Raw genomic sequence first — 72,089 nt, 5'->3', positions numbered from 1 at the left:
TATCCTCGCCATCAATAGTCCCCTCCATTATCTGCCCACCTCCTCTTCATTTGCCAGTGATTTTCCTTAGAGAACCAATTTGTTTGATCCTTTTGATTTCCTTCCGAGATACTCCTAGATGCCACAGATGCATACTTGACCTACCTTGAAATTCCTTTCAGATTTTCTCATAGTGTTAATTGGGGTTGCTGTCTGAACCGGTATTTCTGGGTTCCTGGGGTCTTATTTGAAAAACCTGAAAGGCATACAAATTGAGATATGGAAAGGAAAGATGACTTTTGAGAGGAAGGTGGAGTTAGAGTACCATAGGGCCCTGGGTGTTTTATGTGGTCTAGGAGGAAAGGTGATTGCTAAGGGCCATAGAATGCATGGCTCTTTGTTTTTGATTGGCAAGCCTGATTTCTCTAAGTAATTGTTTACTGTGCATTGCCCTTCCCATGATGCATCGTATTTTAGTTATATGCATGTCCAGTTGGGAACTAGACAGCTTTTCCTAAGAGTTCATTCAAAATACACAGTTTGTCTTACTGTGCATGCACCCAAACCTAGTTCCTGCTGAACTGGTCTCCTGACGCTGGTAGAAGATATGGTGTGGAATATATTTAAACAAAAACTGATGACAAAAGGGAAAATTACTAAATGTTGGTAGGGAGGAGTAACTTATTCCATTGTTTAAAGTCCAGTGTCCAATAGCCCAGTGTAAGTGAGGATGGTAGGTATATTGTTAAGAGAGGGTATAGGCATAGCCCAAAGTCAAATGGAGTTCAAGGTTGCCTGCCTTAATATCATATAGTGCATGACAAACACGAGGACAGAATATCAATAAACACATACATTGGTCTTGGCACAATGGATACCTAACCTTTACATCGCATCATCTGAATGTCTATCAGTTCTCACTATTTACTGACATAAGACAAGGGTGACTGACATACAAGACCTCTTGGGCTCCATCCTAAATGAATCATAATCCAGAGTAGGCTGAGATGGGTTTTAGAAGTTTCAAATGATTCCTTTCTCAGATTCCATTAGCATTTTTGAAATAAGTGTATTGATTGAGGTTATAAAGTTGTAATACTGGCCACACACACCTTCACTAAAAGGACTTTCAGGAGGTGTAGGTGATTTGAACCGCTTTTGGAGATAGTCTTTGGTATTGCATTTCTGGAAAAATGCAGCTGCCAAAAGTCAAGGATACTAAGAGACCAGAGAAAGAAACTGTCAGATCCAGGACTGTACACATGGAAATTACTGGGGACTATGGACCCCATTGTGTCTTTAGGAGCAGCAACACAGGCCAAGGGTCTTCTTAGGCAAAGCAGGAGGGAAGGGTCTTATTCCAAGCAAAATGATGTCAGCCTGTGGACAACTGCTCTGTACATAGACTTTTCCAAAAATTATTTGATATATCAAGCATCACTTATGAAAAAGTTCAGACATCAGTGATAGGCCTGAAAAACTTGGCTGGCTGTCCAGCAACTTTATAATATAATATGACATAATATGCAACATTTGCAAATCACATGACAATTATAACCAAAATGGCTGTACTCATCAAGCTGCAGGCCTATATTCATCTGTAGAAACTTGCAACACTATATAATCAGGTATGTGCTTCACTTTAAGACAACATTGTTTAAGGTATTTTGTGAAAATCCGGTTGTGAAATGAGCTGTTGTGAACTGACACAATAGTGAAACACATTTGAGATCTTTGTGAATATGATCTATAACTATCATTTACCCACACTTACTCCATATGTATTATTTATTTCAAAATAATATCATCTCAAACAGTTTGCCTTCAGATATTAATAACAATGAAATATTGATGAGTATTATAAAATGCCTTGTAACCAAAAGGTTATTATGTAGTTTTATCTTGTTCCAGTTGTCGTTGCATTTTAAATTTAAACAAAACTCCAACAATAAAATCAGGGTTAGCATAGCAGTTAAGAAAAGATCTAATTTTTTTTTTACTTTAGTGCTACTAGGAAGGACTTTAAATCATTATAGGATTTTGGCAAGAAACTTATTTTTAAATGTAAAGGGAAACCTTTTCCTTGAGAGAAGCCTTCCCGCGAGCCTGGTTCTAGAGCTGCATCAGTCCCAATAAACACACAGGAGGCTATATTAATTATGAAGCTGTTGGCCTTGCTTATTTCTTACTGGCTAGCTCTGACTTAAGTAATTACCCCATAATTGTTAATCTAAGTATTTCCCTTACTGGAGAATAGTCCCGGGCTTCCTACCCCATGGCGTTACATCTTGACTCTCTTGTTTCTCCTTCCCAGAGTCCTTCTGGACTCCTAGTCCATCCTATCTTGGTTCGCTATTGGACAACAGTGCTTTATTGAAAAATAACAGGACTTCCCCAAGAAACTGATTTTTAAGGATATTACTTGCTCAAGAAAACAGTAGGAAAAGCCATCTGTCTAAGTTAGTTTGCTTTCCTTGTTGGATGGCAAAATTGGGAGTACAGGTTAGGGGAGAAACTATAGAGCTTTGGATTTTTACTATTTGAGCTGAATAGAGGCACTTAATGGAACACAACATTATCAACGACCATTTGTCTTTCAAGGTGGTAAACATTTGAAAGTTAGGAAGATTGGCAATTGAGGCCCAGGGATGCAGTTCAGTCAGTAGAGTGCTTGCCTAGCAGTAACAGCGCTCTGTGTTCCATCCCCAGCAGCACAAAGAACCAGGTGGTACCTGCCTGGGATCCCAGCACTCAAGGGGTAGAGGCTAAAGACCAGAGTTCAAGGTTGCCCTTGCTATTAGCTGAGTTGAGGCCAGCCTGGAATACATAAGACTGTTTCCAGAAACACACACACACACACACACACACACACACACACACACACATTAAAAATTTAAATGTTTTACTTAAAATGCTTTGAATATTTATTTGTGTGTATGATTGCTTACCCACAAGTGTTTTTGTGGACCACACCCATGTCTAGTGCACCCAGAGTCCAGAAGAGACTATCAGGTCCTTCCTGAAATAGTTACTCACATGAGCCACCATGTGAGTGCTGGGAACCAAACCCAGGTCCTCTGTGTGAACAATAAGTGCTCATAACCACTGAGCCATCCCTCCAGTCCTTAAGAATACTTTACAATAAGGAAAACTTATACAGCAGTGTTTTAATGTGAAGTGCAGGAGGTATGTGTAGATGCTTGAGAAGTAGAGCTCTGGGAAAAAAGCCACGAAAGCCATCTGTACAGGTTATCAATGGCAGCATCAATGGTGATAATGAAATATTGGAAACATGGATGACCTGCAATAGATGCGTCTGTTATGACACATCTGTTAAGATGACTAATAGTTTCATTTGTCTGCTAAGAGGATTCCCATGAAGTATCATTGAGTGCAAAACTCTATGTGTGTGAACCTATATGTTACATTAAACAAAACCTGTGTGTTTGTAGACAAGTATGTGTGTACATCAGCAAATCTTATAAGCACAAAAAATACAAACAGGATATTAGTTGAAATGTAACTGAAGGTACAGAGTTCTTTTTTTTTCTTTTTCTTATTATTTATTTTTTTAAATTTTATTTTCCAGTTTAAATTTGGATAAGAAACAAGGTTGCTTCACAAGTCAGTTCCAGGTCCCTCTCCCATTCCCTCCCTTCCTCCCGAGCCACCCCCTCCCCGTTATCCCCTCATTTCCCCAGGGAGGGTGAGGCCCTCCATGGGGGTGTCCACAGTCTGTCATTTCATATAGGGCAGGGCCTAGACCCTTCCCCAAGAGTTCGGGTGAGAGTGCACCTCACATTGTTCTATGGGAGTCCGTGTGTATACTTGGGATGGGTACTGATCTGCTGCCCAAGGCTCAATAGATTCCCTAGGCCTCCTCACTGACACCCATATTCAGGGGGTCTTGGTCAGTCCCAAGCTGGTTTCCCAGGCTGATGCCTGGGATTCAAGAGTTAACCTTTGTCTGGTCAGCTGTTTCTGGGGGTTAAACCAGCCCAGTCTTAATCCCTTTGATCATCAGGCCTCCCTCTCTGTTACTGGCTTTCTTGAGTTCAGCTCAGTACTTAACCAAGGGAGTCTGCCTCTTCTTCGATCAGCCACTAAATAAAGTTTCTGTTTCCCAGACTCTCTGGCCATAGGATTGTAGGCTGGCACTCCCCAGATCTATGTCTAAAATCCATATATGAGAGAGTACATGCCATGTTTCTCTTTTTGTGACTGGGTTACCTCACTCAGGATGGTTTCTTCTAGTGTTGTCCATTTGCCTGCGAATCTCATGATTCCATTATTTTTTTCTGCTGAATAGTACTCCATTGTGTAGATGTACCACATTTTCTCTATCCACTCTTCAGGTGAGGGACATCTAGGTTGCTTCCAAGTTCTGGCAACTACAAATAAAGCTGATATGAACATAGTGGAACAGACATCTTTGTTGTATGAATGGGCATCTTTTGGATATATGCCTAAGAGTGGAGTTGCTGGGTCTTGTGGTAGGTTTATTACCATTTTTCTGAGGAATCTCCATACTGAATTCCAAAGTGGCTGAACCAGTTGGCACTCCCACCAGCAATGGAGGAGTGTCCCCCTTTCACCACATCCTCTCCAGCATAAATTGTCCTTGGTGTTTTTGATTTTAGCCATTCTGACAGGAGTGAGATGGTATCTGAGAGTTGTTTTGATTTGCATTTCCCGGATGGCTAAGGATGTTGAGCACTTTCTCAAGTGCCTCTCAGCCATTTTAGACTCCTCTATTGAAAACTCTCTATTTAGTTCTGCAGCCCACTTTTTAATAGGGTCCTTTGGTGTTTTGGAGACTTGCTTCTTGAGTTCTTTGTAAATTTTGGAGATCAACCCTCTGTCAGATGTGGGATTAGTGAATATTTTTTCCCATTCTGTGGGCTGCCTTTTTGTCTTGCTGACTGTGTCCTTTGCTTTACAGAAGCTTCTCAGTTTCAGTAGGTCCCATTTATTAATTGTTGATCTCACTGTCTGTGCTACTGGTGTTATGTTCAGAAAGCTGTCTCCTGTACCAATTCGTTCAAGGGTACCACCCACTTTCTCTTCTAAGAGGTTCAGTGTGGCTGGATTTATGTTGAGGTCTTTGATCCATTTGGACTTAAGTTTTGTGCATGGCGATAAACATGGATCGATCTGCATTCTTCTACATGCCAGTCTCCAATTATGCCAGCACCATTTGTTGAAGATGCTTTCTTTATTCCATTGTATATTTTTAGCTTCTTTGTCAAAGATCAGATGTTCGTACGTGTGTGGGTTAATATCCGGATTTTCAATTCGATTCCATTGGTCTACCTGTCTATTTTTGTGCCAATACCAAGCTGTTTTCAGGACTATAGCTCTATAATAGAGCTTGAGGTCAGGGATGGTGATGCCTCCGGACGTTGCCTTGTTGAACAGGGTTGTTTTGGCTATCCTGGGTCTTTTGTTTTTCCATACAAAATTGATTATTGTTCTTTCAAGGTCTGTGAAGAATTGTGCTGGGATTTTAATGGGGATTGCATTGAATCTGTAGATTGCTTTTGGCAGGATTGCCATTTTTACTACATTGATCCTACCTATCCAAGAGCATGGGAGATCTTTCCATTTTCTGAGGGCTTCTTTAATTTCTTTCTTTAGAGATTCAAAGTTCTTACGATACAGGTCTTTCACTTGTTTGGTTAGGGTTACCCCTAGGTATTTTATGTTGTTCGTGGCAATTGTAAAGGGTGATGTTTCTCTGATTCCTCTTTCAGCCCTTTTATCATCTGTATATAGTAGGGCTACTGATTTTCTTGAGTTGATCTTGTAGCCTGCCACTTTGCTGAAGGTGTTAATCAGCTGTAAGAGTTCCCTGGTAGAGTTCTTTGGGTCATTGATGTAAACTATCATATCGTCTGCAAACAGTGAAAGTTTGACCTCTTCCTTCCCAATTTGTATCCCCTTGATCCCCCTTTGTTGTCGTATGGCAATAGCTAGAACTTCAAGTACCATGTTGAAAAGGTATGGAGAGAGTGGACAGCCTTGTTTTGTTCCTGATTTTAGAGGAATTGCGTTGAGTTTCTGTCCATTTAGTTTGATGTTGGCTGTTGGTTTACTGTATATAGCTTTTATTATGTTTAAGTATGTCCCTGTTATCCCAGATCTCTCCAAGACCTTTATCATGAAGGGGTGTTGGAGTTTGTCAAAGGCTTTTTCAGCATCTAGTGAGATGATCATGTGATTTTTGTTTTTCAGCTTGTTTATATGGTGGATTACGTTGATGGATTTTCGTATGTTGAACCATCCCTGCATCCCTGGGATGAAACCTACTTGATCGTGGTGAATGATTGTTTTGATGTGTTCTTGGATTCGATTTGCTAGTATTTTATTGAGTATTTTTGCATCAATGTTCATGAGGGATATTGGTCTGAAGTTCTCTTTCTTAGTTGTATCTTTGTGTGGCTTGGGGATCAAGGTTATTGAAGCCTCATAGAAAGAGTTTGGCAAAGACCCTTCTGCTTCTATTGTGTGGAACACTTTGAGAAGAATTGGTATAAGCTGTTCTTTGAATTTCTGGTAGAATTCTGCACTGAGGCCATCTGGACCTGGGCTTTTTTTGGTTGGGAGACTTTTGATGACAGCTTCTATTTCCATAGGGGTTATAGGCCTATTTAAATTGCTTATCTGTTCTTGATTTAATTTTGGCAATTGATAGCTGTCCAGGAAGTCATCCATTTCCTTTAAATTTTTGAATTTTGTGGAGTACAGGTTTTCAAAGTATGACCTAATGATTCTCTGGATTTCCTCAGAGTCTGTTGTTATGTCCCCCTTTTCATTTCTAATTTTGTTAATTTGCGTGTTCACTCTCTGCTGTTTGATAAGTTTGGACAAAGGTTTGTCTATCTTGTTGATTTTCTCAAAGAACCAACTCTTCGTTCCATTGATTCTTTGTATTGTTTTCCTGGTTTCTACTTTATTGATTTCAGCCCTCAATTTGATTATTTCCTGGCGTCTACTCCTCCTGGGGGAGTGTGCTTCTTTGTGTTCTAGAGCTTTCAGCTGTGATGTTAATTCTCTGGTATAACTGTTCTCCAGTTTCTTCATGTGAGCACTTAGCGCTATGAACTTCCCCCGTAGCACTGCTTTCAAAGTGTCCCATAGGTTTGGGTATGTTGTGTCTTCATTCTCATTGAATTCGAGGAAGTCTTTAATGTCTTTTTTTATTTCCTCTTTGACCCAGGGATGGTGCAGTTGAGCATTATTCAATTTCCATGAGTTTGTAGGTTTTCTGCAATTTGTGTTGTTGTTGAATTCTAATTTTAAAGCATGGTGGTCTGATAAGATGCATGGAGTTATTCCAATTTTTTTGTAGCTGCTGAGGTTTGATATGTTGCCAAGTATGTGGTCGATTTTTGAGAAGGTTCCATGTGGTGGTGATAAGAAGGTATATTCTTTTTTATGTGGATGAAATGTTCTATAGATATCTGTTAATCCCAGTTGGGTCATTACTTCTATTAGACCTTTTGCTTCTTTGTTGAGTTTCTGTTTGGTATTCCTGTCTAGTGGTGAGAGTGGTGTGTTGAAATCTCCCACTATAACTGTGTGGGGCTTTAGATGAGATTTAAGTTCTAATAATGTTTCTTTAACGAATGTGAATGCCTTTGTATTTGGGGCATAGATGTTCTGGATAGACACTTCATCTTGGTGGGTTTCACCTGTGATGAGTATGTAATGACCTCCTTCATCTCTTTTGATTGATTTTATTTTAAAGTCTAGTTTGTTAGATATTAGGATTGCTACCCCTGCTTGTTTCTTGGGTCCATTTGATTGAAAATTTTTTTCCCAACCTTTAACTCTCAGGTAATGTCTGTCTTTAAGGGTTAGGTGTGTTTCTTGTATGCAGCAGAAGGAAGGGTTCTGTCTTCGAATCCAATCTGCCAGTCTGTGTCTTTTTATGGGTGAGTTAAGGCCATTAACATTGAGGGATATTAATGACCAATGATTGCTCATCCTTCTTCGATTTGCGATGGTTGTTGTTGGTGGAATTATGTGTGGAATTTCACACTTTTGTTCTTTTGGCTGTTGGTAGAGAGGGATTCTCTAATGCTTATGTTTTTCTAGTTGTAGTTAGCTTCCTTGGGTTGGAGTTTTCCTTCCAAAATTTTTTGTAGGGCTGGGTTAGTGGACACATATTGCTTGAATCTAGTTTTGTCATGGAATATCTTGTTTTCTCCGTCTATAGTGATTGAGAGCTTTGCCGGGTATAGTAGTCTGGGCTGGCATCCATGGTCTCTTAGTGCAGGTAGAATATCTATCCAGGACCTTCTGGCTTTCAGAGTTTCCATGGAGAAATCAGGTGTAATTCTGATAGGTCTGCCTTTATATGTTACTTGACCTTTTTCCTTAGCTGCTCTTAATATTCTTTCTTTATTCTGTATGTTTGGGGTCTTGATTATTATGTGGCGAGGGGATTTTTTTTGTGGTCCACTCTATTTGGTGTTCTGTAGGCTTCTTGTACCTTCATTGGCATGCCTTTCTTAAGGTTGGGGAAGTTTTCTTCTATGATTGTGTTGAATATGCCTTCTGCCCCTTTGAGGTGGATTTCTTCTCCTTCTTCTATACCTATTATTCTTAGGTTTGGTCTTTTCATGGTGTCCCATATTTCCTGGATGTTTTGTGTTAAGGATTTGTTGGATTTAAGGTTTTCTTTGGTTGATAAATCCATTTCTCCTAGCGTATCTTCAACACTTGAGATTCTCTCTTCCATCTCTTCTATTCTGTTGGTAATGCTTGTATTGGTAGTGCCTGACTGTTTGTCCAGCTTTTCTATTTTCTGCCTTTCTTCAGATTGTGTTTTTTTAATGACTCTATTTCAGTTTTCAACCCTTGCAGTGTTTGCATTGCTTCTTGCAATTTTCTGTTTATCTGTTCGTCCGTTTGTTGCCTTTCATGAATTTTTTGGTTTGTTCTTTCTTCCATTTCTTGCATTTTTTGGTTTGCTTTTTGTTCCATTTCTTGCATTTTGTGTTTTGTTTCTTCTTCCATTTCCTGCCTTTTTTGGTTTGTTTCTTCTTCCATTTTTTTCATTTTTTGCTTTGTTTTTTCTACCATTTCTTGCATTTTTTGCTTTGTTTCTTCTTCCATTTCCTGCCTTTTTTGGTATGATTCTTCTTCCAATTCTTGCAATTTTTTGCTTTGTTTTTTCTTCCATTTCTTGCATTTTTTGCTTCATTTCTTCTTCCATTTCCTGCCTTTTTTGGTATGATTCTTCTTCCAATTCTTGCAATTTTTGCTTTGTTTTTTCTTCCATTTCTTGCATTTTTGCTTCATTTGTTCTTCCATTTCCTGCCTTTTTTGGTTTGTTTTTTCTTCCAATTCTTGCATTTTTTGGTTTGTTTTTTCTTCCATTTCTTGCATTTTTTGGTTTGTTTTTTCTTCCATTTCTTTGAGGGATTTTCCAATATCCTCTTTTAGGGCCTCTATGATTTTCATGAAAGTGCTTTTAAGGTCGTTCTCTTCTGCTTCGTCTGCATTGGAATGTTGGGGTCTTGCTGGTGTGGAGTCTCTAGAATCTGGCGGTGTCATATTTGTTTTTCGGTTGCTGACTGTGTTTTTGTATTGTCTCTTTCCCATCTCTTCTTCTAGTGGGTGCAGAAAGAGCCCCTTACTGGTCTGGGGACCAGAGTTCCCTTTTGGTGGGTGCTAGCAAGTCCAATAATCTGGTGGTTCTTCTATTCCTTGTCCGAATGCTGGTCCTGGTCTCCCTGGGTCCTCTGGTTTCCTGGTCTCATTGGTGGGAGAGAAGACTTGGGGTCTGGGTGCTTGGCTCCCGCCGGGATTGGGAGCTCTGTGCAGTTCCCAGGCGATCTGCAGGCACTGGAGCACAGGCCGGGAAGCTGGTCTGTTTACCTGATGCTGCCCGAGGAACAGCTGCTTCCCTGGACTCCCAGCCTCCTCTCCTTTCCTGGTCTCGTTGGTGGGAGCGAAGATCTGGAGTCTGGGGTGCTTGGCTCCCGCCGGGATTGGGAGCTCTGTGCAGGTCCCAGGCGATCTGCAGGCACTGGAGCACAGGCCGGGAAGCCGGCCTGTTTACCTGATGCTGCCCGAGGAACAGCTGCTTCCCCGGTACAGAGTTCTTAATGTGCCTAAAAGTTAATATATGCATACCAAAAAGGGAAAAATGAACAAATAGGACTTTATGACAATGGAATAAAAGGCTAAGAAACAAAGTCCATGGCATGTACAAACATCTTAGCTCAAATTTTATTATCACAGAAACCCTCCCATCTTTTGGAGCTGTAGAGCCTTAGTTTTGCCTGGGAGAGTTTTGAAGCCTTTGAGAAGTAAAAGAGGATCAACTTGATAGATAAACCTGGGCCTCTGCAACACAAGGAAAACCTGCATATGAAAACATGCATACAAGTAACATACAGACTCAGCATGTTATATTTAAGAATATACATATATATATATACATATATATGAAAATATGAGATGACAATTAATGAAAATACGAGGTCGTGATTTTGAAGGAGAGTTGTGAGGAATGTGTGGAAGGATTTTAATGGAGGAAAAGGAAGGGAGAAACATCATTAAATTACAATGTCAAAAAATTGAAGGAAAAATAAAAAAGAACAAGAAGGGTAGTCTTAACCAAAGCAAGAAATTTGGGCTCAAATAAATGAACAAGTAAAGAGGGGATCAGGGACCTACTCTTTCATGTGAATAAATCTGGTTAGCAACTACTTTAACAGAGTCCAGACTGTGTTGCTAAAGCTGTTCTAATGATTAAAAAAAGAAGATGAACAATTAGTGTGCTCTTCCCTGAGGAAGTCGTTTTCTCCTGTTCTTAGGATTCTTTAGTTGCCTTTATCTGTAGTTGAGGCCTTGCGAACTTTCCCCTTTCCAAGTTAGCATGCTGTCTTAGGGTTCCTACTGCTGTGACGAAACAGCAAGACCAAAAGGTGAGTTAGGGAGAAAAGGGTTTATTTGGCTTTACATTACAGCATTGTTGTTCATGACTGAAGGAAGTCAGGACAGGAACTGAAGCAGGGCAGGATCCCAGAGGCAGGAGCTGATGCAGAGGCCACAGGGGGGAGATGCTTATTCTTATTGGCTTGGTTCTCATGGCTTGCTCAACTCACCTTCTTATAGAACCCAGACCAGTAGCTCAGGGATGGCACCACTCACCATGGGCTGGGCTCTCTCACACTGATCACAACATGAGAAAACAAATGCCTTATAGCTGGATGTCATTGAGGCATTTCCTCAACTGAGGTTCCTTCCTCTCTGGTGACTCTAGCTTGTGTCAAGGTGACACACAAAACCAGCCAGTATACATGCCCCTTAGCATTGTCCGTGTTCAGGTCATGTTTAGGCAGTCATGAATTTATACAGACTGAGCAAGTAATATTTATATATTTTGGTTGTAACACACACAACAACAACAATTAAAGGAAAAGAGGCCATAAATTCAAGAGAGAGAAAGTTGTGAGGGTACACAGGAGGGTTTGAAGGGAGAAAATGGAAGGGAAGGAACGATGTAAATATAATTTTAAAACTTAAAAATAATTAAAGGCATGAAATTGGGAGTGAGACATAGAGAGTCAGTGTTCCTGCAGGAAACAGGAGGGACACAACAGAGGACAGATACAAGCAGGATACATTGTACACATGTGGCACTTTCAGAGACTAGCTATGTTTTTTAAGGAAATAGCACAGCTAGTAAGTTACCAAAGTGGAAAACTTTTCACTATATTGAACAGAGTATAGTCCTCATGTCATTTTGTGTAACTTAGATGCGCATTTACATGAAGAAAGGACCAGCATTTAAGCAGACCACTCAAGTGCTTTGTGCTTAAGATTTCCTAGGTATTTGGGGAGAGAGAAGGAGAGATTGCAGTTGACAACTGTGCACAAATATTGGGCTTGAGAGAATTGGTTGAGAAAATTTTTATAACATAGAAGATGTGTGAGACTGGGTAGAACACTTTGATTGCGCCAGGCAAAAAGAAAATACAGAAAATACAGCTGAAGTTTCTGTAGACTCTGGACCTATGTAGCCCCTCAGGTGACAAAGTAATTGCCACTAAATCTAGCCATGGTAGGCTGAGATCTGTAATGTCCCATAAAGAGCTTCTCAACCTGATCCCTCAGGAACATAGCATAACCTTCATACGATGGCTACTGCGGGGCGAGCAAAAGAGCTGCCAATTACCTGAGGTCAGCTGGGGTCAGTGTCACACTGCTCTAGTGATGGGCAAGGAGTTATGGCTCCCTGAGGAGCAGGGAGTGAGACACTGAGGGAGCACCCACAGCACTGAGTAACTAGGAAAAACTGGAAAGAAATCAGACTGTCCCCGACTGCCCCTGCAGCCATGCAGTGTGGCTGGGTGTGATTCGGGGCAGAGGTGACCTGACGAGGGTGTCATATAGCAGGAGCCTCATGAAAAGATCTCTGCTCAGAATTTTTAAATTCTCACATGAGAAGACAAACTTTCTAACTGGGGTTCTGGGGCCGAGTGTTGTATCCCACTTTAGGTGTCTGCTTCTCCTCATGACAGGCAGGTAACTGAAGAAGTCTTTTGCCATTCATTTCTTAATTTTCTTGCAATAAGCATGTGTTAGACATATTTCATTTGTCTATATTCATCTGGTGGGTGTGTTGTCTACATGCTTACCAGCACTTTGAGCCCCAACCTTTCCTGAACTTAAGATACTCTGTTCAGAAATAACTCAATCTTGATTTCTGTTATAGTCACCTAACCGTCATACATACCTATGCTTGAGAATAGCTTATGTTCTGGGTTCGTCCTCTTCAGGGTGTGTGTGTGTGTGTGTGTGTGTGTGTGTGTGTGTGTGTGTGTGTCTGTGTGTCTGTGTGTGTATGTATGTATGTATGTACAGATTACCTCTAAACATAATTTCTCAGACAATGCAATCCTTTATTCCTATCTTTACAGAAATTTGACATGCTCTGTGGTCTTGTAATATGCCCGTCTACAAACCTCAAAGCTATTGTGGATAAAATCTCCTGAAAACTCCTTTTCTATTATTCAGATGGGATATTTGTAAAGAAGGATATAAGTGTGACAGGAAGCTATGCTTTATGGTGAATAACAGATGGTGGTCAATTATGGTGAACAGGCAGCAGTGCAAGCAGAGAAGGGTTGCCTGTTTCTTTGTTCATTTTGCTTTGAGAGACAAGATGGATGCATTAGGATCTCTTGAGGAACACGCTGCTATAGATAGGTACACTATGCATGTGTGTATCTTGGAAGTAGTAAAAGTAACTGACCACACTTGAGCAACTGAGAACCTAGTGTTGCTCAGTCCTAGGGCTGAGTACCTCAGCAGTCCCAACCTGGTACTGTAAACCTGGCAGATTTCTAGAGAGTCACTGGTCCTCAATTAACATTGAACGTCTAAAAACACTGGTTCTCATGTCAGAAAAGGTAGCAGCAGCAGTAGCAGGATAAATTAACCCAGCAGGGACAGGGAAGGCCAAGTGAACAAAAAAGCTAAAAACCTTCCTTCTGCCATGACCCTTTTTATCTGGGTAGCTACCAGAAGGTGCTGTCTACATCTGGGATAGTCTTCTGTGATGGGAACCTCCCGACATACGCCAGCTGTGGCAGCATCATGCCCTCATAGAGAAGACGTGACTACTCCATCCTCATAGAGAGGATGTGACTCTGGACCACCCTGCTACCTCTGCTAAATTCCGGAAACAGGCCTGTAGCTTAATTGTCCATAAAGGTTAGCTCAAAAGAAAGCCCCCCCCCCAGGAGGCAGACTTGGGCAATAGGGAGAGACTGAGAAAGATAAAGAACCTACAGTCAGGTTACCAAGCAACACAAGAGGTTCTACCCCTGACCTTTTGCCCTGTGGATTAGGTTACCAGGCAACACAGGAGGCTACCTGTCCCACTGACCTTTTGCCCTGACAGCTTCCTTGCAGCTGCAGTCATCAACCCCATTCCCTCCCCTCCTCGCCTCCTCCTCCAAGTCCTTTAAATACCCCTTGGAAAGAATAAAGTCTCATCACCTTGATCAGACCCCTGTCTTGGTATCCTTTCTCATATCTCTTGTCCCCCATCTTTCTCCTAGGTGTCCCCCAGACCCAAGTTGAATGTCCCGCAGGATGGGACACTTCTACATCAATTAAAACAGTTAACGCAGTTCCTTGAGTGAGACCCCCCTACTCAGATGATCCGAACTTTAGGCAAGTTGACGTTAAAACTAAGCATGAAGGTGTTCAACTGAAGATCCTCCAGCTTTGGTCTCCCCAGTGCTGGAATTATAGAGAGGTAGATTTCCACATACTGTAGAAATCTAAACTACAAGATCCTACTGCTAGGTTTCCTGTTTGGAATATGTTTTTCATATCTTCTACATTTCCACATTTCAGAGAAAAACTAGAATTAGGAAAGATGAAATAGTCAAAAACTTAGAGATTTAATGATTATAAAAAAAACTGGTTAGATGTGGATTTTTTGTCATTTTACTTACCATATTTTGTTTTGCTTGAAAGGAATTACCTTTCTTCAACTGAAAATATTGCTGCTGCTGCTGTTAAAAACACATATTTGTCTATAATTATCTTAAGCTTCTGTTTTGACAGATTTTCTTTGCTATAAACTCCTACAGTTATAGCAGACTCATATTTATAGGACACTCTCAGTGTTGGCAGGGAGATGGCTCAGGGAATAAAGTATGTACTGTGCAATCAGGAGTACTGCAATTCAGATCCCCAGCACATCTGCGTGGTTACTGGGAGGCAAGGCATCTCCTGTGATCCCAGTAACTGGGACACAGAGACGAGGGATCCCAAAGGCAAGCTAGCTCTATTAGCTAGAATTTGAATTTGGTAAGCTCTGGGATCACTAAGAGACCCTGCCTTAATAAGTAGAGAGTGATCAAGATAGAACCTTTCGACACACTCCCCCCCTAACACCTACAAGTGTGTCAGACCTACATAACACAAACATACCACACACACATGAATAATTTAAAACGTTTTTTTAAACTGAGAAGATGCATATGCAATAGAAACTTGCATTTTTTGAAATAAAAGGGATGCAACAAATGAAATCAAAGTTTCAAACTAACGTTTTGAGAATTAGGCAGGCCAAGGTCTATCATCAGACGGCTTAGTATTCAGTTAGAACCTGAACCCTGCCTATAGTTGCCACTTGCAAACACATGTTCCTCATTCCTTTCTGACTGTTTAGTCCAACTTCATTATACTCACCATAGGTGTTTGAAGGAAGAAATGAAAAGCCCCAACTAATGAGATTTTGTTAGATTGTAACTCTGTACAGTGGCCAAAAGCGATTGCTCTGTTGGTTTCTGAAGTGGTGAGAGTACTTTTCCTCTGGGCAGTCCCTGCTTGAAATAATTACTGACGACGACCGTGAAGCTCCTGAATTTAATAGGTTTAGGTTACGTTGTCATTTATCAAAATGAAGCATCTTCTGTCTTCTCTGCTACCGCTGAAGTTGCTTTAAACATCTTAGATATTTGACGGACTCAGTGCCATGTTCTTACCTATGAAAAGGCACCAAGAAAGAGCCCTGCCATTCTCAGCATTATGAATATTATTATGGTGATGACACTGGAGGAAGAATTATTTGTCTAACCACAACTGCAAAACAGTGGAAAATAAGCTTTATAGGTAAAAGCAGAAGCTGGGGTTTGACTGAGAAGTGCCGCCCATGGACTCACCTGCTTCTACACTTGATTCCCAGCTGTTGCTGCTCTGGAAGGCTATAAACCCTTCAGATAATGCAGTCTTGATGGAGTAGTGGGTTATTAAAGGTGGTCTTTGGGGTTTTTTCTTTTTTTTTTTTTTTTTTTTTTTTGGTTTTTCGAGACAGGGTTTCTCTGTGGCTTTGGAGGCTGTCCTGGAACTCGCTTGGTAGTCCAGGCTGGCCTTGAACTCACAGAGATCCACCTGCCTCTGCCTCCCGAGTGCTGGGATTAAAGGCGTGTGCCACCAACGCACGGCTTGGTCTTTGGGGTTTTATAGTGAGTTCCTTTCCTGGTCTATCTCTCTCTCCATGCCTAAAAGAAGCAGTGTATACAAGCAGTCTTGAACTTCCATCACCATGATGGACTGTGTCCCCTGGAACTATAAGCAGAATAAACATTTCCTCCCTTTAGTTATGTGGTTCTTATAAATTTTTATCTATTTATTTATTTTTGTTTACGTTAGAAATAAGCTTGTTTCACATGTCAATCAGGTTCTTATAAATTTTAAAAATTATTTTATATATGTGTGTCCGTGCATGTGAGTACCACAGAGGTCAGAAGGAGGCATCAGATCCCTTGGGGACAGAGTTCAGGTGCTTGTGAGCTGCCCCATGCGGGTGCCAGGATCCGAACTCTGATCCTTGCCATCCGCTTAAGTTACTATTTGTTGCGTGTTCTGTCACAGTACTGAAATCATAAACATACAAGTAATATTATGTAGACTGCACAGGTTGTATTGGTGTATTTAGGGATACAAACTATATAAAAGAACAATTAAAGAAAAAGAGCCCATGAGTTTGAAACAGAGCAAAGGGAAGGATTGGAAGAAGAGGGAAGGGAGGATGGTGTCATTATAAAAATTATTGTTAAATGTTGAGTATTTCGTTTTTAAATACTTTTTCTCATACACTACACCGAGATCATGGTTTCTCCGCCCCAGTCTCCTCCCAGATCCTTCCCACATCCCACCCATTAAAACTATGCTTTCTTCCTTTCTTTTAGGAAACTAACGAGCAAAAACAAAACAAGTAAGACAGAACATTTTTAAAAAGAAAAACCTCAAGAAACACACCCCATAAAAACACAAGACTGAAACCATAATATACAAGCAAAAATCCAGTAATACAAAATTATCCAAGTAAAGCAAAATGAAAAAAAAACTATAAAAATGCCATTGAATTTGTTTTGTGTTGCCATTTGCTGCTGAGCATGGGGCCTACCCTTAACTGTGTTTTGTATACCTAGTGTGACTCCACTAGAAAAAACTAGTTTTTATTTTGCAAGCAGTTGTCAATTTAAGATACCTTCTCATTTAGAGATGTGATATCATGTCCACTTCCCCTGCTCCCCTTTAATCCTCCCATTTTACCCTTCCCTTATTTCCATGAATACATAATCTATTTCTATTTTCTTGAGAGATACCTCACTCCCTCCTAGTCCCTCACTCTGTGCTTAAGCTGTGTGGTTATATGGATTGTAGCCTGCCTATCAAAGACTTGAGAGATAACATCAATCTATGAGAAAATACATCCAATATTTGCCTTTTTGGCTTTGGGTTACCTCACTCAGGATTATTTTTTATAACTCCATCCATTTACTCATGAGTTACATGATTTTCAGTTTTTTAAATAGCTGAATAGTATTCCATTTTGTGTAAATGTACCACATTTTTCATTCATTCATCTGTAAATGGACGTCTTGGTTATTTCCAGTTTCTGGCTATTGTAAATAGAGCGGCAATGAACATGGTTGAGCAGGTGTCTCTGTAGGAGGACACAGAGTCCCCTGGGTATATTCCCAAGAGCTGTATAGATGGATTTTTTTTTTGGTTTTACGAGACAGGGTTTCTCTGTTTTGGAGGCTGTTGGTCCAGCCTGGCCTTGAACTCACAGAGATTCGCCTGCCTCTGCCTCCCGAATGCTGGGATTCAAGGCGTGTGCCACCACCGCCCAGCAGTATAGCTGGATCTTGAGGTAGATCTATTCCCAACTTCCTGAGGAACCACCTCACTGATTTCCACAGTGTTTGTACAAATTTCTATTTCCAGAAGCAAACTTCCAGTTTGATCAGTACCCATTTCCAGTGTGTATTTGTGATTTATTTATAAAGAATTAGGTATCTTTATGTGCGTGAACTTATGTCTGGGTATTCAGCTGTTTTCCATTTATCAACATGTCTGTTTTCATGTTCATATCATACTGCTTTCATTATTATGACTCTAGTAGAACCTGAAATCAGGGATGTTTCTAAGTATCTGCAGCTGATTTTCAGCCCGCAGTGACTACTATTGGTCCCAGGTAGAGAGCAAGAAATTTAGAACATTATTAAATAAATAAATAAAATGAAACAAACTCTTCCTTAAGTACTCTAGTCAGGGCATTTTTATTACAACAATAGGAAAGATAACAGAGATTTCCATTGTCTTCTTCAAGTTTCTTGAGTATTTTTGATTTTTTTATATTAACTTGAACCAAGTCATCAATTCCTATTCTGTCCTCCTATTGAAAATTTACCTGTCATTATGTTGACTGGACTGGTGAATTAGAAAAGAACTGGTCTTTTTCTACTATTGAAACTTCTAATACTTTTATTTCCTTAGTGTTTAAAAAAAACTCGGTATATTTGTAGTGTTCTGCAATAAGGTTCCAGATAAGATTTGACATATTTCTTTTTATATGCCTAATATTATCTTTGGGCTTCACCACACACACCTTTATTCACTGAGCCTTCTCACTGGCCCTAAAAATCTCATTTTCATTCAGAAAGCTTTTTAGGTTAAAAAAAAAGCCTTCCCTATTTTCTGTTCTTTTTTAATGTTATTTCTACCAGTTCTTTGTCTAGTCACAATCACCTTCAAACTTCAGACATTGTGAAAAGACACTTATCATCTCCAAAGGTCATACTGGAGAGAGAACCACTCTGTCAAGTCAAACAATCAATATCAACAACCCTGCCCCAACTCACAGAGCCATCCCACAATATTCTAAGTGAGTTTACAATTTAGTGTTGGGCTGTGCTCAGAGGTATCTTGGATGAGTTATAATTTAGACAGGCCTGCCTGCTGACAGTGCATCATCCTTTTCAACAAACCAATTTTTGATTATTTTCTTCCCCCCCCTCTTTCTAGATCCCCATTGTGCCTCTGTTTTCAACTAAAAAGAGGAAAAATGTCTGCTCCTAACTTTTATTTCCATATTTTGGGAATGTATTGTAGTATATGTTTGTAAGTTTAGGCTGGCCTGGAACTTACCATGTTCATAGAGTCACAGTGAATTCCTCATCTTTTTACCTTTGCTTCCCAAGTGGTAGAATTGTGTGTTGCATCACCTTGCCAGACTCCCTGTTATGTTTAAATGTACCGTTTTCTTTGTTAGTTTTCACAAATATTTCTCTTCTTTCTCTTTGTTTGGGATGCCTCACTATGTAACCCGGATGGCCCTCAACATGGAATCCAGGCAGTAGTTAAAAAAATCTGGAGCTGCAGGCCTGAGCCACCATGTGGCATTCACAATTTCTTCTTTATAATGCAAATTTAATGCAAAATTTTTCCTTGAAGGTCTGTTTCTCTGCATCTTTCAAGATTTGATATGTTGGCATCCATTAGCATATAATTCTATGCATTTTAATATTGGCATCACGGTCGCTTGATTACAGAGCACCTCAAGTTTTTGCAATCTTTCATGAGCATGGAAAAAAACTATCTGTTCGCTACTAACTTCCAGGTCTGCTGTTGGCAATGGAGACTGTTGTCAGCACATCAGACATTTCCATGAATGTGTACATGTACACAAACGTGTGTTTGTTAGCCTAGAGTCAGAGGATGCTTATTTAGTAAAGCATGGCTTTGTGCTGAATAGTTTGAGAAAGAGCAGTTACACGAACATCTCTGAAAACAGAAATTTCTAGGGGAAATTGCACCAACAGAAGACATCTTCAATTACAAAGATGTCTCCTCATGGTACCTGCAAACTCTAAAATTTCTGGAGGTAGAAACTTGCAGTGTGGCACACACTGTGTTACATCTTCTTTTTCATGTCACCATCCCATAAGTGGCATTAGTATCCTCAATACCTTTTTTTTTTTAGCTGAAGATGACACTTACTATGGATTCAAAGCCATCCCATTGAGATTATTTACTTTTCTTGGAGTATATATTTGAGGTATACGTGTTGTTAAAATTACATTTTTTTCTTGTTAATTTATCTTTTGTTACAAGGAACCCAGGAATTGTTGATAAACATTTATTTCCCACCCCTACAGTCCATGTGCACTTATTTTATTCATTAGTTTGTGATGTATTTTTCCCCATATTTCCTATTTCTTATGCCACAGCAGTGATTCAAAGCTATGCTGCAATCTCCCACCACAATGGTGGATTTAATTTCTTCCTTTTTCTTTCATGACTCATTTGTAACTTTAATCTGAGTGTATTTAAATTTATGCTCGTATGTTTAAAATATTGTTGTATCTTCCTGGTGAGCTCAAAGTTTTAGCATTGCTGAGCAATTCAAACTCTGAAACTGTAAAAGCAAAAAGACGCTTTTTGGAGACTTAATGTAATGTGGATCCTAGCAATTAGGACAGCTGCAGGAAGTGCTATATCAGACATGGAAATGTTTTGTCCAAGAGCCCAGCCACCAGTAGACTACCTATAAGTTCTCCTAACTGGAGCTCATACAGGAGTCAGCAAATGAGAATTTTCTGGCTTTTGTTTCACATTTTCTCTGCTCTGTAACAAGCAGAGGCAGATTAAAGCTTCTATTTTTCCTAGTTTTGTCTCCAAATTGAATATACATGCATGCATATGAACATACATACACTTCTTTTTTCTCTCTCTCAATGCATGCAAATATTTGGATCCAGGACCAAATATTATGCTGCTGGCTACAGTAATATTAGAAACTGTCATTTGGGAGGTACAGGCTCAGAGAACTCAGAATCATTGTCCCAAAGAAGTCAGGCAAAACGGAAGCTTGAATCGCAAACAGTACTGAGGCATTCCTGAGAGGCTGAGGGGGAAAGATGCAAGGTGTCATGTGAGTAGAAGCCTATGCCATCGCAGCCCACAGAAAACCAACTTGACTAAGACGACCCCTATCCATCCGTTGTTCATTATGGTGACATCTCTGTTTCATCAGCTCTTTGAAATCACCACCCTTGTCATGTGACTCACATAGTGGACAGGGCATCTGGAAAACTCTCTATAAAGACAGGAAAGAGGAGTCACCTCTGTTTCTGGGTTATTCTTGGAATGCTACATCACACCCCTCCCTAAGTTGTGAATCATCCTCCCTCATTAAGCTTGTCTGTAAAAGAGCTACCCAGGATCCTAATGATGAACTCTCTCATTGAGAAGCCACGCTCATCTTGGGGCATACAATATTGTCCTCCTCTCTCTGTCTCTGTCTCTGTCTCTGTCTCTGTCTCTCTCTCTTCTCTCTCTCATCTCTCTCTCTGTCCATTCCATATTTGCATCTGTATTAAAGCTGTATCTGAATAACCAATGACTTTGCTTTCTACTCATCACGAAATGAAATATTATGCTGTGTGAGACGAGATCTCTGATGCAACTGAACAGATGTCTCGGAGACTGCTTCAGGCTGGATCCTGGCCATATAGGGTTGTGACTTCCAGCCCTATATGTACTACATGTACTACAGTACTACAGCACAAAACACTAGATGTTCTTCTGTGGGTGACTTCACTGGTGTTCAGAAAGAACATGGTCTGTATAACAAAGGGGTATGATGATAGAGGACAGAGAATACATATATTTTATTTCAAATGTCGGGCAAAATAAGAGCCCAATAGCACTGCTATGCCTCTGGAGTTTGGATGTAGTTGCATGTTCAAAGTACCTACAGTCAGATGCAGGCATGAAGGTGTGAGTAGTTAGCTTAATGTTTATATTCTACGACAGCAGTTTGAACTGTGCCTAAGTCCTGCTTTTTCATGACCTCCTGTCTCCAACTTGAACAGTTCATTCTAAGTTAACATTTTCGCCCAGAATTTTCCCCTTTGGTCCTCAAAGGATTATATAGCTTTAAAACAATTTTTGATTTAAAATTATTTTGTCTCAGTAGATTGGCATCATTTGATCATTTTAAAAATATATCTTTTCCATTCTTTTATTTCCAACTTTTGCATATTCATGTTTTAGACTTATTTTGGCATAAAGGATGATTTAAGAATAGTTTGACAGTCTGTGCTTTAAAAAATTATTCATTTTTATGTGTACAGGTGTTTTGCCTGTGTCTGTGTACCATGCGTGTGCCTGGTACCCACAGAGGTCAGATGAGGATGTAAGATCCCCTGGACCTGGAGGGGCAGATGGTTATGATCTGCCATGTGGTGCTGGGAACCAAAGCTGGGTTATTTTCAAGAGCCCTCAGCTGAGCTCTCTCTCTCATATCCCTAAGCCCCAGTGTCTGCTTCTCCTCTTTAACCGTACTCACTCTAAACTAACAATGCTTATATGTTACTGAGATTTCACTTCATTGATTTATTTTTATTTTACTACTATTTGTGCTGGTTTTTTCTTCCCTACACAAAAATCAGTATCTATAAATTTCTTTAGACTAAATAAGAACTTGAACATGATCTCAATGTCTGAATTTCTCCTTTATCTTCTCCAAAATGTTCGTGATTTTATATTATGATTTTAAACCTAGATGGCTATAAATCCATGCTTGTCCTTTTCTGTGCAGAATTGTCATAGTTCTATGAAAATAAGGTACTTAAATTCTTACTTTTCATAAGTCTTACATCTCCAGTACATTTTTCATCAGTCCTTCCTTCCAAAGTGCCTCCTGGGTAGCCTTTTATAAAATGTAACTTCAGAGGCTTAAGAACCTGAATTTTGTTTTTGTGTTATGACCTGACACTGTGATGTCAGTGTAAGGAAGATAAATAATTCTAAGTTCCAAGCTGTGTGCTTTTGATATTCTGAAAATATTACTCCATTGCCTTCTGATGTGTAGTGTGGCCGTGAAGAAGGCACTTTCCCTTGGGCTCTTTCTCCTTTGAAGATGGTCTGTTCTGTTCAGGGTTTCCCCACACTACTGCACGTCATTTAGATGAGTCTAGGCCCGGGCCCTTTCTGTTTAAAGCTCTGTGTGTTTTTTTTCATCTTTCCTCAAATCTGTGATCTTTACCCCCATCATTTTTTCAATATTCATGCCCTCTAATAGCCCCCCACACTCTAACTTATAGTAACTGTATTATGCTATATTTATTTCAACAGTCTGTGTGTGGTAACTTTTTCATCTATTTTCTTTATGCTTTTCTACTTACTTTGTCCTTCATTTTGTGAAAGTTCTTCAGATTAATTTTCTATGCTTTTTCAGTTTTATCCACTCTACTTCTTTTCTTATATATTATATTTTCAACTATTACAGCTGTTAATATATTTGTCGGGCCTTAGAATTTAAAAAAAATATTGAAAACATGTTCCTTCTTTCCATTTATATAATCATTTTAAGTCCTTCAGGGAGTAGATAATGACTGTCACTTTTTAATAAGTTTGTTTTTGATGAGTGTGCTGCTTTAATTTGTTATTTCTAAGTTTCAAGTTTATTCATTATTGCTTGATCTGAAAATTGGATTGGGTCTTTAACACTAACTCTTTCTTTTTCAGCTGTCATGGCTTGAACTTTGCCAATGGAGTAGGGCAGACACCTAGCCAGTACCTTTAGTTGTTTTCTAGAGGCCAGATATTTAGTACTGTTGTGTTTATTTACTTAACAGTCAGCGGAGGTGGCTGGAGAGAAGGCTCAATGTTTCAGAGCACTGACTGAACCTCAGTTCAACTTTCAGCTTTCACAAAGTGACAGCCATCTGTCACACTGTCCCAAGGTGTTGGATGCCCTTTGGCCTTTGTGACTACTACACGCCCACTATATACAGATATACATGCAGGCAGAACACCCATACACACACACACACACACAAAAATAAGGTAAAGTAAACAACAAAGAGACATCAGTGTCTGCAAATTATCCCTTTGTTTCTATTTGACACAAACAAGCGGAGCTCCTGTTATCTTTTTTTTTTTTTTTGTCTTTTTTTAATTTTATTTTCCAGTTTAAATTTAGATAAGAAACAAGGTTGCTTCACAAGTCAGTTCCAGGTCCCTCTCCCTTTCCCTCCCCTCCTCCCGTACCCTCCCCCCAGCCCCCCCCCGTTATCCCCTCATTCCCCCAGGGAGGGTGAGGCCCTCCATGGGGGTGTCCATAGTCTGTCATTTCATATAGGGCAGGGCCTAGACCCTTCCCCAAGAGTTCAGGGTGAGAGTGCACCTCACATTGTTCTATGGGAGTCCAAAGCCCGTGTGTATACTCGGGATGGGTACTGATCTGCTGTCCAAGGCTCAATAGATTACCTAGGCCTCCTCACTGACACCCAGATTCAGGGGGTCTTGATCAGTCCCAAGCTGGATTCCCAGGCTGATGCCTGGGATTCAAGAGTTAACCTTTGTCTGGTCAGCTGTTTCTGGGGGTTAAACCAGCCCAGTCTTAATCTGTTATCTTAATCCTGTTATCTTGACTTGAGTTAGTTATGAGGTTTGACTCCTGAGTTCATTTAAAGGATCAAACTGAACTGCTACTGGCAGTACATGGCAGGACACCATGGCCTTGTTGCCCACTCTCTCTCCAGTTGTTTTTAATCACTTGCATAAATAATCTCTCCAAGGCTGTGTTTCTGGGAATGGTGAGTCGACACCCTCAGTCCCTCTGCCCTGCCTTTTAATTTAATTTGTTGTTCAGGTGATCATTTTTGTGATCATTGCAGTAAGAACAATGTTAGCTTTGGGCTCATGTAGACTTTGCGATTTCCTTCCTTCCTTCCTTCCTTCCTTCCTTCCTTCCTTCCTTCCTTCCTTCCTTGTTGGGGAAGTCCTATGTATATGTCAATAAAGCACTGCTGGCCAATAGGAATCTAGATAGGTGGGACTAGGAGTCTAGGAGGACTCTGGGAAGGGGAAACATCAAAGTCAAGATGTAACGCCTTGGGGTAGGAAGCCCAGAAAGTTCTCCCGTAAGAGAAGTACTTAGATTATCAATTATGGGATAAATACTTAAGTCAGAACTAGCCAGTAAGAAACAAGCAAGGCCAACAGCTTCATAATTAATATAGCCTCCTGTGTGTTTATTTGGGACTGACACTAGACACTAGAACCAGGCTGGCAGGAAGGCTTCTCTCAAGGAAAAGGTTTCCCTTTACACTTCCTTTCTTTCTTTCTTTCTTTTTTCTTCCTCTTATTTTCCTTCCCCTTTTTCTTTTTCTTTTTCTTTTTTTTGGTTTTGTAGATCTACCTGGCCTTGATCACACTGATATCTGCCTGCCTTTGCCTCCTGAGTGCTGGGATTAAAGACATGCACCACCACTACCCAGTTTCTTTGGGATTTTAGAGATAGAGATTTTGAAGTTTACTGATGGAATGCATAAGAGTTATTGCCAAGAGAATCAATTCCAGTTGTTGTTTTAATTAATGGTTTCAGGTTTAAACCAGCCTATTTCATGACCAGATGTCATGATTGGTAATTAGTCAGGACACCCTATTGCCATGGAGCTGAGATTAAACAAAAATTTATATTATTTTTACCATTTGTTTCAGGATGAAAAGTTGAGCCATGGCTTTGTCATAGATCAGTTATCTCTATAAATAAAACAAGACATCATCTGTCTTTAGGACCCGATTTCCCAGTGTATAGGGAAGGGCAAAGACCAGAATCTAATGTACTTTGCCTATAGTGAAAGCCAAGATAAAGGACATGAGAACTCTTAGGCTGAAGACAATAACTGGGTTTCTTACAATAATCAATAAAAAGGTCTTTGCCATTTATATCTCTGCTACCCATCCCATTAGGAGAATACTTCTCACTGTTAGAAGTGACATTAGTAGAAGACTCTCATTCAAGTTTGTAATCTAAGAGTCTTAGAGGTTTATAGATGGAATATAGAAGAGAATCAATTCCAGAAGTTTTAATTAATGTTTTCAAACATTAAATTTCCCTCAATGTCTATATGCTAACTTTATTGTTGGTCTGTTTTGAAAGCTTTGGGAAGGAAGTAAGCCTTGAGAAGGGTAAGCATGAAAGAAGTTAGACCATTGGGATTGGCTCCTTTAAAAGGATGGAAACCACACCTCGTGTTCTCCCTTTCTCCTTCACTCAGCTTCTCAGCCTCCAAGAAGTGAGCTGCTTTTCCCCATCACATCCTATTTGTCTCAAATCCAAAGGCAGCAGGGCCAAGAACTAAGGCCTGAAAAATCTCTGAATCTGAGCCAAAATAAATGTTTCTGTCTTATAGATGAAACATCTTAGTTATTTTACCATGATGGAAAACTGACTAAAAATACTTTACCCAAGTTCAATTTTCACATGATCTTTGCTATCATTCTCATCGACACTGTTACCAACACATCATTGTTCTCTCAATTTCCTTCAGGGAGTGTTTGACAATGCTTTCTAACTACAGTGTGGAGGAAGAAGAGTGAAGTTGAAAAGATATTTCTCTAATGTGGCTGGATCCCCAAGCTCCCTCAAGCCAACTATGCTTTTGTGTCCTCATTCTTAGTGGTCATCTCCACTCTCTATAGATTTTGGGGTTTTTCTACAGACTTTCTCACCATCTTATTGCTTAATATCTTCTTTATTTCTAATTCTTTATGCAGGGGAAGGGAGCCAGAATCTAGTGCTCATTTTTAAAAACATCCTGGCAGAAATTAAAGCTTGCTCTTTCTTCCCTCTTAATGTGACATGTAAATAACTAATTATGAACTTGAGTTATCTGAAAAGGAATTTCCGGGTTTACTAGACTAGAAGCAAAGGAAAAAAAACTACATTGCAAGGAAGAATTAGTTATTTTAAAGATCTAATACTTTAGAATTCTTAAAATATGCAAATATATAATTATTATAGTTTATTTTAAATTCCACATAGAAGTTTTTGTTTGTGTTTTGAAAGAAAGTCTTGCAAAGTAGACAAGGTTAGCCTCAAACTCAAGGTTCTTGGCTTAGACTACCAAATGTTGGGATTAAAGGCACATGCCATCATATGTGGCTAGAATGACACCTGTATAAACAATTTCCAGTATTAAAATATGGATGCTTGGAAATGCATATCACACTGGGCTGCAGATTCTTCTAAGGAATGATGCATTTGGAAAATAGTGAATCTGTCTACATAGATTCTGGAAGCATTCAGGAATGTGCAGGTCAACAGACTTTAGCATGAGAATTAAGAGACTAAATAACATAAAAGCCTCCTGATACTGGGATTGGGCTTTCTGAAAGGCTTGAGATCCTTGCTCCAATCATACTGTGCCATGGGACGCTCTGAGTCTCTCCTGGAGGTTTGGGGATGCCAAAAAGTTTGCACTCTCAAGTGGCTATAGACTGCCATGCCTCCTTCTGTGTAAGGTACAGCTGCATGCAGGTTAAGTTCTTATAAACCTCTGAGCCAGATGGTTTCATTTAATTAGTTATTATTCTCACCCTCGTGTCAACTACTCAGTACCTCATTAATAAAGGAGGAAAGGGAATGTGGGAATTGACAGAACTCAAGGAAACAAAGTTGTGTTTTTTCTAGTTTTTCTACATTCTAAATATAATATTTTAAAGAAGTGAAACATACCATGATTTGGCTATAATTAGAAAAAATTAAGAAAACAAGAGTCTCATTGACCATGTGATATATTGTTCTAAAATGTCCCGAGGATAATCAATTATATTTTGATCTGATAGTTGATCTAAAAGGTTAGCATATTTTAAAATGATTACTAGCAAATGAAAAAAATGGGAGGAGTTTTGTGAGCTTGATATCTGGTCTCACCAGCTGAAACCAGCCCTGCTAACTTGGTGACTTCTAGGGGATTTTCTCCTCCCGGTGCTGCCCTGGAAGAGACCTTAAGAAGATAAGATGAAGTCCCAGCAGGAGATACAGGGAGGGAAGAGAAACCCATGAGATAAGGACAGACCATCCTGTAGAAGATCAGCTCCTATCTCAGCTACTGTGCTTTCCTTTCCCCGTCCCTGTATTCCTCTGCCTCCATCCTAACTGGTGACTTCAGCAGAAACTGCTGCTGAAGTTCGCCTCACATAGAACCAGTTTAACCCAGCAGCGGACGGCCAATAGAGAAAGACCCTAAGGGTATTTTTCTAGAGGTTTTGTCTCATCTTGCTTTACTAGGGCATTTTTTTGTTTGTCTTACTAGTCTTTTTCTTGTATTTTATGGTTTCTGGTTTTGTGTTTTTACGGATATCTCTCCTCTGTGTGTATTTTTCTTATTCTTATTGATTTTTTAATTGTTTATTCTGGTTTGTCTCTTTCTCTTTTTAAAATCCTCTTTACTTTCTACAGAGAAGGAGAGATAATGTGCTTAGAGTTGGCTTGGAGGGGTTGTGGTGAGACTCTGGGAGGAGTTAGATGAGGAGAAATTGTAAAAAATATATATTATATGAACAATGTAGCATGAATAATAAAAAAAACCTCTGAGACAGATATTGGGGTTCACACTGAAAATAAGAAAAGTAAAGCCGTAAAGTCACCAGAGAGCTCTTACCTTTCCCAGAGCTGGAGAGATCCTGTCCTCAATGTGATTGGAGACTAATTGACCAAGACTTAATGTCAGCTCTGAGACCCCACTCCTGTCTTATAAACCTCTAGTGCTGGGATTGAAGGCATGAGCTCTGTTTCTCTTTTCTCTTTTAGACTGATTCATTCTCATGTAGCCCTGGGTGGCCTGGAAATCACAGAGATCCACCAGCCTCTGTCTCCTGAGTCCTGGGATTAGCGGTGTATACCACCACTGTCTGGCCTCTATATCTGTGGCCAGCTTTGCATTGTGATCTCCAGACAAGCTTTATTAGATCATGAGCATTATATTACCACAGAAAAAATATTTCCAGTGAAAAATATACACATTATTTCTATTAATTTTGAGATTATAATATAATTGCATCATTTTTCCCTTTTTGTTCCTCTCTCCATATCCTCACCTATGCCCCTCTTTGTTGTCTTTCAAATTTATGGCCTCTTTTTTTTAAGTTTATTAAGTTTACATTTTTAAATTTACAATCTTCTAATTGTATGTTTGTCTTCAGGGCTTATCATTTGGTATGGAAGGAATAACCGGTAGGTGTAGTTTTCCATGGAGAAGTCTATTTCTCTCCCTTTCAGCAACCCTTAATTGCCTGTAGCTCTTTGTGTAGGGTTGAGGGTCATGAGCTTTCCCCTGTCCATGGTGGGATGTCTGTTACCCTGGTTCAGCTTATTTTTAGAAAGAAACATTGGGTTGACTTTATAGTTGTAGCTTCTGACATCCCTGGGAGACACGTTGTCACAGCAAACTTCCTAAGACTCTGGATCTTACATTCCTACCAGCCTCTTCTGCAAGGACCCCTGAACCTTAGGTGTGGGAGTTGTGTTGTCGACATATCCATTGCTAGTGGTTCCACAACTCTACATTTTGATAAGATGGGGTTTGCTGTACTGGTCTCCCTTTGTTGTAGAGAAGTTTCCTTGATGAAGGATGTGGACTGCATTTAACCTGGCTAGACCCTGGAGAAGGATCTTTAGAATATGTTTCAAGGTTTGGTATGTACTTTTAACCATTTCTAAGAATTGTGGTTGTCAAGCAGTATGTAAAGGATATTTAATGCCCATTGTCTTGACCACTGCATTGAAAGCCTGTGAGGTAAACTTTGGGTCATTAACATTCTGGAGGTCCTTGGGGGGATTCCTGAGCAGGGAGTAATTTCCTGTATTAAGGCTTTTACTACCTCTGAGACCTTCACTGTGAAGATTAGAAATGCATCAGTGTGTCTGGTAAAGGCATGGATAAAGAAGACCATTAGGTCTTTACAGCCTTGGTGAAGAGGTTATGCTAAAATGCATATTAACCAGTCTTGTCCAGCTTAGTCTCCTAGGCAGGGAGCAGAGGTCTTCTGGGACTGAAGTCGTCAAGAACATATGTGAAACCGCCCCATGTCACCTTCTGAATATTTCAGAAGAGTCCCTCTTCCGCGACTAGATAACCATATATTTGTTCCAGTTTTATTCTGCCCAAGTGCAGAGTGTCCTGGGATACTTCGATAAGCTTCTCTCAGGTATTTATTTCTAGTCAAACAAACAACACTATTTCTGTGCAGCCATCCTCCCAACCTCCCTCACCATTGCAAAAAGGAATTCCTTCCCTGCTGCCTTTTCTGCCTTTCCGGGGATGTGCTAAGGTTAGTGAGGAGTCAGGTCAACAGGGACAGTTGGAAGGGGAAAATATTATGGAGTATTACACCTAGAAAAAGAACTACAGGCAGCTAATGACTTCTGGTGGTGGGATTGTAGGCTGGCATCCCCCTGCTCCATCCATGTCTAAAATCTATATATGACTGAGTACACACCATGTTTGTCTTTTTGTGACTGGGTTACCTCACTCAGGATGGTTTCTTATAGTGCCATCCATTTGCCTGTGAATTTCAAGATTCCATTGTTTTTTCCCACTGAGTAGTACTCCATTATGTAAATGTGCCACATTTTCTCTATCCATTCCAGTTGAGGGACATCTAGGTTGCTTCCAGGTTCTGGCTATTACAAATAATGCTGCTATGAACATAGTGGAACAGATGCCCTTGTTGTATGAATGTGAGTCTTTGAAAATATGCCTAAGAGTGGAGTTGCTGGATCTTGTGGTAGGTTTATTCCCATTTTCCTGAGGAATCTCCATACTGGTTTCCAAAGTGACTGTACCAGTTGGCACTCCCACTAGCAGTAGAGGAGTGTTCCCCTTTCACCACATCCTCTCCAGCATAAATTGTCCTTGGTGTTTTTGATTTTAGCCATTCTGACAGGAGTAAAATGATATCTCAGAGTTGTTTTGATTTGCATTTCCTTGATGGATAAGGATAGTGAGCACTTTCTTAAGTATCTGTCAGCCATTTTAGTCTCCTCTATTGAGAATTCTCTATTTTGTTCTGTACCCCAGTTTTTTCTGTTCCTTCTTCCACAAGGTTTGTTGAGCCTTACAGAGGCTGATAAATGTGTTCCACTTATGGCTTATTCATACAATAGTCACTTATTCTCTGTATTTAACCAGTTATGAGTCTCTGTAGTCACTGCTGACTACTGTAGAAGTTTGACAGGTACAACAGTGTGCATTTAGCAAAAGGACAACGATTTAGCAAAAGGACAACAGTGTTATCTCTTTTAGGGCCCGTGGCCTCTTTTACCACTGGTTTTTTTTTTTTTTTGGACTAGGTTTACAGTACGAGATGTGAATTCCTTCCTGTGAAGCAGGCCTCAAGGTCAAAATAAGAAAGTGTTTGGTTACATCTATAATGAGCTTGTCATTATTGCACCAGCAGAATCCTCTTTTCTGGTGGGGTCAGCAGTGTAGCATGCAAAGGCCACAGGTGAGTAATACTGCTGCTTACAACTGCTCTCCAGAAGTCTGAACAATACCTTGTAACAATATGAAGGCTAGCCAGAAAGGAGAAAGCTGCCAGCCTAGTTCGAGCTTGATTTTTCTATGTCCTGTGGCCAAGGCATGTGTCATCCTTAGCAACAGGATCGTATCATTTAGTTCTGGTGTGAAACTAACAGGAATTTAAATAACCACATTTTAGGTGGACATTCTTTTTCCATCACATGTGACTAATATCCAGTGAAGGCCCCAGGGGACTTGCAACTGATTGCAAGACCTGGAACTCTTCATCTTTTTTTTGGATTTGGAGGAAATGTGTAGTTTCTGAGTTAGGAAGAATCAACGATAAAAGGATATAACTAGAAGCTACTGAGGAAGCAGAGGGAGTAAGGGGTCCTTCTCCCTAGGGAAACTCAAAAACCGAGGAAAGATTATATGAAGACCCTTCGGCCTTCTGGGAGAGTCCGTGGGAGTAGACGGAGTAGATTGAAGAGTCAAATTTTCATGTACTACACAGATCTTTGTGGTCTCTAAGGGGGAAAAACCAGTTATTCATAGATATCTTAGACCAGCTGCTCTCCTCTCTCCCACTTGCAGAAGAGCTCCAATTGGAGAGTGGTGTTATAGTTAAAGCTGCCACTAGGTGGCCACACCTCCACATCCCCTAATGGTACTGAGGGCAAGCAGGCTTTTTTAAAGAAAACTAAGCCTGAGCACATACTGGCCCTGGATTTCTGAAACACATCATAAAGGTTGATATAGAGAGTTGGTTTCCCACTTGGAAAAGAGTAGAAGACAAGGTCTCTGGCTCTTCTCCCAGAGAGGCATGCCTGTCTTCTGGAGGTGCCTACAGTTTTCACTGTGAGCCACATGTTCCCGTCTGACAGCAGTATATGAAAGATAATGTGTCGCGGTCAATCCTTTTATCCCCAGCGACCAAGTGTGCACTGCATACAGCCCATGTCCTTGATTCCATGCTGTTCTCATTAAGGTGTCTATTGCTGTGATGAAACACCACGACCCAAAAGAAGTTGGGGATGAAAGGATTTGTTTGGCTTATACTTCAACATCATTGTTCACCATCAAAGGAAGTCAGGACAGGAATTTAAACAGGGCAGAAGCCTGAGACAGGAGCTGATTCAGAATCCATGGAGGGGGGCTGCTTACTGGCTTGTTCCTCATGGCTTTTCTGCCTGCTTTCTTATAGAACCTAGGACCACGAGCAGGCCCTCCCCCATCAGTCACTAATTAAGAAAATATCTTACAAGCTTGCCTGCCACCCGATGTTATGGAGGCATTTTCCCAACTGAGTCTCCCTCCTCTCAGATGATTCTAGCTTGTGTCATGCTGGCATAAGACTAGCCAGCACATAAGCTGTGTCTTTTTAGCTACAGCCTACGGACTTTCTCTTTTATCATCGAAGCTCCCTTAGCTCCCTATCCAGGCACTGATAAGAAAGTCTCTCAGGCCCACACTTCTCTGAATAGACTTCCATGTTGAACAGTGGGAGGGGACTGAGGGATAAAGTTAACATTTGTTTCTAACATAGGCAATTAACAAACAACAACAAGTAATGTGTCAGAGGAAGGCAAATTTAGGCAGAATGTCCCAATGGCCACACCCCATGTCTCTCTTGATGAGACTCTAGCTTCCTTTCTTCGAAATGATGGTCATCCTCCCAGGCTGTGGGAAGGCTTGTCAAGGGCCATTCAGAAGTTGGCTGAAAATTAAAGTAAGAGGGCCTACTGTGTGGGATATTTGTATACTGTGTGAAGACATATAGCTGTGTTTGGAGTAATAAAAAGCTGAATGGCCAATAGCTAGGCAGACATATAGGTGTGGCTTCTGGGGAGAGAGAGATAGAGAGAGATAGAGATAAACACACACACACACACACACACAGAGAGAGAGAGAGAGAGAGAGAGAGAGAGAGAGAGAAGAGAGAGAGAGTAGGACATGAATCTAGGCACACATCCGATGCCAGTAACATGGAGGGAGTTGGACATACAGAATGAAAGAAAGGTATACATCCACTAGGCAAAAAGTAGATTAATATAAATGGGTTAATTTAAGTTATACGAACTGGTGGGACAAGCCTAAGCTAAACCCAAGCTTTCATAAATAATAATAAGTCTCTGTGTCATTATTTAGGAGCTGGCTGGTGAGACAGAGAAAAGAGAAAGACTTCTGTTACAGGTCCACAATTCTTAGAATTCTGTGTCTACTTTTGGCTTTAGAGTAGGAACAGGAGCCTGTGCTGCTGGGTAACAGGTGATGAGGTACACTCCTCCAGAGCACTATGTTATTCCCAAGGAGGCTTTGGAAAGTAGAAAATGGTTCTGAGCTGAAGCTCAGAGAGGAATGAGAAAATGTGGACTGTGTTATGACAAATCGTAGCGAAGTAGCCCATGGGAGAAGAATGTACATAGCCAGGGCGGAAACCAGGGATTGGCTGACACTGAGCGAATAGGGAAATAGAAGCACAGAGTCAGAAAGAAGCCAGGATGGAGAGCTGGGATTCTGTGACCCAAGACAGGGAGAGGACGAGCAGAAGGGCAGTTACAGAGATTTCATTCCTAATGTGTTTGGGATTGAAGCATATGAAAATCATCGAGAATAGCTCCTCTGAGTGTATTTCAGAGTTGGTTTTTCCCAACAGCTCTTAAAAAACTCATCTGCCTTTATCCAAGGCCAAGAGACTCAGGGAACAGCGAGCCAAGGTTGGTATCCTCCCAGATAACCAAGATTGTTCTGTCTTATCCCATGCACCTAGGTGATATCTTTTATGCAGGGATCGGGGCAATTATTAAGACGTTGGGATGACTTTTCCTGGGAGAGAGGTAAGGAGTGTGAGAAAGGAGAGGGCACAGAGTTTCTGGGAAAAGAGAGGGAGGGGTTGTTGGAACAAGAGTGAAGATTCCTAGTTCTAGTACTGTATATAGTTCTCTACTTGTGGAAGGGAAGAACTCTACTACCTTCAGGCACTCCCAGCTACAGCATCCAGATGTTCTCTGTGTTTCCTTGGTTCTTCGTGCTCAGCAAGAACAGTTCAGCAAAAGACAAAGAAAATAACAGCAAGCAGATATATCCAAGTGATATATCTTGCAAGGGATATGAATAGACCATTCAAGAGAAGATTAGTCCATATGGTCTCATCCTGCTGTCTTTTTCCTGTCTTCATAACACTTTCTCTTCTCTTTTTATGACTGGTGAACTCAGAAGAGCCTGTTTCTGCTTTTTACCCCCTAAAATGGTACCTTATATTCTCGTCATGCACACAATGGCTAAGGAAGGCCAACCTTTTTTTAATAACTCAGCAGAGAGACTGCTGTGTTTGGCGAAGGTCACCTCTCTTTGTGCACAGGAGCAGCCACGAGGAAACAGAGTCGACAGCAAGGAAACTGACAATGACCATATGTTTAGAGGTAGTTGACCACTGTGTGTTGAGAGTTGTCAAAAGCATTAAGAGGGGTCTGGGAAGATGGCTAGTCAGTAAAGTGCCAGCTGTTCAGGCATGAAGACTACAGTGCAGATTCCCTACCACCAGTGTAAAAGCCAGGTGTGAAGGTAATCGCGGTTCCAGGGAGGCAGAGAGCTTGCTTGCCATCCAGTCTAGCTGACTTGGTGAGCTCCCTTCTCTCAAAAACCCAGTCACAAAAAGACAAACATGGTGTGTACTCATTCATATGTGGATTTTAGACATAGAGCAAAGGATTACCAGCCTACAATCCACACCACTGGAAAAGCTAGGAAACAAGGAAGACCCTAAGAGAGACATATATGGGCCCCCCCGGAGAAGGGGAAAAGGACAAGATCTCCTGAGCTAATTGGGAGCATGCTGGGAAAGGAGAAGGAGTAAGGAGAAAGAGAAGGGGAGAAGAGGAGGGAAGAGGAGGACATGAGAGAGCAGGAAGATCAAGCCAGGGGAAGAACAGAGGAGAGTAAGAGAAGAGACACCATAATAGAGGGAGTCATTATAGGTTTAAAAGAAATCTTGCTCTAGGGAAATGTCCAGAGGCCTACAAGGATGACCCCACCCAAAAATCTAAGCAATAGTCGAGAGGCTACCTTAAATGCCCTTCCCTGATAATGAGATTGATGACTACCTTATATGCCATCCTAGAGCCTTTATCCAGTAGCTGATGGAAGCAGAAGCAGACGCCCAGAGCTAAACACTGAGATAAACTCCTGGAATCCAGTTGTAGAGAGGGAGGAGTGATGAGCAAAGGTGTCAAGGCTAGAGAAACCCACAGAGACAGCTGACCTGAACAAGGGGGAGCTCATGGACCCCAGACTGATAGCTGAGAAAACAGCATAGGACTGTTTCAGACCCCCTGAACATGGATGTCAGTTAGGAGGTCTGGTTAATCTATGGGGCCTCTGATAGTAGATCAATATTTATCCCTAGTACACAAATAGACTTTGGGAGCCCACTCCACACAGAGGGATACTCTCTCAGCCTAGACACACGGGGGAGGGTGTAGGCCCTGCTCCAAATGATAAGACAGACTATGAAGATTCCCCCATGGAAGGCCTCACCCTCTCTAGGTAGCAGAGAGGGGATGGGATAGAGGGTCAGTGAGGAATAGGGGAGGAGGGGAGGAAGAGAGAACTGGGATTGACATGTAAAACAAGCTTTAAATTTAAATTTAAATTTAAAAAAAGAAAAAAAAACCAGCATGCAAAAAAAATACCAAGGAGAAACAATTGAGGAAAATGCTTGAGGTTGACATCTGGCTTTCACACACACACACACACACACACACACACACACACACACACACACACACACACACACACACAGGTCATCAGAGCCCTTTTTGAGAAGAACCCATATTGTATACAGATAAAATCTATTCATCAGGCAGGATACTTTGTCCCTCGTCCTCCCTACTTTTAAGTAAAGATTGTGTACCCCTGAATAAGGTAAAGTACTTGAGTAGTGATATATGGTAATCAACAAGCCTAGCAACAGCTGAGATGATCAATGATGAGCAATAGTGGCAGTCATAAGTCAACTGGGGACCCCGAGCTCTTTTCTGAGCCTCTAGGTTATTGTTCCCAGCAGACTTAGTGGCCTAAGCTTGCATAGGATGGAACAACAACAAACCAGTGAACTTTTAGCTCTCACGTTGCTCTAAATGTGTCATAAATATTTTTAGGAACACAAATTTTAATTGAAGCAACAATAAATTCCTAACACCATTTTCACTGAGGACATCATGTATAGCTGATTTGACTTTCTATTCACAACAGTCACAGACTCCTTTTATCTGGTGTTTTGCCTGATACTAATAATAGCAATGAAAGGTTACTCAATTTCCACCAAGAATGGGAATCATATGTGAGAAAACAGGCTGTGAAGGTAATGGTAATCTTTTGGAGAATTTAAGAAGATGTTTATTTTACCCAATACCACTTAAAATTTCCATGGAGGTTTGTATGAGAAACTCTAGGTTTTTATTGGTTGTTTTGTCACCTCAAGATGAAGTACTTAGCTTATCAGCACATTATTAACTCCCTTGAACACCTCCAGTGTCTAAACAAATAATAGCAATTTACAAAATACTGAATAAATACTTGAGTGTTTAACTATGGATGCTCTATAATACTTAGATACTAGAGGGAGCTAATGAATAGAAAAACCTGTTATATATGAAGTTTTGTCACATGGTAACAATGGTGATAATAATAAAATAATAAAATTGTCATTCTAGTTATTGTGTGACTGTTGGTGAAGAACATGAGTGTAAATGTATGCACATGACCTGAAGAACACAGAAGAGGACATCAGGTATCCTCCTCTATCACCCTGTGCTTCTTGCCTTGGCAGAGTCTCTCAATGAACAAGAAGCTTGCTGTGTCTACTAGGCTGGACTGCAAGATCCTAAGATCTGCCTGTCTTAGTTAGGTTTTCTATTGCTGCGAAGAGAGACACCATGACCATGGTAACGTTTATAAAGGAAAACATTTACTTGGATGACTTGCAGTTTCAGAGGTTTAGTACAGTATCATCACGGCAGGACATGTTGGCATGAAGGTAGTCATGGTGTTGGAGAAGAAGCTGAGAGTTAATATGTCTTGATCTACAGGTTAACAGGAAGTGAACTGCACTGGGCATAGCTGGAGCATAGGAGACTCCAAAGTCCATCCCCACAGTGACACACTTCCTCCACCAAGGCCACACCTACTTTGACAAGGTCAAACCTCCTCACAGTGCCACTCCCTGTGAGCTTATGTGGACCAATTACATTCAAATTACCACATTGCCCATCTCCATACTCTAATGTTTGTGTGACAGGCACTCACTGCCTTGTTCAGCTTTTTGCATTGGTGCTGGGCTTTCAAATGTAGGTCCTCATGTATGCCCAGTAAGTGCTCTCTCTCACTGAACTATCCATTCGGCCCCTATGTTTGAATTTTTGTATCACTGAATGGGAGCAAAGCAACGGTGTTGTCTAAGTCTTATTGTGAACAGAACAAATGAAAAAAATGTGTTAATAACTGAGCAAATTTGACTACGTACTAGGTGTTAGCCAACATTAGGAATTCATTGTAATTGGCTGAATTTTTCATTTAAAATGTTATATAGGAAAATATTATGATGTAAGGGTTGGATATTATTATGTCTTTTAAACAAATCTGTGCAACACAAATGACAAAATGATATACAGACATTTCTTATTTTCAACTCTACTTTTCTGAATATTTGAAATTTTTCATAGTAAAAATTACAAATACAAGGCAAAAGGAAAGGAGAGAAGAGACAAACTATTAGCATTTTGTTAAGAAGCAAACAAAACAATGGATACAGAACTGCATAGCAGGATGGAGGCCTGACTTCTGTCATGTGCCTGGTTACACACGAGCCATCCCTACCATTGCCTGAAACAAAAGACTGGCAAATGAATTGTTGATAAGCATGTGAACTCGTAGATTATTTATATCTGACATGAATCCAAAACTGTAAAAGCACTTTGGAAAATTGCTCAGAATCTTCTAAATCTATGTGTAGTCAAGCAATTTCACTCCTGGTTATACACAAGCAAATTAGTGTGCACATCTACAAAAACATACAGAAAAATATTCATAGCAGTTTATTAATAACAGCACAAAACTGCAAGTAGCCAGATGCTGTTCAAAAGTAAATGGATAGACAGATAATAGTGTGTTTATTGAAATGTACTCCAATTAAAAAGATGAATTCTTTTACATGCAACAACAAGGATGAAACTCCTTGGTCATAGGTTAACCAGACAAAGACATATTTATTTTGCGAATCTACATGAAATTAAAGAATACGTAAAACTACCCAATGGTAGTAGATGAAGGATAGTAGGATACTGGAAAAGCTACCTTTAAGAGTTTATTTTAGTTTCAGTTATAAGTATGTGTGTGGTTATATGCACATATATGTATGCAGGAACCTACAGAGGCCAGAGATCCTCTGGAGCTGGAGTTATATGTGGTTGTGAGCCATATGACATGGATGTTGGGAACTGAACTGAAGTCCTCTTGAAGAATATGCAAAGTATTAGTCATTGAGCCCCCAAATAGTCTTGATATTTAGTAGGCATATATATATATGTATATATGTGTGTGATATTCTATATGATATATAGAATTGGAATTGAAAAATAGTTTGAATATAAAAAAGTACATAAAGAACATCCTCCATACCTCCGTATCTGTTAAAGTGTGATTATATATATATACACACATATATATAATACATAGAATACATAAAAAATTAGTTTCCACATGCTAGGAAGGAAGTGCAAGCAAGAAAATGTAAATAGTTTAATTAATTATAAAATTAAACAAAATTCATATAGTTAAATTCCAGTTTTTGCCAAAACAATGTTCTATTTTAAAGTTGTGCCCCATGTTATTTTTTGCTCCAGTTAAGCAAAGAATGAAGTTCAGATACTTTTGAAGTAAATTTTATGCATTTTGGACTGTATTGACATAATCTTATTCTCATGACAATGCTCGCTCTTGCATTTATGGTGGATAAATTGCATATATCTATTAATTTACAATCATCCAGATTTTCATACAGTCATTGGTTGAATGCCTTACATATGCCAAATGCATTGTTAGGTACCGGTAAACAAATTTAACTAATGTGTTATCTCTTTATAATTTTACAATTTAGAAAAACTCAATTATGGCATGACTGCTTGAGTTCTATCAGATGCCACTTCTAATCAAAAGGCAAAACAATGATCATGCATCAAAAGAGCATGCAAGTCCATTCTCAGCTACATGCAATGTGTATTGAATCTGTCTACCTCTGCCCTCAGAAGCATCCACCAAGCTTCTAAACGTTAGATATTTTAGGTCAAATGATTTTGAAATTTAATATAAAACTCTGAATTTCAGATTGTCTACATGCATATTAAACAGGATCACTTGAAAAGAGTTGGAGCTGCAAATTGTTAAATAGTTTTATACTACCCAAACTTCGTTGGAAATGTAGGCATTGCAGATGTTATCCTATAAAGTGATTGTTTTGTGTTGCCTGTGTAATACATAGTGTGTCTTCTATAACTTTTCTCCTTCTGCAGTAAATAATCACTTGGTGAATAAAATATTCATGTCTCCATTATTCTCCAAAAAATGTGTTTGCTTGCTTTCTAAATTCTGAGGCTTAACTCTTGAATGTGAGAGTTTAGTGTGTAGACCTTTTGTGGCCTTCATTGAGAAATTGGAATATAAAGCCCCCCACTTGGGTGATTCCCATATCTTAAAGCATTGGGCACAATTTCATCTAAGACATATGAAGATGACACACCGTGTTGAGCATGTGACCATTTAGTGAGACATGTGAGAGCCACATGTCTCCATGAAACCTCTGGATACCTTTATGAGAATCAGGCACACAGAGCCCCCATTCTGAAAGGTAATATATCTCTTTAAGCACCACTCTTGTCATCTCCCAGGGTTTCATTTCATGAAAAAATATTGGTTGACATTATAAACAGGTGCCAGAGTGCACTCATCCAACTAATGAAAAATTTAGCTGGATTTGAGCACAACAGCAAAGTCACTTATGGGGGGAAAATGCAGTCTGATAGATGACAATTATTATAAGGTAAATTATTAATATCTCACCAAGAAGCAATCATTTGGCAAAGACTAAGTCACTTTTTACATATTGGCAGGAAATAGGAGGTACGAAGTGAGTATGTGGTGTGAGAGAGGGATGACACCTTGTAGGACACAACTAAAATATTCTCACACTGAGTGCAGTAAATCCAGGTGAAGCCAGGCCATCCATGATGGCTAACTTGTAAAAGAGCCACTGTCACATCAGCTTATCAGTGCTTAGGGACAGAGATAGAACAGATGAAGAGTTGAGACTCCAGAAACTATACATCCTGCCAGAGTCTGAATTCTGCCACATTAGATATGTGAGCGAAGATTCAGAGAACCTCTATCCCCCCAAGTTCTTAAGGACAAAATAGTTATAAATGAGAGGCATCTCCCAATAATTCTCAGATACTGCCTTCTATCAGGTTATACTATTCATAGATAATCAGTGTGAGTCAGAAATATTAAGTATGAGTTAGATGATGTGTAATTTGCTGTCCAATGGTATTAGCATCAGTGTACACCTTGTGAAATTTTATAATTGTTTAATACTCATCTTACACAATGGTGAAGGGAAGGCCTCTACCTTTTAAGTGCACTGTTTTGTTTTATATTCTCATTGAGGCATATCTGCAAATGCTTGTGACCTGTCCTGTCTAATTGTATTGTGTTGGTTTTTAAGATGAGTCACAGGAAGGTTGATTCTTCCCTCTCCAGCCTGCAAACAATCCGAGAGGGCAAAATAAGATAGATGTCACCTATCTTAACTGAAAACCCAGAAAATTTTCCTTCTAGCTAGAAAGTAATGTCTTCACAGCTTATCATCCATGGCTTAATACTATTTCCTCTCAGGGTTTGTCTGTACTACAGAGCTATTGTGTGGCTTATAGTCAAGGCACAACCACGTACTAGTTTATTCTCAATGCAGAACTCAACTCCCATCATGTATTTGAAAGTGAGTCATATTAAGAAACATGTATTATACTCTGTGCATTATCCACCCTCCACAGCCTCTATCGCTGTTGAGATCCAGTTAAGAGATGTGGTAGGAAATGTGTTCTTTATAAAAAGAAAAGTGCATGCCTAGTCTTATTTCAATAAACAATAATTCCTTTTAGGAGAAATTGTGGCACAATGACTACTCAGTATCCACAAAAGTTTTGATAGCAAATACTGTAACATTCAGGCTGCAGGAAGCTGAAGTTTCAGTTCAATTTTTTCCCACACACCCTGTATTAGTTGACCTGGCCAATCTAGATATACTGTAGATTTATAGAATAAAAGGAGTAGGGACAAGAGTTGTGAACATTGGTCTGGCCAGTCATCTCACCTTGACTTGGATTATAGTTAAAAGGCTAGGTGGAATTTGGGTCTATAGAAAGCTCATTGCAGAATCCATCTCCTATAAATGGCTGCTTACAATCACAAAGACAAAGAAAAGGGCTGCACTGTGGGACCTTGGACTTGCCTTTCTGTCTTGGCTTGTCTTTTTTTTTCCTACCTGTACGCCCCTTTGAATTCTTAAGTCCACGACTAATAGCCTCTCTTTTCTTAAATGGTTATTTTGCATGCGATTGGCCTTTAAAAAGTTTTAGACTCTTTTACTGAAAAGACCTGAGTGGGTGCATTTATTGACACTCTTTACATTGAAAGTGCCCAGAACTAGATGTGGATTGACATTTAAGAACTGAATAGTGAGGATAAGAAAGCCCTGGAAAACTCTCAAGCTAACAGAGAAAGCTGCTGGAGTTTGGAAAGCAAGGTGGAAGCTAGCTGGAGGTCAAGTGCCACAGCCTGGTCTCAAGAAACTCTGCTGTCAAGTATTGCTTGCATACAGAACGTGGTGTGCAGGGCCAAGGTTTAAGAATGAGAAGCTTTCAGCATAGGAACAAATCAAAGCGACCTTGGCCTTATGTTGCTGACCCTAATAAACAGCACTTCATAGAGTATTTTCTGTTTGGACAGAAGACATTGCATTTCTGACCTGTGTCACTTTGGGTCTTTGGAAGTTTCCTTTCCACCAGGACAGTCTCCCTTCCTTCTTCTCTCCTATTCTTCCTTCTGTGGCTCCTTTTCTTCTCTTTCACTGTTTTTTCCCCTCTCTGTTTCTCTTTTTTTATTTCCTTGATCTTATGTAGCCAAGGCTAGTCTTAAATGTAGCCAAGGATGAACTGGAGCTTCTCCCACTATTCCCATTATTTGTAAATTTGGTCTTTTCATAGTGTCCCAGATTCCCCGGATGTTTTGTGCCTTGGTGTTTTGGGATTTAATATTTTCTTTGACTGAGATGTCCATTTCTTCTATCTTGTCTTTAATGTCTGTGATTCTCTTCCATACCTCTGAGATTTTAATTTGACATCTTAAATTTTTCTTTTCAAGTTTTACCTCAGTTTGTGTGGTTTTTTTTTTCCTTTCACGTCTTGAACTGTTTTCTTCTTACTGTGGTTAAACTATTCTGCATTAGATAATCTTTTGTTCAAAAACCTTTGCACTAACACTGCTTACTCATTGCTTATTTAATTTTAAACATAGCTGGCAAAACAGTTTAATGTTCAATAGTTGTGGCACACACTTTTACTCCCAGCACTCAGGAGGCACAGGCAGGATGATCTCTGAGTTCTAGACCAGCCAGTTCTGTAGATTGAATGCTGGGACAGTCAGGGCTACAAAGAGAAACACTGTTTCCAAAACACCAAACCAAAGCAAACTAAATGAAACAAGCAAACAAAAAACACAAACAAACAAACATGTTTATATGCCCTCAAGTGCAGTGTCCAGTTAGCCATTTTTAGGAAACAAATCACACCAAATCTTAGTGACTTGCAGAGAGAAACAGTCTTATTACTTTGCATAGCTTTTGTGTGTAAGAAATTTGGTGCAAGACTGGAGGTTTGGTGTGGCTCAAAGACTTCATATCAGTGTTCTAGGACTTTGATAATAAGAATTCCAAGATCCAGGTGCTGGTGAGATTGATTTTTAGTGTAGCCTTTTAACTTTTTACTTATATATACTTACTACTATTCATTCTGTCCTTTCAGGGCCTTCCCTGCATGCATGTGTTTTGGGAGAGAGTTCTCTGCTACCACTTCTTACATAGACATTGGTCCTATTAGACAGACACTTTTTTGTTTTCAAACCTGAAAGCTTTGTCTCCAAGTACAGTCATTTTGGAAGACAAGTTAGTGTATAACTGCCCCCTTTCTTCTCTGTCACACCTTCTCCTCCTCTCCTCCCCCCCCATTCCTCTTTCTTGCCTTCCTTTATGTCTCCAAGGAAAAGACTCTGTGAATCCTTTTCTATGTTTTTTTTTTGCATTTCTATATGTGATCCTCCCACGTGGACCCATTTGGACTTGTTGACCTGGATACATACCATCTGGGTATCTCCCAGATCAAAGGGCTTGAAAAAGTAAGGTAGAAAAACATGTCACTGTTATGGGTTTGTCTTAAAAAGTCACATTTATTCATTTTTGTCATAGTGGATTAAAGAAAGCAGAGGTGTATGTAGCTTCAAGGGGATGAGGTGTAGTGTTCCCCCAGAGGAGTTATTAAAGCCACATGGGATAGGTGGTGTATGGCTGCTGCTCTTTTGGGGAAACATTTTTGTCATGGGCCATGATGCTCCTGTGAGTTTCATATCCTCCTTCCTAAGAGGTCCATTGTAAGAAGTTGCCCATTAAGTTATCTGGAGATCAGCTGCTCTCAGTTTATACACATACATTTTCTTATTTGACCTTCTGGGGACAGCATTTTTAAATTTGTAACTGGAAAGATGAGATACTTAAAGATAAGAAAACCAGCATCAAGACTAATGAAAAACATCTACAAACATTTCATGTTTCTGGTGGTTCAGTTGTTTATGTTTAAGGACCTGCAACTTATTGGATGAAGTTTACCTACCTTTTGAAAGATAATCGACTTAAAGTCTACTGATTTAAAAATTAATTTCGGCTACACAGTGCTTAGGTATCATCTTTTTGTAGTTAACAAAATACTCAGGTCCATGGCCTTACTAGCAGTGTTTTCTGTGATTAAACCGTGCAACTGGGAACAGCAGTACTAGAACCATTAAGAACCTTTAAGCTCATAGTACACAGATATGTTACTTATGAAATTGCCTCACCGTGAAGAGCTTGTACCTCATAGACTCCTTTCCGCAGACTGACTGACTGACTGTACACGCAAGGGCTTCAGTGAGGTGTGATGGAAAACATTTAGACCAATAATAACAACCTCCAAGCTCAGCATGAAATCGTTCACATAAAAATCCTAATTGTCATAAAGCAAATCAGGTATCTCTAGTTATGCCTCTGCCCTCCTCTCAACTTCCAGCATCTTCTACTCCACTAGTAAACAAAGAAAGGGTGTGAAGGGAGCTAGGTAATAAAATTTAGCTGTATCTTAAAGCATCCAACGAGGTCCAGAACTTGTTGATCCATCACAGGCTGAGACATGGGTCACTGTCTAAACTGACTGTACTCCCCAATTTATTTATTTTTATTTTATGTGAATTGGTATTTTGCCTGCATGAATGTCTGTGTGAGGGTGTCAGATCCAGGAACTGGAGTTACAGACAGTTGTGAGATGTCATGTAGGTGCTGGGAATTGAACCCAAGTCCTCTGGAAGAACAGCCAGTGCTCTTAACTGCTGAGCCATTTCTCAGGCCTGTATTCCCAAAATTCATGTGTCAGTGGTATTTAGAGATGGGTCCTTTTCAAAGCAGTTAAGGTTAGATGAAGTTCATGAGGGTAGAGTCTCCAGGATGGCATTTGTGTCCCTTTTAGAAGAGTCAGAGACTACAGTTAGCACCCTTGTTCTGTCTTGCGTTGTGTGGTCTGCTATACTGTCACTCCTTCCACTAGGCTATGTCAGGATCCTGAGTACTCAGCCTCCAGAACCAAGAGTCAAAAAAAATCTTGTCTTTAAAAAATAAATTATTCTGTCTCTGGTATTTTGTGATGGCATCAGAGAAAACCAAACTGAAGACAGTCCATATTCTTTTAGCGTGTCCTGTGCTTTCCTGGGATCTGACCAAAAATGCACTACATGTTTAAATGTATGTCTTTAAGAGGAAAGAATATCCATAAAATTTCTCTTTGCTGGAAAACAAAAGATGAACAGTGAGACTCTAGGCTTTAGATCAATCACTGGCTCCATCTGGTGAATGTTCTCTTTGATGGCCTCATTTAGAACTTCAAGAGATTTTGCTCAGAGTTAAAATTCTCATTACAGCCTTTGCCAAAGTATCTTAAAGGCAAAGCGATCTAAACTTTAAAATTTTAGGAATTGCTGAGGAAGACTTATCAAGGACTGAAACTCCAAGAAAAAACAAGTCAGGAAAATATTCTAGCACATTCTATGAGACTTCTACTCTCTGAAAATAAAAATAATAAGACCTTTATTATGATTTTTAGAGTTTTCTTCTATCTAGAGCGACATTCATTTTTCTCTACTTTGTAGGTCCCACCCCAATTTGCAGAGAGACATGAAATATAGCCAGTATAGACTTTTGTAAACATTTGCCATTTCTCTGGCTTTGGAATGAATCCCAAACGGATCTGGTTTTATAAGTTACATGTTTCTTTTGCTCTTCAAGCAATATTGATTTCCCCCAAACCATGTCTTGTTTTTCTAGAAAATGGACATCTCTGTTTCTGTTGTGTATCCATATATGTCCATTTTCAGTGAAAAATATCTCCAAACACATTTTTTGTTTCCAAAGAACTACTACATTTTATTATTAAATTAATCATGAACAATTTTTCCAGCTCAAGGTTACTACTGATTTCAGTCCTTCTCTATAAACTCTTTTATTTTAATTGGGTTTCATTTTGTCTTCAAAAATCCTTTCATGTTTTGACTCCCATGACATGTAATGTTTCCAAATTTTAATGTTCAATGAATTAACATATGCACATTTTCCATATTTCTGGCTTAAATTTAACTATGTAATATTTCTTTAAATAGAGCGGAATGGAGAGAAAAACAGTAGGAAAGTGCACAGTGTCATCATAGTGATAGATTAGCAATATCTTCATAATTATTTCTATCATAACTCTTACAGTGGTAGCACACAGTCACTGCAACAGAAGATATATGTATTAAGTTTTCTTGGGAATGTCAACCACAATTTGCTAAATAGGCACAAGGCATACCATTGCACATTTATAATACATGCAAATTGGAAGTAACCTTATTTTAAAATTCTCTTTCTATACAGACACTGCATTCTATTTTTTTGAAATATGTGGATAAAATTTTTCATAACCAAATTTGTGATGAAGAGGAAAGGAAAAAGGCAGGATTAATGATTAGTGAATATTGTCCTTGTGTCAGGTTATTTCGTGCCGGGTTTTTTTTTATTGATTCCCAAAACCAGGTACCAGTTATTCCCTGTACAAACTTTTTCTGTCTTATGGATGAAGAAATGGACACTGAAAGTTATATTAAAAAGGAATAATTTTAATCATTTGTTGGAAACAAGATCTCACCCTGTTACTCCAGACTTGTTATCAACTTGCAATCTTTCTGCCTCAGCCTCCCTGTGCTGGGTTTTTAAGTATGTGCCACCATGTTGGGGCTCAAAAGTTTGTATTATTAACCTAATGAGTTGTCACATAGAGGCAATCACTCTGCCTGAGTCCTAATTATTATGATTCTGTGCTATGGGACAGATGCATGTAGAAATATCAAGTGGCTTTGAGCACATTAATAAGTCACTCATGCAAATGATGTTCAGCAGACGTGAAAACGTCCATCATATGAACAGATAAAAGAGGAGCAAATATTATTTAATTGGTCATGATGTTTCTCGGGTTTGAAGTGACAATAAAGACTACACGTTTGAACTTAAGCACACATTCATGATTTCACGGTTGACTAAATTAAAATAGCTGAAGGGTCATTAAACACACAGATTGATTATTACAGCACCATGCTGAATTGTTTTCTTTGGCCCTCTTTGAGAACAAGGGAAAATGAATTATCATCTTTTTCAAGTTAAGCAGGTAACAGAGCGAATCCCTTTCCCCCAGCTTCTTCAACACCTAGCTCCTCTGAGAAATCTCCCTTAATGAATAACCCTAATAATTGAATCTTCTATCCCCTGCTTCCTCAAACACTTAATGTACCATAATACTTTGCATGGTAATTTATGTCTGGTCACTTTTGGCTCAGCAAATGTGTTTGGGACATAATGTATACTACCCAGTGAACTGGTTAATAAGTTTTTTTTCAGAGGAGTGATCGGCTTTTAAGTGTTTGTACTGGGGTGCACACAGGAGACGGAAATGAAAAAGAAGGTCAGGGAGGCAACTGTCTTAGCAGAATTATAAATAAAATAGAGATCTAGCAGATAAATGAGGCTATTTTGGGCTTAAGTAACAGGAAAGTCAGGGGGAATGATATCACATGTCAAAAGAAGTAATTGCTAAGGTGACAGGAGAATCACGTTCTGTTGGACATGCATTTGATTGACATGAGGCTACTTGTTGGCAAAGTGGCGATTATAGAAATTAACACATATGGCACACTAGAGAATTAGTGACTGAGCTAGAGATGAAAAAGTAGTGGCAGAACAGTATATTGTCATTATCTAAGCATTTGATGATAAATGAGATGCACAAGCAAGAAGTCTGGTTAAAGAGGAAATGCAAACTGAATGGAGTAAGTTGTAGCAAACAAGTGCTTCTGCAGGTTGAGAGACTGAAGGGAAGGAAGACGAGGACAGACAGAGGGAGATGAGAAACAGAGGAAGCACTATCGGTCAGTGTTAATCATGTGGTATCTCTTACCAGCGTATGTGGATTTATGTTTTGTTAGCTGCGTGAGTTTGGAAAACTTCAATTTAGCAATTTATTAAATGGGGGTAATTAGGGGTGTGGTGAAGATTAAATGTTGAAATAATTTACAGTGCTCAGTCCATTCAATAGACAACAGCTGTGATGACCAATGCTGTTAGATCTTAAATATAAACATGGTGAAAGCACTGATGCCAAACTACAGGACTGCTGATGTCATTCACAAATAGCAGGTAAGCTAACAATGGCAACAACAAAACATCAAGTGATTGGTTTTAAAAATAAGGTGCTTGTCTCTGACACATAAGAGATCAGCATATTAGGCTTGGGAATATCTGTATTCCATCAACAAATAGAATTATTAAATAATAGCATACAACTTGGTGATGTTTGTGGAGACTTTTAAGGCAGAAGTCCAAGTGGACTTATGGGTGCTGGAAGGAGGTAAATCTGGGAGGTGGTTATGCAATCAGCTACATATGATCATAACGAAGAAGAAGCACCAGAGTTGGCTTGGTAGACAGTAGCAGAAGGGATCAGAAGACTAAGACAAAAGGATAGAGCGATATGCTAGGCAACCACAGGAGATCCTTTTTCTAAACCACAAAGAAATGTCATGGGTGTAAAGAACCCAATTCCCTGAGAAGTTCCAAGAATGTTATCCTCTGTAGGTTATGGGTAATGCTAGCAACAGCATTATAGAACTGTCTTGTATGTAAAGGTAGGGAAAATAATAGGTTAGCACTCAAATATTTAGAGGAACTGGCAACAATGGAGATTCAGGGATGCACGCATGTGTGTGTGTGTGTGTGTGTGTGTGTGTGTGTGTGTGTGTGTGTGTTGACTCATAGTATGCTCTGGAAATAGTTAATAAAATATGGCATGCTTAGTGGTGTGATTTAAATTTTACTAAAGCTCGTTGGACCATAAGACCATTTAGAAAGTAATTTAGTGACTTCTGAGCCATCCCTTCATAATGTAGGATAAAATGCTAGAGCTTATAATTCTTATTGATTGGGAATACTGCTGTGACACATTCATAAGTGGTTGGGAAAACTTAGCTTTCACCGTGCATCAGCTTTGGCTCTGAGGAGGTCCAGCATGGAATCAGTACTTTCTATAACTGTGTTTATACATTGTCTCTAGGTTATACTCAATGCCATTATTTGTGTGATAATAGCTGGGGATCTGCTGACATAGCACTGTTTCTTTACATTTTTGGGACCAAATGATTCATTTTGCAGTTACCGAAGTACGGTACAACCATGATAGTTTTTATTGACTGTCAACTTGACAAGATCTAGAATTGCTTAGGAGACAAACTACTATGTATTTTTTTGCTTGTTTGTTTTTGAAGGAGTATATAGATTGTGTTTGCTAAAGTGGGAAGATGTGGGCCAGGGTACAAAAGAAGACAAAAGGGAGAAGATGAACGGATGCCAACATTATCATTGCTTCCTTTCTCTAGACTCAATGGAACCAGCTTCTTCACACACTTGTCTGCCAGGATGGGTTGTCTCCTCAAACCGTGAGCCAAAATAAGCCCCTTATACATGTTTTCCTTGAAAGTGCTGATCTTTTTAGAATAACAGAACAGGTGTTTAAGGGTGTCGGTTAGGTACCCATCCAAACATGGTGTTTTGTAGGAACATTATGGTTTTTCCATCTCTCTATAGTATTCAGTAAAGGGTAACCATTATTATACAAATGTAGAATTCATTAGTCCAGGAGCCAGGAGAGAAAGGTAGGAGTGGCCTCAATAATCGCAATTCCCAGAGGCCTACTGGGAGAGTTCTTTTTCCCAATTCCCATGTGAGATCCAGAGGAACTAGAGTTTTTCATTCCCAGAGTGGATCTGACTCTAAGCAGTTGCAGTTACTTCTGGTACCTATGGCATTAGAACAGACAGAAGAAAAGAATTCACCTGGTATGCAGAGATAGTGAACCTTGATTGTTCTAAAGGTTGAAAGGCTATTGTCATCATGGAGACTAGAGTACAATTGTAGACTTGGTGTCTGTCGGAGCTTTAGGATGTTTCTTGGACAGTTCTCTCTCTCTCCCTCTCCCTCCCTCCCTCCCTCCCTCCCTCCCTCCCTCCCTCCCTCCCTCTCTCTCTCTCTCTCTCTCTCTCTCTCTCTGTGTGTGTAGCAGTTACGGTCTGAGAAAGGTGTGGTGTTTAGAAACTCAGACAACCAAAGGAAAACTCTGGACTGGTCTCACAAAGTGACTCAGCAATAGTGCTAGCCGAGGGTGTGAACAATTAAATAGAATGATAGAAATTAGCACTGATGGGAGCTGTACGATCAGAAGTCATTGTGGAGCTGCAATGTTCCCCTTAATTATTCTAATTTTCATTAAGAAAACATTTGGGCAATTTTAAGTGCAACAGATTTATTACAGAAGCTATTTAAATGCAAAGGGTTCATCGTAAGGAACATGTGCTTGGTTGCTTAGTTCTCTTGGTTGACCCAGTTGTTCTTACTCTACCTGCAGGAGTATTGGCAGCTCTTGGCTCAGTTAAGTCTCTTTCTAGCAGGTGTCTTTATCCAAAGTATGCCTTGCAAAAGGCCACGATTTCTTCTCAGTCATCCTTGCACTTATGACCGGTTAGCATCAATCTTATGGATTTAGTCCTTTGTTCTCTAATGTCACTGTCACCGTGTGGTTGCCTGTGTGACCTCTTTAGTCTCCTGTTGTCACTGGAGCAGTTTAGTTTCCCCTCTGTCCCACTTGTTTCCTTCACTTCCTTATGATCTTGTCCTTGAGAGCTTTCTTCAAGAAAGTTCCCACCTGTGTGAACATCTTTGTCTCAGATCCTGTTCCCTGAGGACCAAAAATAAGACAATGCATCGGTGAAAGGGAACACACAGGACTCAGGGAGTTAGTCTAGAAGCCGAGGGCAGGCCTTCCCTTATTTTCTTATGATGCTCCATTTTCTAGCTTCCAAATCTGGTGGTCTCCAGCTTATCTTCTGAGAAATTTTGTTTTGTTTTTTGTGGCAAGGTTTCTCTGTGTAACCCTGACTGTCCTGAAACTCACTCTGTAGACCAGGCTAGCCTCAAACTCACAGAGACCTGCCTGCCTCTGCCTCCTGACTGTTGGAATTGAAGGTGTGTGCCACCAATGCTCAGCTGAGAGATTTTTTTGAAATGCCAAAATATTAATTTAAGATGTAGAGAAAGTAGTTGTAAAATAGGTTCATTTACACAGAGATTGGGCTATGTTATTTAAGGAATACTCACAGGTAGGAAGAAAGCTATTTAGTAAGCAGTGAGCACAGCTCACATAGGAGAGCAAATGTTTATTGTGGGGTACAATGATTTCCACACCAATGTTCAATCTAGAAATGATGCATATGGCTACAGTACATGTTTAAATTCTATGAAGTTTTATTTCATCTTTGCTACTTCTCCTCCCTTGCCACCCTTCTCTCTCCCTTCCCCTCCTTTCTCTTCCCTCCATGCGTTTCTCCTCCTTCTGTCCTTCCTTCCTTCCTTCCCCCTCTTCCTCCCTTTTTCCCTCCTTTCTTTCGATCTTTTCTGCTGTTGAGATAAGTTCTGCCTATGTAGGCCAGGATGGCCTGCACCTCACCATACTCACCATACTCCTGCCTTATCTTCTTGAGTGATGCGTTTACAGGTGTGCACCATGCTTGGCCTTTTCTCAGTATATTAAGGATACAGTAACTATACTACTTTCATTTCTTCGATAAGGAATTAACACAAGTGTAGCAACTTCAACAACACTCATTTATTATCTTAAGGCTCTATGCAGGTGCTACATAGAATAATTCTCTCCCAATATGTCCACATCCTTATCATAAGAACCTGTATATCCACTTTTTGTGCTGTATTAGTTACTTTTCTATTGCTGAGATAAAACACGGTGACCTATAAAAGGACGGGCTTATTTTGGGCTTATGGTTCCAGAGGCTTTGTGTCCATGATAATGAAGAAGAGGTAGCAGGCTGGAGCAGCAGCTGAGAACCCACATCTCAAACCACAAACAGTAACAGACATGGCTGACTGGAAAGGGAAAGAGTCCTTTTAAGCCTCCAAGCATGCTGCCAGTGGCTTACTTCTTCCAGCCAGGCCCTACCTCTTGGTCCTCCACAATCAAGCGCCAAATGGGAGCCAAGTATTCAAAGGCTAGGAAATCATGAAGGACCTCCCCTTTAAACTACAACACCTGCTCAGATGCATGTTTCAAATGTGATGAAGTTAAGAATGGTGAAGTGACGTTATTGTGGATATTGGTGAGCTCAATCTAATTATAAGGATCTCTGAGAAGACTGTGTCATCATGAAAGAAGATGTAAAGATGGAAACTGAGGCAGGAGATGGCCAGCTCATGGAAGGTAGGCTGTTTCTGGAGCTAGGTTAAGAAGTACTCTCCTCCATAGACCACCACCCTAAAACAAGATATGTTCTAAAGTATCTATTTAACTAGACACGGTACAACTAAGCTATGTAGATTATGGTGGCCACATATATGTGAACCTCTTGCCTCAGCCTCCTAAGAAATTTTGATTTTACTTGGTCTTGATTTTACTTCACAAAATGTATTTCAGAGTTTTCAAAACCAAAATTGAAATTACTGAACTTTGTTGCAGTTTGTTACAGCATCAACTGAAAAATAATACAGCAGGTTACATGTAAGATAAGTTTCTTTGTAGAGGTTTTAGGGATAATATATTTTATATTTTCCAATTAATTTTTGGCATGTGAATATATGTGCCAGTATGAGTGTAGATATATGCTCACACATGTGGATGCCAGAGTTCAATCTCGTATGTTCTTAGGCGCCATTCACCTTTTTTGAGGGTAGGTCTCTCACCATTCAAGTAGCCTAGATTGGCTGGCCAGTTAGTCCCATGAATCTGCCCTGCTCTGTATGCCTAGTGTTGGGGTTGGATACTCATGCTAGCAAGTCTGGCTTTTCACATATGCTCTGGGGATTGATTGCAGATCTTCAAGCTTGCATAGTAAGCAACGCAGTTACTGAGCTATCTCTCCAGCCTGCATTTTCCAACCTTTAAATTCACACCCCTTCCAATTTAAAATCATCAATATAGCATCTTTCTTGAGTGATTACTACTGAGAAAGATGTGATTTTAAAGAATTTTGTGAACAGCATAGACCTACCTTAGTTAGCACAAGATCCTCCATTTTATCACATGGAAAAATAGGATAATCAACCTAAAAGAATACTGTTTCTTGATTTCTGGACTACCTTCCGGAATCTGGGATCTGCCACTGAGGCTTCCATCCTGGCGGAGATGGCAGGAGCCAAGGTACCACCATAGTTTCCTGCTCCACCCACAGAACTAGGACTAGACTGTCTGCTTGCGCTTGGGGCCTACTGCTGAGTCTTCCATCCCAGAGGCAGAAACAAACTCACCCCAACATCCTAGTCTCCTGCTCCACCCACGTGACTAAGAATATCAGGGCCTGTCTCCAGGCCACACTCCTGTGCCTGGGGTATACCACTGCCCCCCCCATCCATCCCATTAGGATCCAAAGCACCCCAGCATCCTAGTCCATTTCTCCACCCAGGAGACTAGGAGATGGAGAGCTACCACAACAGTGAACTTGCCTACACCCACCAGAAGGGAACTCTGGACCAACACCCACCAGGAGAAGAAGAGATACCCTGTGGAACTCACTGCAAGAACAGAAAGGAAGGAGACAATATAAAAACACAAGGAGCAATAGAAAAGCCAATATGATACCACCAGAATCCAGAGACCCATCACCAACAAGACTGGAACACCCCAACACAAATGAACCAGAAGAGAATGACATAAAAAACAATTTCATGGAAATGATAGAGGCCATCAAAGATGATATGAGAAAATCCCTTAAAGAGATGGAAGAAAAAACAATCCAAAAAATGCAAGAAATGGAGCAAAAGACAAAGCAAAAATTGCAAGAAACAATTCAAACAGTGCAAGGACTGAAATCTGAAATAGAAACAATAAAAAACACAGTCTGAAGGAATTCTGGAAATAGGAAAACAGTCGGCAACTACAGATGTAAGCATAACCAACAGAATACAAGAGATGGAAGAGAGAATCTCAGGTGTTGAAGACACACTAGGAGAATTAGATTCATCGACCAAAGAAAACTTTTAGTCCAACAAATCCTTAACACGAAATATCCAGGAAATTTGGAACACCGTGAAAAGACCAAACCTAAGAATAATAGGTATAGAAGAAGGTGAAGAAACACACCTCAAAGGGCCAGAAAACATATTCAACAAAATAATACAAGAAAACTTCCATAACCTAAAGAAAGACATGCCAATGAAGGTGCAAGAAGCTTACAGAACACCAAATAGAGTGGACCAAAAAAAAAATCTCTCGACACATAATAATCAAGACCCCAAACATAAAGAATAAAGAAAGAATATTAAGAGCAGCTAGGGAAAAAGGCCAAGTTACATATAAAGGCAAACCTATCACAATTACACCTGACTTCTCCATGGAAACCTTGAAAGCTAGAAGGTCCTGGACAAATATGCTACCAACATTAAGAGACAATGGATGCCAGCCAAGACTGCTATACCCAGCAAAGCTTTCAACCAATATAGATGGAGAAAACAGGATATTTCATGACAAAACCAGATTTAAACAATACATATCCACTAACCCAGCCCTACAGAAAAGTCTGGAAGGAAAACTCCAACCCAAGGAAGTTAACTACAACCAGAAAAACATAGGCAATAGATAATCCCACTTTACCAACAGGCAAAAGAAAAAGTGGTGGAAATCCACATACAATTCCACCACCACCAACCACTCCAAAACAAACAAGAATGAACTATCAATGGTCATTAATTTCCCTCAATATTAATGGTCTTAACTTGCCCATAAAAAGACACAGGTTAATAGAATGGATTCGAAGACAGAATCCATTCTTCTGCTGAATACAGGAAACACACCTCAGCTTCAAAGACAGACATTATTTCAGAGTGAAGGGTTGGGAAAATTTTTCCAATCAAATGGACCCAAGAAACAAGTAGGGGTAGCAATCCTAATATCTAACAAATTAGACTTTAAACTAAAATCAATCAAAAGAGATGAAGGAGGACACTTCATACTCATCACAGGAGAAATCCACCAAGATGAAGTTTCAATTCTGAACATCTATGCCCAAAATACAAAGCCACCCACGTTTGTAAAAGAAAAATTATTAAAACTCAAAGCACATATAAAACCTCACACAATTGTAATGAGAGACTTCAACACTCCACTCTCACCACTAGACAGGACCACAAGACAGAAACTTAACAAGGATACAAAGGAACCAATAGATGTTATGACCCAATTGGGTTTAACAGACATCTATAGAATACTCCATCCAAACACAAAAGAATTTACCTTCTTCTTAGCTCCACATGGAACCTTCTCAAAAATGGACCACATATTTGACAACATAGCAAACCTCAACAGGTAAAAAAAATTAGAATAACTCCATGTATCTTATCAGACCATCATGCCTTAAAGTTAGAATTCAACAATAACACCAATTGCAGAAACCCTGCAAACTCATGGAAATTGAATAATACACACAATTGCACCACTCCTGGGTCAAAGAAGAAATAAAAAAAAGAAATTAAAGACCCTAGAATTCAATGAGAATGAAGACACAACATACCCAAACTTATGGGACACTTTGAAAGCAGTGCTAAGAGCAAAGTTCATAGCACTAAGTGCCCACATGAAGAAACTGGAGAATAGTTATACTAGAGAATTAACAGCACAGCTGAAATCTCTAGAACACAAAGAAGCAAACTCCCCCAGGAGGAGTAGATGCCAGGAAATAATCAAATTGAGGGCTGAAATCGATAAAGTAGAAACTAGGCAAACAATACAAAGAATCAATGTAACAAAGAGTAGGTTCTTTGAGAAATCAACAAGATAGACAAACCTTTATCCAAACTTACCAAATGGCAGAGTATGAACAAAAATAGACAGGTAGACCAATGGAATAGAATTGAAAGCCCTGAGATTAATCTACAAACCTATGAACACCTGGTTTTCGACAAAGAAGCTAAAATTATACAATGGAAGAAGATAGCATCTTCAACAAATGGTGCTGGCATAACTGGATATTGGATGTAGGAGATTTCAGATAGATACATGTCTATCACCATGCACAAAACTTAAGTCTAAATGGATCAAAGACCTCAGCATAAATCCAGCCACACTGAATCTGCTAGAAGAGAAAGTGGAAGGTTCCCTTGAACAAATTGGTACAGGAGACCACTTCCTGAACATAACAACAGTAGCACAAACACTGAGATCGACAATTAATAAATGGGACCTCCTGAAACTGAAAAGCTTCTGTAAGGCAAAGGACACAGTCAACAAGACAAAAAGGCAGCCCACAGAATGGGAAAAGATATTCACTAACTCCACATCTGACAGAGGGTTGATCTCCAAAATTTACAAAGAACTCAAGAAGCAAGTCTCCAAAACAGCAAAGGACCCAATTAAAAAGTGGGGGACTGAACTAAATAGAGAATTATCAATAGAGGAGTATACAATGGTAGAGAGACACTTCAGAAAGTGTTTAACATCATTAGCCATTAGAGAAATGCAAATCAAAGCAACTCTGAGATATCATTTTACTCCTGTCAGAATGGCTAAAATAAAAAACACAAATGACAGTTTGTGCTGGAGAGATTGTGGAGAAAGGTGAACACTCGTCCACTGTTGGTGGGAGTGCCAACTCATACAGCCACTATGGAAATCAGTGTGGAGATTCCTCAGGAAAATAGGACTCAGTTTACCACAAGACCCAGCAATTCCACTCTTAGGCATATACCCAAAAGACACCCATTCACACAACAAGGATGTCTGTTCCACTATGTTCATTGCAGCATTATATGTAATAGCCAGATCCTGGAAGCAACCTAGATGCCCCTCAACTGAAGAGTGGATAGAGAATATGTGGTACATTTACACAATGGAGTACTACTCAGCAGGGAAAAAAACAATGGAATCTTGAAAGTTGCAGGCATTAGAGTATGGCATTAGAGGAAACCATCCTGAGTGAGGTAACCCAGACACAAAAAGACAAAAATGGTATGTACTCACTCATATATGGATTTTAGACATGGATAAGGGTAGTGTCAACCTACAATCCCAGTGCCAATGAGTCTGGGGAACAGGGAGTTTCCCAAGAGAGATGCATGATACCCCAGGGAAGTGGAATGAGGCAAGCTATTTTGTGCAGATTGGGAACATCAGAGGAGGGGAGAGGGAGCCAGGAAAAAGAGAGGGGGATAAGAGGACATGAGAAGAAGGTATGGGGGAGCAGGAAGGTTGAGTAGAGGTAACAATAGAGGAGAGCAGGATGAGAGATCGAGTCATTATAGGCTTGAGGAGAGAGCTGACAATAGTGAGATCTCCGGAGATCTACAAGGATAACAAACACCAACTGGAAAACTAAGCAATAGTGGAGAGACTACATTAATTTCCCCTCCTTGATGGTAAGGTTCATGACTACCTTATATGCCATCCTAGAACCTTCTTCATCCAGTGACTGATGGAAACAGAGTCAGACACCCACAGCTAAACACTGAACCGAACTCCTGGAACCTAGTGACAGAGATGGAGGAGTGATGAGCAAAGGGGTCAAGACCATGATGGTGAAACCCACAAAGACAGCTGACCGGATAAGGGGGAGCTCTTGAATCCCAGACTGATGGCTGAGAGGCCAACAGGGGACTGATCCAGACTCCATGAATGTAGTGCCAGGGAGGAGGCCACAGAAATCACTGGTGCCTTGGGTAGTAGATCAGTGTTCACCATGGTTTATGAATGAGCTTTGGGAGCCCATTCCAAATAGAGACATGCTCTCTCAGCCTGGACACATGGGGAAGGGCCTAGGTCCTGCCCTGGATGAAATGACAGACTTTGGAGATCACCCCCAAGGAGGACCTCACCCTCCCTGGGAAATGATGTGGGGACTGGGTGGGGGGCTGGGGGGGGATGGTAGAGAGACTAGGGAGGAGGGGTTTGAGAGGGAGCTGGGATTGATATGTGATGCATTCATGTTTCTAATTTAAATAAAAAATTAAAAAAGAATAATGTTTCTTAAAGAATACTTTCATTTCCCAAGGGCTCTGTGTGTGTGTGTGTGTGTGTGTGTGTGTGTGTGTGTGTGTGTGTGTAGTATGGGTGTTCCATGGTTCACACATGAAAGTCACAGGACAACCTTTGGTATCAGTCCTTAATTTCTCCCCTTATTTGAAACAGTTTCATTGCCACTGCATATGACAAGCTTGTTTTTGGAGATTCTCTTGTCTCTACCTCCCATTTCTGTGTAGGCATATATGGGGATTATAAATGCTTACATTATGGTGTGTGTGCATTTTTATGTGTCTGCCGGCGATTTCCGTTCTCATAAGGCTGGCATGGTGTGATGTCTCAGTCACTCTTCTATTGCTCTGAAGAGACACATGACCAAGGCAAATCTTGTAAAAGAAAGCATTTAATTGGAGGCTCACTTACAGTTTCAGACATTCAGTGCATTATCATCTTGGTGGGAAGCATAGCAGCATGCAGGCAGGTGCTGCAGCACGACGGAGAGCTATATCCTAATCCATAAGAAGAGAGAGAGAGAGAGAGAGAGAGAGAGAGAGAGAGAGAGAGAGAGAGAGAGAGAGAGAGAGAGACCTGCTACCTAGTTCTGGCAAGAGCTTTTGAAACTTCAAAGGACATCTATTCCTACTAATCCTTTCCAAGAGTTTCACTCCCTGGTGACTAAGCATTCAAGTATATGATCCTATATGGTCTATTATCATTCAAACCACCACAGATACCTAAACTCTTGTATTTAAGTGGTTAAAGTACCTAATGGATTAGTGTACATTTCTATTTTATCTATATTGTATGGCTTTGATGTAATAAGTATGCCACTTTCAGTGTTCATTTTTTGACTTCGAGAAACTAAGTAAATATAGGACCTATGTCAATGGGTTGCTGTAGAAATGCAATATGAAGTGGAATTGTAATTGCTGTTATTGTTACCATTAATTTGGGTGTTATCTTTTTGCTTACTTGTTTCTTTCATCCTTAGAGGGCAGTGATTAACATAATAATCCCATTAAAGGTGATAAAGATTTATAGGAATAGAGATGAAGAAGAATTACAGAGGATTTAAATAGAATTAATCTTCTTTTTTAGTCTTGCTCATCTAAAATACTTTTAGTATTAATGTGATTACTTGGTATGCTAGCATGTATTATGTAACAAAGAGAGACGAGGCTTTGAGTAACGAGCAACTGAGAAATGGGATCTACACCCTTCAAGGAAAACCCGGCCTGTATCAGATGTCTTCCTAATAGAAAGTGTTTTGTCTTCTAGGAGTGAGTCCTGCGCCACAGTGTGACTTGTGTCACAAGACACTCCATAGCAGTAGCTCTGCCAAATGCTTGGAGGAGTCAAGACACTCATTACATAGGGCCAGAGAAGGCTCTTGGGGAACCTGAAAAGGAGAGGTCGGAAGGACTCAGGAGAAATAACTCTTTGTCTGTGCCTCTGCCTCAATCTGTCTGTGTTTCTTTTTGTCCCCGGCCTCTCTGTGAGTGTGTCTGTCCATTGTCTCCCTCCCTCCCTGCCTTTCTGTCTCTGACTCTGTCTCTCTCTGTCCCTCTGTCTCTGTCTCTGTCTCTGTCTCTGTCTCTCTCTCTCTCTCTCTCTCTCTCTCTCTCTCTCTCTCTCTCTCTCTCTCTGTGTGTGTGTGTATATAGGGGGCAGTGCTTGTGACTGACTCTAGGTTGTCACACATGTAGGCAAATGCTCTACCACTGAGCTTTGCCTCCTGCCCTAGAGGTGGTTTTACATCTTGAGGTCTTTTGCTGATTGTTCCTAGGCAAACCAAGTCTACTATTTTTTTCCATTTTGAGTATTCTGTTCATTGTTTTAAAAATTACATTAAGATTTTTTTGACAAAAATTTAAAAAATATTTTCCTTCCCTTCCTTACTAGAGATATAGCAATTGCCCTCTATAGCAAATGGCACGTCTTACTCCTGGCTGTCTTTCCTTAAGCAGTGTGTACAAATCCATTCTTTATAGTCTGCCTTTTAGCAGAGCCACACTGTTTCATTTTCGTAGACTCAAATACTTCTTAGCTTTGGGCATTTTCAAAGACCATTTCAGTGCTCCTATTTTGTCTGCCACATTTCTTTTTATGATGATTTTTTAAATTCTTTTAGGTTCATGTTAGGAATTATATCATCTAAGCTAGGTTTGCCTTGACTCTTGGGTCTTGCCAGACCCACAATTATGTACATAACCACATAGATCACTCTATTGTATAGGAGCTGAACAGGTTGTTTAGACTCAGCTTAGTCTATGTCCATATCTACTTATTCTCTAATGTCACGGATCACTGACATAGTATCTTCAATTTGAAAATTCCCAGTACCACAAAGATCATCCTCTATTTCACCTTGTGACTTTGTTTCTTCACTAAAACTGAAGCAAATCAAAAGCAAAACACTCATAGCCCAGGTTTACTCCCTTTCTGGTCTTGATTCCCACTCTTCCTATCTTTCACACTCTTTTCTAGAGAAACTTACTGTTCATTCCTGAAACACATTAGCCACACTCTCATCATGTGGCCAATTCTTCACCTTCTGCCTCTGATGGAGCATGTTCCTCATGGTTAACATGGGCCACTCCTTCACTTTCTCTAAGATTTTAATCACATGTCACTTTCTCAATGCATTCTAACTTTGCCTCCTTCTTCAAAACTGAGCAGAATACTGACTCTGCCATATTCCATATCTCCGTTTTTTCATTTATACAGTACTACTTAATTTTCTATAATTTGTTTATGAATTTAGTGTTTAGATAGTATCCCTATTCCCTTAGTACAATATAAGCTTTTTAAAGTAAGAAACACTTGTTTCTTTCTCTGTTGTAACATACCGACCCAAACGAAGCTTGGCACATAGTATGGCTTCACAAATCCAAGTTGAATTAAATCTTCATGGAAACACTACATTTGACACCGTGATTTAGAGTTGCCTCATTCATCTTCCACACTAAATTGCAAACTCCATTATACAGAGGCTACCCTATTCATCATTTTTCTAAACTGTATTCTAGAGGCATAACTTAAAGATTTTAAAAGTTACCTTCTTAAAGAAATTCTTGCCTTCTTTTCTTCTCTTTGTTTGTGAGGATTGAACCCACCCACGGTCTTGTATGTGCTTCGCAAAAGGACTCTACTATGTGCTCCATCCAAGCCCAACAATGAGTTTTGACAGAGGTACATGGTCATGTAATTGTTGGTTTAAACAAGAAACAGAAGACATTTGTTTCATGAATGATTTCACTCATGTTTTTATTACTAATCTTTTCCTCTCTTCATTCTGTCAAACACTGGTATATTTATGAACTTCACTTTTGTTTCTCCCCATTAGTGCCATATAAAAAGAACTATGGTGTATGTAGCCTTTCAAGTCTGACTTCTTATTTTAGCATATTAATTGAGATTGCCCACAGTAATATCATTGTTCATTATGTTAATGAGTATTATTCTATTGTACAATTTTATAACAGTTTGCTTATTCATTAATTATTGGGCATTCAGCTATTGGGTATGAAAAATGAGTCTGTTATTGCTGTGTAACAGTTTCCTCCAAGAATTGAATATTCCATCCTGCAGAAAGTTCCAGAAGCAGGAAGTGAAGCAACTAAAAATAAATTCAGGAAGTCCCTGAAACTGACCAGATTCACTAGTTCATTAGTCCCCTTCCTTTCAGATTAAGCAATATTTTTATTTCATAAAAATAACAAGCAAAAATTGGACAAACAACCAAATAAATAATGTTGAGGGTCCCAATCTGACAGAAGGAAACCAAGCTGCAAAGAAGACTCGGAGACCAGATCTGCTTTCTGGGAGAAGCAGAAACCAGTCAGTCTGCCTGGAACAGGTTTAGAACAACAGAGATACTGGTAAAGGTCACTCTCCAAGCTGCCTAATGGCTATGCAGTGAGCTCCAAGTTCCCAGCTTTGTGAGCTGTCACCCATGTTGTTGTTAGTCTTGGTGATGTAGCTGTCTGGGTGAGCTCCTGTAACCCCTCACCCATACTCGTATAAGTAACCCTAACACAACTCATTGGTTCACCAAGTTGGACTTTGGTTGTGTCCATACTTTAAGCTCCTGTAGGTTCCTTATATGAGGTGAGTAGACATGTGTTGTGTCTCCCCAGGAAAAGTTTTGTCACATAACAGTTATGATGATGGGTAGAGGTCTTTATTTATTACACGTCTCTTAGATAACTAGCAGCACATGTTTTGTTACATGAAAATGCTAAAGTGTTCTCTAAAGTTGTTATATTGTTGTATTATGGCCAGAAATATGTGAGTTCTGTATGAAGTCAGTGATTAGTAATTGCAGTTCTTTCAATTTTAGCATTTGTAGTTGATGTGTACTGAGATTTCATTGTGAGTTTTAAGCTTCATTCTCTTGATGATTCATAATACAGTTTTATTTTTATGAGTTTATTTTCTTTCAAGTCATATGTTGTGTATGTATATAGTATGTATATATGTATTATGTATGTATATATGCATTTGCAGTATGTGTGTGTGTGTTTGTTTGTTTGTTTTGGAGATTTTCCTTTGCACTGCTGGCAATTGAACCCAGGGTCTTGGGAATGCTAGGCAAGTGCTCTACCACTGAATGGCACATGCAACCTTCATATAAGTATTTCAGTGGAGTGTCTTTACAAATACATTTCATATTTTATTGAGTTGGTTTATTACTGTTTTGTTGACACGTTGTTTGTGGCCTGTTTTCTCATATGTCGAACAAGATCTTTTCAATAAGAGAATTTTCAACTTGATGGCATTAAACACATCAGAATTTTCTCTTATGATTTATGTTTGCTTTAAGATGTGTGAGTATCAAGGACACATATGCATTTTCCTTCTGTGTTACCACATACTGTGTATTATACAGTTAGAGCTCCATATAAAGGTCTGAGCTGCATTTTGAAGTATTTTTGTGTATTTAAGAGCTATGAAATCGAGCCCTTCCAGGCCCCAAACTCCGGTGATCCCAGCCAGCCAGGTGAGCTTGGGTCTCGGGGGGGGGCACTCCCCATCCTCCACCTGACACCCATCCCCTTGATCTTCTGGGGCCACTCGTGGCATCCAGAAGATCCGCCCACACAAGAAAGACATCAGCCCTTCTAGGTCCCAAACTCTGGTGATACCAGCCAGCCAGTCAGCCCTTCCGGGCCCCAAACTCCAGTGATCTCAGCTTCAGCTTCAGGAAGGAAGGAGACCAATGGATACAGAAAGACCCCATCAGCACCCACTGGAAGAAGAGATGGGAAGAAGACAGAATAAGAGCTCACTCAGCAATCAAAAGACCAATATGACTCCACCAGAATCAAGGGATCCAATGCCAGCAAGACCTGAAAAGCACTACATAGATGAAGCAGAGGAGACAGACCTTAAAAATCATTTTATGAAGATGATAGAGACCCTCAAAGAAGAAACGAGGAAATCCCTTAAAGAAATAGAGGAAAAAACAAACAAAAACTCCATGAAATGGGGGAAAAATTCAAGAAATAAACAAATCTCTCAAAGAATCTGAAGAGTACCAAGAAAAAACAACCAAACAAATGAAGGAAACAACTCAAACAGTTGAAGGATTGAAAGCTGAAATAGAAACAATAAAGAAAACACAGAACGAGGGGATGCTGGAAATGGAAAAGCTGCAAGTATCACCAATAGAATACAAGAGAGAATCTCAGGTATTGAAGAGTCATTAGAGGATATACAGTCGTCAACCAAAGAAAATCTCAAAACCAATAAATCCCTAACACAAAATATCCAGGAAATATGGGACACCGTGAAGAAGCCAACCCTGAGAATAATAGGTATAGAAGAAGGCAAAGAAACACAGCTCAAAGGTACAGAAAACATATTCAACAAAATCATAGAAGAAAACTTCCCTAACCTAAAGAAGGATATGCCTATGAAAATACAAGAATCTTACAGAACACCAAATAGGCTGGACCAGAAAAAGAAGTCACCTCGCCATATAATAATCAAAACATCAAACCTACAGAATAAAGAGAAAATATTAAGAGCAGCTAAAGAAAAAGGCCAAGTAACATATAAAGGCAGACCTATCCGAATTGCACCTGACTTCTCAATGGAAACGATGAAAGCCAGAAGATCCTGGACAGATGTCCTACAAACGCTAAGGGAACAAGGATGCCAGCCCATACTACTATATCCAGCAAAGCTCTCAATTACCATAGATGGAGAAAACCTGACTTCAAGCTCTATTATAGAGCTAAAGTCCTGAAAACAGCTTGGTATTGGCACAAAAATAGGTAGGTAGACCAATGGAACCGAATTGAAAACCCCGATTTTAACCCACACACCTATGAACACTTGATTTTTGACAAAGAAGCTAAAACTATACAATGGAAAAAAAGAAAGCATCTTCAACAAATGGTGCTGGCATAACTGGGTACTGGTATGCAGAAGACTGCAGATAGATCCATGTCCATCACCTTGTATAAAAAAGTCCAAGCCGGGTGGTGGTGGCACACGCCTTTAATCCCAGCACTTGGGAGGCAGAGGCAGGCGGATCTCTGTGAGTTCGAGGCCAGGCTGGACCGATAGCCTCCGAAACAATACAGAGAAACCCTGTCTCGTAAAAACCAAAAAAAAAAAAAAACCTTAAGTCCAAATGGATCAAAGATCTCAACATAAATCCAGCCACACTGAAACTTTTAGACGAGAAAGTGGGAGATACTCTTCAATGAGTTGGTACAGGAAACCACTTCCTGAACATAACACCAGTGGCACAGACACTGAGATTGACAATTAACAAATGGGACCTCATGAAACTAAAAAGCTTCTGTAAGGCTAAGTACACAGTCAACAAGACAAAAAGGCCATCCACAGAATGGGAAAAGATATTCACTAACCCCACATCTGACAGAGGGCTAATCTCCAAAATTTACAAAGAACTCAAGAAGCAAGTCTCCAAAACACCAAAGGATCCAATTAAAAGGTGGGGTACAGAACTAAACAGAGAATTCTCAATAGAGGAGGCTAAAATGGCCAAGAGACACTTAAGAAAGTGCTCAACATCCTTAGCCATCAGGGAAATGCAAATCCAAACAACTTTGAGATACCATCTTACTCCTGTTAGAATGGCTAAAATCAAAAACACCGAAGACAATTTATGCTGGAGAGGATGTGAAGAGAGGGGGAACACTCCTCCACTGCTGGTGGGAGTGCCAACTTGTACAGCCACTTTGGAAAGTAGTATGGAGATTCCTCAGGAAAATGGGAATCAATATACCACAAGACCCAGCAATTCCACTCTTAGGCATATATCCAAAAGAGGCAAATTCATACAACAAGGGCATCTGCTCCACTATGTTCATAGCAGCATTATTTGTAATAGCCAGAACCTGGAAGCAACCTAGATGCCCCTCAACTGAAGAGTGGATAGAGAAAATGTGGTACATTTACACAATGGAGTATTACTCAGCAGAAAAAAAAAAACACTGGAATCTTGAAATTTGCAGGCAAATGGATGGCACTGGAAGAAACCATCCTGAGTGAGGCAACCCAGTCACAAAAAGACAAACATGGTATGTACTCACTCATATATAGATTTTAGACATGGATCAGTAGAGTGCCAGTCTGCACTTCCACTGACAGAGAGTCTGGGAAACAGGAAAGAACCTAAAAGATATGCATGGTCCCCAAGAGAAGAGAAATGAGGCAAGATCCTCTGAACAGATGGGGAGCACGGTGAGGGGTGGTGGGGAGGGTGAGCTGGGAAATAGAGAGGGGTAGAAGAGGAAGAGAGGGTAGGTCGTGGAGGAACAGGAAGGTTGACTGGGGGGGTTAGGATAGGGGGAAGAGGGAATCATAGGTTAGAAGACAGATCAGGCTCCATTGTGACCTCTAGTGATCTAAACAGACAACAATTGGCAAGCTAAGCAATAGTGTAGAGACTACCTCAAGTTCCTGATAGTGAGTTTGATGTCTATAACCATCCTGGAGCCTTTCATCCAGTGACTGATGGAAGCAGAGGCAAATACCCACAGTTAAACACTGAACAGAACCCAAAGAACCCAACGACAGAGAGAGGAGCGATGAGCAAATTGGCAAAGAATGGGCTGGCGAATCCATCAGAGACAGCTGACCCGAATGGGGGAGAGCTCTTGGACCCCAGACTGAGAGCTAGGAGGCCAACATGGGACCCATCCAGACCCACTGAATGTGAGAGTCAGTGAGGAGGCCTGGGCTACCTATGGGGTCCTGAGCAGTGATCAGTGTTTATCCCTCGAATACTAACATACATCGTGTGTCCATAAAACAAAGAGGGTTGCTCTCTCTGCCTGGTCTCTTAAGGGAGTGCCTGGACCCTACCCTGAGTGAAATGACAGACTCTAGATATCCCCTATGTGGAAGGAATTGGCAATAGGGTGGGAGGATGGGGGGGTGGTGGGGGGTGCGGGAGGAGGGGAGGGAGAGGGAACTGGGATTGACATGTAAAACAAGATATTTAAAATTAAAATAATAAAAAATCTCAAACAGAAAAAAAATCCTATGAAATCTACTCTTCTGTACAGGTATTCCATCTCTGAGGCAGAATTTGTTGAAAAGATTATTTTATTTTTTTCTTCACTGAATATTGTACATCTGTTGAAACCCAGTTAATCATGAATCTCTTAGTTTGTTTCTGATTACTGTGCCCAGGTTTACTAAGTTCTACTTTTATCCTTGTAACAGTATAGCACTGTTTTGCTTCAAATGTGACTTTAATACAACTAGTGTTTGGCTATAACTTTGTTCTTCTTCAAAATTATTTTGAATGTGGTGTGTAGTGGTCTAGCTGGTGAACCTGTAATGGTAGCCACATCCCTTCAGGAGTGGCTTCAAGCTGATGGTAAGGGAAGGTTGAGATATGGTTTCTTTTTGCGGGGTCTTTTCTCTTGTGTCAGCAGATCAGTTAGGAAGGGCAGAGAAGTGCTCCCGCTGTTCTTTATATTTTTCTGTGTAATTGTTCCCCAATAAACATCCATTTATCATTTATCTTGTGTCTAGTGAAATCTTTACATCCTCACCTTCAGTGATGGTCTGATAAAATTTTGAAATTACCCTGTTGATTTCTTCAGCAAAATTTGCTGGCATGTTGATTTTGGATACATTTAGCTGAATAGTCAATCAGAGGAGAAATGGCATGTTGGCAGCGGGCATCTTCTAACTTGTGAATACAGTGTGACTCTCCACTTAAAGTTTATATCTTTATTGCCATCTGTCAATTAACTTCCAGAACGGAGTTCTGAGACCCATTTCATATCTTTTTATAAGTTGCTTTTATGTTATTGGAATGGCATTGTTTAAAATGTAAAGTTTTCAGTTGTCTGCTACGAGTAGCATGAAAACATACTTGCCTTTCCCATACTTGCCTTTCCCATACTTGCCTTTCACATGCTTGCCTTTCACATGCTTGCCTTTCACATACTTGCCTTTCCCATACTTGCCTTTCCCATACTTGCCTTTCCCATACTTGCCTTTCACATACTTGCCTTTCACATGCTTGCCTTTCACATACCTGCCTTTCACATACTTGCCTTTCACATACCTGCCTTTCACATACTTGCCTTTCACATGCTTGCCTTTCACATGCTTGCCTTTCACATACCTGCCTTTCACATGCTTGCCTTTCACATGCTTGCCTTTCACATACTTGCCTTTCACATACTTGCCTTTCACATGCTTGCCTTTCACATACCTGCCTTTCACATACCTGCCTTTCACATACCTGCCTTTCACATACTTGCCTTTCACATGCTTGCCTTTCACATGCTTGCCTTTCACATACCTGCCTTTCACATGCTTGCCTTTCACATGCTTGCCTTTCTATCGTGTCTGTGGCTTTGCTGGATTCTGTATGTCTGGTAGCATTACTGTAAACACCCAGAGATTTTCAAAGTAGCAACCATGCAGTCCCGGAAGAGGCAGTTTTAGTTACTTGTTTCCAGTCTGTAAGTTCTGTGTGTTCACACATTTGCCCACTGACTCTGGCTTTACCTAGAGAGAGTGAATCAGCTTTTTTTTTTTGAGGGGGTGGCTTCCCCCCACACCGATTATATGGAATGTTATTCAGTATTTTCCCACAGTCTCTATGTTAATAGTTGGTTTTCATATATTATTTTTTGTTTGTTTTTTTGATTTTTGAGACAGGGTTTCTCTTTGTAACAGTCCTAACTGTCTTGGAATTTGTTCTGTAGACCAGACTGGCCTCCACCTGCCTCTTCCTCCCAAGTGCTGATATAAAAGGTGTGTGCCACCACCTCTATATTCTTATAGAATTGGGAAATTTCTTTGAATGCCTGATTGAGAACTTCTGTTATGAATTAATTTTGAATTTTGTCAATTTTGTCAAATGTTTCTTTCTTCTACCAATACTGCTTATAATTCTGTTTTCTTAGAATGTTACTAAGATAATATGAATTAATTGTTCCTTAAAGATTGATGAACTGAACTTGTCTTCTTGGCATATGCATAGCCTGTGATGTATTGTTTTTTGTTTAATGTTGCTTGATTTGAGTGCTAATAGTTCTGGAGGTTTTATTGCATCTTTATTTATGAAATATCCCTTCTCTAGTTTCATTTTATTAAAGTATATATTTTCTGCTGTTACTAATAAATATATGTTTACCTAATGAGTTGTCAGGAATAGCTTTATTTTTTACTTTCTATAGGAGTTACCTAAAATTTTATTATTTCCTTAATCTTTGATTTCATTCTCTGAAATTGTATTGGCCTGAAGATTTCTTTGGGATTGCTTTCAAATTTGCAGTGTATCTGGGGTTATTATGGTTTTGTATTATCTATTCCATCCATTCATTTGCCCTTTTAACCTGGCTGACTTGTATTAGTCATATATTCTAAACATTTTGTCCAGTGGTACCTTCATTTAAGTTATGTCTTGGGCCAGCTTTGTAGCTTGCTGATTCTTTGAAATTTCATCTTTTTTTTACTGATACCTTATGTCTCACTTTTTCTGAACACATTTTATACAGAAGAGTAACTGAGATAAGTAGTATTTCTGCCTTGCAATTGTCTCAAGTTGTTTCCCATCAAATTGTTGACACAGGGAGTCAAATGAATCTTAGTAGCTTAACTGTGCTTCAGTTGTTGCTGTAGTTACTTTGCTGTGTCATGCACATTACCTCTTGTAATACATCATGATTGTAAGAATGTGACAAATTCAGACAGAGTCTGCCATGCTCTTAGGGCAAGCTCTGCATTTCTGGGGCGTGGTGGGAATGGAGAGAAGGGAATGGTAGCTCTGAGTTTTCCAATCTCAAATACAGTCTGCTTTAGTGGGCTACACATATATCATAGATGTTTTATTCACTCTCTTGGGGTACATTGTCACTCTAATTTTTTCTTTGCAAAATATTTTTTCCATGTGTGGATGTTTTGTCTGTATGTATGCTTGTGTACTACTTGTGTGCCTAGTGTTTAGGGAGGCCAGAAGAAGGTGTCAGATACCCTGGACATGTATTACAGATGATACATATAGATATTGGGAATTGAACCCAGGCCCTCTAAAAGAGCAGCCAGTGCTCTTAATCGCTGAGCAATTTCTCCAGACCCCACCATTACATTTTTCCTGCATGCATCTTTTAGTAGTGATGTTGGTCATCACCTATGAATTTCTCCCCAATTAAGTCTCTCATCTGTGTTCTCCAGTCTGTGGAGTTTGCCTTGCTATCATTAACAACTCTTCCTTGGATGTCAGCTCAACTCTGCCTCATGTCTTGGGAAGGTGCTGATCTTGTCTACTGTAATTGGCATTTTCTTTGAGTTGCCAATCAGCTCCCAAATGAAGACATGAAGACTTACTATTTATTATGAATGCTTGGCCTTAGTTTAGGCTTATTTATAGCAGCTTTTCCCCCTTTAACTTAAATTAACCAATTTCTGTTAATCTATGTGCCTCCCTGAGGCTCATTTACCTTATCTACATACTGTCACTCCTGCTTTTCTGCTCCTTCTGTGTCCATCTGGCTGGCTCATGTTTTCTCTCTGCCCACGAACCCTGCCTATCTGTCCTCTGCCTTGCTATTGGCTGTTTGGCATTTTATTAGACCAATCAGGTGCCATAGGCAGGCAAGCTAAAACAGTAACACATCATTATATATTTAATCAAATGCAGTATAAGCAAAACCAACACATCTTTACATAGTTAAATAAATACAGCATAAACAAATGTAACACATGTTTATATAGTTAAATATTCAATTCTCAACAGTCTACAGCCAAGATTTCTTACCCTCTTTTTTGTTCCCACCTTTGCTTTGCCTTAGCGTTGGATCCCGAATGTGAGTACATTTTCTCCTCCAGCTACAGATTTTCCTTCTCCTCCTCCAAATATTTTTTTTCTCTTCAGGATCAATGGTGTGTGTGTGTGTGTGTGTGTGTGTGTGTGTGTGTGTGTAATTTTTATATTACCTAGCAATTAAAAGTGTGTTTGGGGGTATATGGGGACAAGAATGTTTTCTAGTCTTTCCCCAATGTCCTACGGTATTTGGTTCTGTCTACCAATGGTTACCAACACTTATGTGGAATGAACATGTTGGTTATAGGGTTTTATTTTTAAAAGACATGAGTTTTATATCTGATTTGTTTGTTCTAATGTTATAGTGGATTGGCCCCTTGATGCCCAGTCTCAGGAAGGGGTTTCTGTTTAATCTGCTCCACAATCCTTCTTGGAAACAACTGAAAAGTGTTGTTTCCTTTAGAGCTGCAGGTCCTGGTTGCTACCCATGCTCCAATGGATGACCTTACACCCATGTATATATGGCTCACTAAATAGATTCAGTAAGTCTACAAAAAAGTTCTTGACATTTGGAGGTAAAAGTTGTTGGAGAATATGAAGAAGTTGGAGAGTAAGTAAGGAGTAGGGTTTGGATTTGATCAAAACATATATATGTAATACATAATTTTCAAAATATAAATTAAAAAATTAGTTGTGTCTTTCTCACTTCTGTGGTTGGCATCTCTTCTTTCTATGCTCAGTCAAGGGCAACACATTTGGACTTTTCAATTTTCCTGAGATAAATTCCCATGTTTTATAATTCTGCCTAGTTGGTAGTTTTGAAACTTTGGCTCAATGATAGACAAGATTGTGGTTTTATAGACTGAAGTCCCCTTATCATTAGAATGGCAGTAACTGTTTTCATTTTATGTGTATGGGTTTGTATGTTTGTGTGTGTACTATGTGTGTAGGTGCCCATGAGAAGAAGGTGTTGAAACCTCTGAAACTAGGGTTACAGGTAGTTGCGAGTCGTCCTGATTTGGCACTGGGGTCTGAATCAGAGTCTTCTGCTAGTTCAGAAAGTACTTTTAACTGCTTAGTCATCTCCCCTGCTCAGAGTATGTTTACATCTTAAGAGGAAGGAGACCTATATTCTTCTTCCTTGTATCCTAATTTGGTACTTTTAATTATCATGGGATTCTAACAATCATTTAGAATAATTTTAGAAATGTACTTAATTTAAGAAGTCCTCTAGAAACATCCTGAAATGAAGATCTAAAATTTCACTTTACATAGATCCAATTCTGAAAATCTCTAACAGCTTCCCTATGATCAATGAAATAGAACATTTCTAGCAAGCCTTAGACTCCCTTTCAGAATTTCACATGCCCAATACATTCTGTCTCCTTCAGACCCTCTGCCTTTGCCTCTTCTACAGGCCCTCATTATTCATATACACATGATATCATTGCCTTACATTTTAAATTATATGTCAAGAATGTCTGAACCACTCCACAGTCTAGGTGATCCCTTCCTTTCTCCACTAATTTCTCACATGGATCCTCATATTCTTTTCCTTTACTGTGCTAACCTTAGTCTGCAACTCAGGGATGCGTTTGATTACTTGTTTAATTAGCCTCTTCCCTGTAGGTGTGCTGGCTCAGGCCCCATCTGTGTTGTTCACTGTGTTGTTGGCACAATTTAGCTGGTACT

The 72,089-nt window shown here is 39.9% G+C and overlaps 1 long non-coding RNA gene across 1 annotated transcript; it reads left to right on the top strand.

Moving 5' to 3' along the window:
- Positions 1-30,651: 30,651 nt before the first annotated feature.
- LOC121132862 lies at positions 30,652-39,736 on the top strand. The gene is made up of 2 exons (XR_005869552.1): positions 30,652-31,119; positions 36,848-39,736. It is a non-coding gene; the product is annotated as an uncharacterized LOC121132862 (long non-coding RNA).
- The last annotated feature ends 32,353 nt before the right edge of the window (positions 39,737-72,089 follow it).

Source organism: Mesocricetus auratus, unplaced genomic scaffold (genome assembly GCF_017639785.1).
Source record: "Mesocricetus auratus isolate SY011 unplaced genomic scaffold, BCM_Maur_2.0 Super-Scaffold_100018, whole genome shotgun sequence".
Taxonomy (NCBI): Eukaryota; Metazoa; Chordata; class Mammalia; order Rodentia; family Cricetidae; genus Mesocricetus; species Mesocricetus auratus.
Note: the sequence above shows the minus strand (reverse complement) of the source record. Positions and strands in the feature narration are given on the sequence as shown.